General features: G+C 39.1%; 1 protein-coding gene across 2 annotated transcripts; it reads right to left on the reverse strand.

The window, feature by feature from the left end:
* Positions 1 to 22,312: 22,312 nt before the first annotated feature.
* LOC117344060 (L-proline trans-4-hydroxylase-like) lies at positions 22,313 to 60,113 on the reverse strand. 2 transcript variants are annotated; one of them, XM_033906674.1, is made up of 10 exons: positions 59,873 to 60,113; positions 56,615 to 56,647; positions 51,626 to 51,707; positions 37,189 to 37,270; positions 36,790 to 36,900; positions 35,824 to 35,918; positions 34,404 to 34,497; positions 33,511 to 33,640; positions 23,968 to 24,119; positions 22,313 to 22,535 (listed from the first exon to the last, which is right to left on the reverse strand). In XM_033906674.1, the coding sequence occupies exons 2-10, from the start codon at positions 56,625 to 56,627 to the stop codon at positions 22,419 to 22,421; spliced, it is 876 nt and encodes a 291-aa protein (XP_033762565.1). In that variant the 5' UTR covers positions 56,628 to 56,647; positions 59,873 to 60,113; the 3' UTR covers positions 22,313 to 22,418. The 2 variants fall into 2 exon arrangements, with proteins under 2 accessions (XP_033762565.1, XP_033762576.1); XM_033906685.1 differs by lacking the exon at positions 56,615 to 56,647 and having other exon boundaries at positions 22,316 to 22,535.
* Between the last annotated feature and the right edge of the window lie 835 nt (positions 60,114 to 60,948).

Raw genomic sequence — 60,948 nt, forward strand, 5'->3', positions numbered from 1 at the left:
AATTGGATAGAACCTAGTTATGGGGTGATGGGTAATACCTAGTTATGGGATGATAGGATAGGAAAAAAGTGGTTAATACCTAGCTATGGGGTGATAGGTAACAAAGTGGGTAAAACCTAGTTATGTGGTGATGGGTAACAAAGTGGGTAATACCTAGTTATGGGGTGATAGGTAACGAAATGGGGAATACCTAGTTATGGGGTGATGGGTAACAAAGTGGGTAATACCTAGTTATGGGGTGATAGGTAACAAAGTGTGTAGAACCTAGTTATGGGGTGATGGGTAATACCTAGTTATGGGGTGATGGGTAACAAAGTGGGTAATACCTAGTTATGGGGTGATGGGTAACAAAATGGGTAACACCTAGTTATGGGGTGATGGGTAACAAAGTGGGTAATACCTAGTTATGGGGTGATGGGTAATACCTAGTTATGGGGTGATGGGTAACAAAGTGGGTAATACCGAGTTATGGGGTGATAGGTAACAAAGTGGGTAGAACCTAGTTATGGGGTGATGGGTAATACCTAGTTATGGGGTGATGGGTAACAAAGTGGGTAATACCTAGTTATTGGGTAATGGGTTACAAAGCGGGTAATACCTAGTTATGGGGTGATGGGTAACAAAGTGGGTAATACCTAGTTATGGGGTGATAGGTAACAAAGTGGGTAATACCTAGTTATGGGGTGATGGGTAACAAAATGGGTAATACCTAGTTATGGGGTGATGGGTAACAAAGTGGGTAATACCTAGTTATGGGGTGATGGGTAACAAAGTGGGTAATACCGAGTTATGGGGTGATAGATAACAAAGTGGGTAATACCTAGTTATAGGGTTATGGGTAATACCTAGTTATGTGTTGATGGTTATCAAAGTGGGTACTACCTAGTTTTTTGGGTGATGGGTAACAAAGTGCGTAATACCTAGTTATGGGGTGATTGGTAACAAAGTGGCTAATACCTAGTTATGAGGCATTGGGTAACAAAGTGGGTAATACCTAGTTATGAAGCATTGGGTAACAAAGTGGGTAATACCTAGTTATGGGGTGATGGATAACAAAGTGGGTAATACCTAGTTAGTTAGTGATGGATAACCAATTGGATAGAACCTAGTTACGGGGTGATGGGTAACAAAGTGAGTAATACCTAGTTATGAGGCATTGGGTAATAAAGTGGCTTATACCTAGTTATGGGGTGATGGGTAACAAAGTAGGTAATACCTAGTTATGGGGTGATGGGTAACTGTTTGATTATTTCCTGCTTTAAGACTTTCAATATGCCTTAAAGGTTTCGTTGTTGAACTCTGCTGGAGGGAAATGATGTTCCGATACGCATGGACAGTAAAAGAGCAGCAAGCGTGTTTATACAACTTACAGCCAAACCTTCCTATCAAGCACACCCAAGGCACAGAAAAATATCTTTAATAGACAATTATCCAAAAATCTAATATGTTTGAATGTATATGGCTTCTGATCAGCTAATATGTAACAAACATTAAAAATCACCTCATATCTTACACAAATTTGACAATAAAACTTCGTCACTAACAAATCCAATGATATTTAGAAGAAATGTTTGACATGGTTCATGTCAAATCCCTAGAGCTTACTATGGTAACTACTTCTAATCCGAAATAAATATCAATACATATCATTACTTAACTGGACAAAGTTCAGAAAACATCCATCCATCCATCCATCCAGATTCTCAATCACAAATGGCTGACTGCAAAACCGGAAGAGCATCATGGGAATCAAAGGGGGATAATTCTAATCAGACATTATTTATGTTTATAATGTATTGATTTATTAAGTTCTAAAAATAGCAAACAAGCCCTTAAAAATCCTAACCTTAAAAACTGCAGTCAAATCAAGCTATAAATCACAACCAAAGAACAAAAAATATCCTTACTAGATAAATATCCGCTATAAACAAGTTAAAAATACTAAGAATATATGGATTCAAGTCGGCTAATATGTAACAGACATGAAAAACTACCGCATGTCTTACTCAAATATTGTCAAGAAAAGGTCAATTCAAAATGATTAGGAAGAAATAATTTTTATGGTTGACGTAAAACTTTCAACCTCACTACAATATTCAGGGTTACTTACTTCTCAACCTAACCCTCGATTGCAGACTAAATATCAGCACTCACAGGAATAGTATATTTCCAAATTCTCCAATACAAATGGCTGATTGTAAAACCGGAAGAGCATATGCGCAACAAAGGGGGGTAATTCTAATAAGATATTCATTCATTTCCATAATATACTGATTGAATCAGTTCTAAATATAGCAAAAAGTGCAAGAATAAAGTGCACTTCGTACAAATGTCTATTCCTAACCCTAACCCTAACCCTAACCCTAACCCTAACCTCACAAAACCTCACAAATCCTCAAGAAACCTAAACCTCACAAAACCTCAGGAAAAATAAATCGCAGGAAACCTCAGGAAACCTTAACCTCACAAAACCTCAGAACACCTCAGGTAACATTAACTTCACAAAACCTCAGAAAACCTCAGGATACCTTAACCTCACAAACCTCTCAAAACCTCGGGAAATCTTAACCTCACAAAACCTCAGAAAACCTTAAACTCACAAAACCTTACAAAACTTCAAGAAACATTAACCTCACAAAACCTCAGAATACCAAAACCTCAGACAACCTCAGAAAACCTTAACCTCACAAAACCTCACAAAGCCTCACAATACCAAAACCTTAACCTCACAAAACCTCAACCTCACAAAATCTCACATAACCAAAACCTCAGAAAACCTCAGGTAACCTTAACCTTACAAAACCTCAGTAAACCTTAACCACACAAAACCTCAGGAAACCTTTACCTCACAAAATTTCACAAAACCTCACATTACCAAAACTGCAGAAAACCTCAGAATACCTTAACCTCAGAAAACCTCAGGATACATTAACCTCACAAAACCTCAGAAAACCTCAGGAAACCGTAACCTTACAAAACCTCAGGAAACCTTAATATCACAAAACCTCACAAAACCTCAGGATACCTTAACCTCACAAAACCTCAGGAAACCTTAACCTCACAAAACCTCACAAAATTTCACAAAACCTCAGGAAACCAAAACCACACAAAATCCTCACAAAACCTCACAAAACCTCAGCAATCCTAAATCTCAAAAACCTCAGCAAACCTAAACCTCACAAAACCTCAAGAAAACTAAACCTAAAAAAAACTCAGGAAACCTAAACCTCACAAAACCTCAGGAAACATATACCTCACAAAAGCTCAGAAAACATTAACCTCACAAAGCCTAAGTAAACCTAAACCTAATAAACTTTCACAAACCCTCAGGATACATCAACCTCACAAGACCTCAGGAAACCTTATCCTCACAAAACCTTACAAAACCAAAGAAAACCTAAACCTCAGAAAACCTCAAGATACCCTCAAAAAAACCCCAAAAACGTCAGGAAACCTTAACCTCAAAAACCTCACAAAACCTCAGGAAACCTTAACCTCACAAAACTTCACAAAACCTCAGGAAACCTAAACCACACTAAAACCTGACAAAACCTTAACCATACAAAACCTCAGGAAACCTTAACCTCACAAAGCCCAAACCTCACACAACCTCAGGAAACCTTCACCTGACAAAATCTGACAAAACCTCAGAATACCTTAACCTCAGAAAACCTCAGGATACATTAACCTCACAAAACCTCAGAAAACCTTAACCTAACAAAACCTCACAAAACCTCAGCAAACCAAAACCACACAAAAACCACACAAAACCTCATGAAAACTAAACCTCAAAAAACCTCAGGAAACCTAAATCTCACAAAACCTCAGGAAACATATACCTCACAAAACCTCAGAAAACATAAACCTTACAAAACCTCAGAAACCATGGCCAAACCTCACAAAACCTGACAACATATATTTTCTATTTTTTATTTTAACTTAATTAAACTTTTAAGTGACAAATAAATACTTGAAGCTTAAACCACTTAAAACATGAAAAACTGAACCAAAATAAATAAAAATAAAATTTCAACTCAGAAAACATACCTCAAAAAAATCGAACATCAGGAAAATTCTAAAAAAAATATCTAAGCTAAAACTTAACATCAGGAATTTTAATCTTTGTTTCAGAATTCTGAACCCTAATTTCGAAAAACTTAAAAATATGTTTGTTACCTAAATGCAACAATTTAAGCTCATTCGAAATAATCAATTCGGAAAATTCAACAAAGACAAAAAACAAAGACAATCAAATACAGAATGTCAAGAATTATTGTTAAAACTGACAAGAAAAGTTCCTAAGGATAACCTTAACCCAAATATATAGTGAAATCATCAATGCCATTATTTCATCCCACGTGCCCATATCACGTTTCCACTTGACCGCATCCATGGTCGAACGAACACACCAATCAGTGTCATGTTGTTACAAGATCAACCAACCACAGTCATGCACTAATTACAGGTTACAAACGGAGGGTCTCTTGGTCGAGAGTATATTAAGGGCTAGGATACCCTAGGTTCTTCAGTCTACACCTGCCACCTGAAGAAGACATATCGTCGAAACTAGTAGTGGCATTGACGGCTTCGGAATCATCCTCATATCCTTTGAAGTGTACTTTGGTATATTATTGTGTATTTCTAATCATTTAATTTCTTTTACAGGTTTTGTATTATCATTTGTTGTTTGACATGTACTAATCATTAACTTCCTTTTCAGCTTTTTAGTGCTTTTTTTTAGTGTTTTTTTAGTGTTTTTTTTAGTGCTTTTTTAAATTTTTAGTGCTTTTTTAGGGGTAAAACATATTTTTCAGTTCCATTTTTTATGTGAATATCATTTTTGACCTGATTTTCGGTCATTTTTCTCAAAAAACTATTTTTTGACCCCCATTTTTTTGCTTTCCAATTTTTTGGTCATACACTATCTTTTCTAATTTCCCACAGTAGTCTGAACCTCCAATTTTTATCAAGATGGCGTACGGAAGTAAGCGATGGCAAAAGCCAAAAAACAGAAATTCTAATCCGAACGCCAAATACATTCGGCTTTTTTTCCAACTGATTCAGGCCATTCACCACATTTCGGTTATAGAGGTTCAGGCTAAGGGTGGTCCCCCAACCAGAGGGTTTCAGAGACAGGTAGCAAATCTTTCCAAATTCCTTAAACCCGCTCAAGCTAACCGCTCCATTTTAGAGCGCCTCCAAAACGTCCACATGTCTTGGGCTAAATTCACAGCCCAAGCCTTGCTGGAGCATTACCGTGCCAGAATTTCGGAACTTTTAGGTACAATTAGGGCCCACAACTTTAGTAGGAATATGGTCAATTCTTTTTCGGACTCTTCTTTGGATTGGGCAAGAAAAAACTTTAAAAATAAACTTCGAGAAGACACGGTCTCGACATTCAAAAACATGCTGCCAAGCCTTTGTGCTATACCTGTCAATGACTCTCGACCCATCCGCATCTCGGCCCCAGCTAACTCGTCCCCCACTTCTCCCTCATCCTTTTCTTCTCCTCCGCCTCCTCCTCCTTCTTCCCACTCTAACCCTAACCAGACTGACACCTTCCAAACTCCTAACCGCCGCCGCACCCGGGCTTCCTCTCGCCTAACTAACAACCCTAACATCACCACTGGTAACCGCTTTTCCTCCCTTTCACCTCCCCCCACCCCGAGTACGCCTAAGCGTAAACGGGACTCTTCTTCTCCTTCACCTGCTAACACGCCCCGCAAGTCTCGCAGGGCTCTCAACGTAAAACCTCTTCAAACCCCTAACAAAACCCGCACTCCTAACCCTCCTAGGTCACCTCCCAGCTATGCGGAGGCGGCCACTAAACCACCCTCCATTAACCGCCATCCTAACACCCCTAACAAATCGGAATGGCAACTCCCGCCAATTAACAAACCGATTCTGGTGATAGGAGCCTCTAACCTCTCCCGGGTAACGTCTCTCCCTGATCCTACCGTCCAAATTGAATCCTACCCAGGTGCGAAGATTAGGCATATTGTAAACATAGTAAAGAATTATGCGCACTCTGGTCTTCCAACCCATGTAATTGTAAACATTGGAATTAATGATAGGTCGGCCCAAAACATGATTGATGTGTTTCGGGACCTATCCGTCCTTCGTGACGTATTGAAAAAGTCGATTCCCTTAGCACGATACTATTTCACAATCGTGCCCATTTCGGAAAAACTGGCCAAAACAAAACCTAGGGAATCTGACAATCTTTCGGCATTGAATAGGCACCTTTTGGACATTCAAAACAAGGCCACGGTTACTTTGGACAGTAGGATCGCTGGGGGGCACCGATTCAACTCAGACGGCATTCATTGGACCGAGGCCACGGCCAATGAACTTGTCCGCTCTTGGGTATCTCAGGTAAAAAATGCCAAGGTTTTTTTTGCCTAGATCCTAAAGGGTTGAACCAGGATCGCCCCTCAGATAACCCAACTAACACCATAAACCTAAGCTCTAGGACTTTAAACCCAGATGAAATCCAGCTTCTCGATAGAGGTCTGAAATTTATACCGACGCCTAGAAATATTTTGAGCAATGATTTTATTGATTCGGCCAAAGACCTCGGCAGAAAACTCAAAATTACACATTTTTTCAATGGCAAATCCAAATCAGCTGAAAGTAAGAAATTTGTCGACAAAAGCCAATGGAATCCACCAGAAAGTGCGATTCCTTCAAACATTCAAAATTCGGTAAAAGACATCTTTAAAGATCTTTCCAAAATTACAGTCAGTAAAGAACAGCCCAATTTGAATTTGGCAGAAAAGAAAGCAATAACATCTTTGAAAAATGACCAGTCGATAGTTATTAAGAAAGCCGACAAAGGCTCAGCAACAGTAATTTTGGATAGGGCAGACTACATCTGGGAAGTAGAAAGACAACTCAATAACCCTAAACACTATAGACAACTGGACTCGCCGATCTATCCTAAAACTAGTGCAGAACTTAGCAACATCATCCATAGGCTAGGTAGAAGTAAACACCTGACACCTAAACAAGTAACCTATCTTAACCCTAAAGAAAACCCTAAACCTAGACATGTGTATATACTACCGAAAATACACAAAGCACCAGGACAATGGTCAGATCCATATAAAATACCACCAGGGAGACCAATAATATCAGATGTTGAGAGTGAGTCGTACAGAATAGCAGAATACATTGATCATTTTTTAGCCCCTTTGTCAATGAAACATCCAGCCTATCTGAAAGATACCAATGATTTCATTAACAAGATCAAGAACTTGACCATACCTAAGGACAGTCTACTCGTTAGTTTAGATGTTGATAGCATGTATACCAATATCGACAACCGTGATGGACTGAGAGCGGTAGGAAAGATTTTTCAAAACAACCCGGACCCAGAAAGACCCGATTTAGAAATACTAGAAATGTTAAAATCAGGTTTAGAAAGGAATGATTTTGAATTCAACGGTAAATGGTATCTCCAAATATCCGGAACAGCAATGGGTAAGAAATTTGCTCCGAGCTATGCCAACATTTTTATGGCCGATTTTGAAAAGGAAGCGTTAGCAAAATGTTCAAAACAACCTTTAGTTTATGTTAGATTTCTGGACGATATCTTCATTATTTGGACACATTCAAGGAGCGATTTTGATGACTTTTTCGATACTCTCAACAACCATCATCCATGCATAAAACTTAAGGCAACCATTAGCAATGATTCGATAGATTTCTTAGATACGACTGTGTTTAAAGGCCCAAAATTCGATCAAACAGGAAAACTAGACATTAAAGTGTTCTTCAAACCAACAGATTCTCACCAACTCCTTCACAAAAAGTCGTTCCATCCGAAACATTCCTTTAAGGGCATCATTAAATCGCAGATAATTCGTTTCCATAGAATCTGTACTCGAGAGTCGGACTTTAACAATGCCGTAAACATCTTATTCAGGGCTCTCAGAAACCGAAACTATTCATATAGATTTCTACGTAAAATCAAAGGGGAAACTATAAAAGAAATAGCCCCTAAAAATGGTTATATAGCGGAAGCCTGTCACAGTAAACGTTGTGAAACATGCCCCTTTCTCCAAGTCACCGTCTGCTTCTATAGTTCAAAAACAACAGAAGTATTTAACATGAAACAAGACCTAAACTGTAACTTTAAAAACGTAATTTATCTTATCACTTGTAGGAAATGTGATTCGCAATACGTAGGGCAAACGTCTTTGTCGTTAAGAGATAGATTCACAAGACACCGTTTTGATATAAGACACGAAAAAGATAAACCAGTTGCGAGACACTTTAACCAAAACGGACATAGTTTAGAGCACGTAAACATAACACCGATAGAACAGGTACCAGATTCTAGTTTTCTAAATGAGAGAGAAGGTTTTTGGATTGATAAACTCCAGACTTTAACCCCACACGGCATAAACGAACAATCTGTGCCAAACCAGATCCTACCTTTTGTAATAACGTATAACACAACAGCCACAGTAGTAGGGAGAAAGGTAAGAGAACATTACAATAAACTAAAGTCAGAATTTCCTGAAATCTATAAAAACAGACTAGTTACAGCGTACCGCAAAAACAAAAACCTACAAGATCTATTAGTTAGCAGCAGACTTAAGACTAACATGTAAACTCTTCGGCCGGTGCACAGGGATTAAACCCTAATCCCGAACCATAACCTTAAACCTATCCCAACCCTAACCCCTAACCCTAACCCTAACCCTAACCTCAGAAAACCTCAGATAACCTCAGTAAACCTTAACCTCAGAAAACCTCACAAAACCTCAGAATACCAAAACCTCACAAAACCTTATAAAACCAAAACCTCACAAAACCTTAGATAACCTCAGATAACCTCAGATAACCTCAGATTACCAAAACCTCACAAACCTTAGATAACCTCAGATTACCAAAAGCTCACAAAACCTTAGATAACCTCAGATTACCAAAACCTCACAAAACCTCAGATAACCTCAGAAAACCTCAGATAACCTCAGTAAACCTTAACATAAGAAAACCTCACAAAACCTTAGATAACCTCAGATTACCAAAACCTCACAAATCCTTAGATAACCTCAGATTACCAAAACCTCACAACACCTTAGATTACCTCAGATTACCAAAACCTCACAACACCTTAGATTACCTAAGATTACCAAAACCTCACAAAACCTCAGATAACCTCAGTAAACCTTAACTTCAGAAAACCTCACAAAACCTCAGAATACCAAAACCTTACAAAACCTTAAAATACCAAAAACCTCACAAAACCTTAGATAACCGGAGAAAAACCTCAGATAACCTCAGATAATCTCAGATTACCAAAAGCTCACATAACCTCACAAAATCTCAGATTACCAAAACCTCACAAAACCTCAGATAACCTCAGATTACCAAAACCTCACAAAACCTTAGATAACCTCAGATTACCAAAACCTCACAAAACCTCAGATAACCTCAGATAACCTCAGTAAACCTTAACCTCAGAAAACCTCTCAAAACCTAAGATAACCTCAGTTAGCCTAAACCTCAGAAAACCTCAGAATACCATAACCCCACGAAACCTTAGATACCCTCACAAAACCTCAGATAACCTCAGATAACCTCAGATAACCTCAGATTACCAAACCCTCACAAAACCTTAGATAACCCCAGATTACCAAAACCTCACAAAACCTCAGATAACCTCAGATTACCAAAACCTCACAAAGCCTTAGATAAGCTCAGATTACTAAAACCTTACAAAACCTCGGATAACCTCATAAAACCTCAGATAATCTCAGTAAACCTTAACCTCGGAAAACCTCACAAAACCTCAGAATACCAAAGGCTATCAAAACCTCAGAATACCAAAACCTCACAAAACCTTAGAAAGCCTCAGAAAACCTCAGATAACCTCAGATAACCTCAGATTACCAAAACCTCACAAAACCTCACAACACCTCACAAAACCTCAGATAACCTCAGATTACCAAAACCTCACAGAACCTTAGATAACCTCAGATTACCAAAACCTCACAAAACCTCAGATAACCTCAGAAAACCTCAGATAACCTCAGTAAACCTTACCCTCAGATAACCTCAAAAAACCTCAGAATACCTCAGTAAACCTTAACCTCAGAATACCAATACCTCGCAAAACCTCAGAATACCAAAACCTCCCAAACCCTCAGATAACCTCAGATTACCAAAACCTCACAAAACCTCAGATAACCTCTGATTACCAAAACCTCACAAAACCTTAGATAACCTCAGATTACCAAAACCTCACAAAACCTTAGATAAACTTAGATTTCCAAAACCTCACAAAACCTCAGATAACCTCAGATTACCAAAACCTCCCAAAACCTGAGATACTCTCAGAATACCAAAACCTCACAAAACCTCACAAAACCTCAGAATACCAAAACCTCACAAAACCTTAGATAACCTCAGAATACCAAAACCTCACAAAACCTTAGATAACCTCAGAAAACCTCAGATAACCTCAGTAAACCTTAACCTCACAAAACCTCAGAATACCAAAACCTCACAAAACCTTAGATAACTTCAGAAAACCTCAGATAACCTCAGTAAACCTTAACCTCTCAAAACCTCAGATTACCAAAACCTCACAAAACCTTAGATAACCTCAGATTACCAAAACCTCACATAACCTCAGATAACCTCAGATAACCTCAGATAACCTCAGTAAACCTTAAACCTCAGAATACCAAAACCTCAACAAAACCTGAGAATACCAATACCTCACAAAACCTCAGAATACCAAAACCTCACAAACCTCAGATAACCTCAGTAAACCTTTACCTCCAAAGACCTCACAAAACCTAAGAAAACATGCAATTTCAGAAATCCCTGCCCCATGTGTACAATTTGTCTCCTTTTTTCCTACCATAAGAAAATAATAACTTCAATCTTTTAATCTTTTTTTTATTTTCTTTGAAGTCAAACAATATTGATAGGTATTTAACAAAAAGAAAAATATTCTATTATTACAGTGACATTCATTTCCGGAGCAAAACATCTAAAGCAAACGTTACGGGTTTTACTAACCCCAACTTCATTGCATGAAAAGCGGAAAAGGATATATAACACTCGAGAATTATTATCTTCCAGGTTCAACGTTGTCGCTAAGATACAAGAAAGGTGTTTGCTTGGTAAAAGCACTAACATCGTTGGAATTTTGGTATTCTTATTATACACTAATAGTTATGCTTTTAACCACCGTGCCACTTCATATATCTTAAAATCTAATTACTTAATGCATACATATTAATTTACTAAGTGATGAAAATTTATTTTAAACTATAGCAGTACTCAAATGCTAACTTCAGTTGTTAGTGGATGCGGAAGCGTGTTGGAAGAAAAATGATATCATAAATATTATATAATGCTATCTAACCTATATATAGGTGGAAAACTACCAGCCAGCATTGAAGATATATTGGTAAAAAGCGCTCATATATCATCTATATTCGATGCAACAGAGTAAATATTAGAGATTCATTGTCCACATTTTAATTATATCTATAACATCAGGTAATTGTCTTATTCACCAGGTACGAAATAAGCATTTATATCACGTAATTAATTACTATATCTTCACAATCTTGAAGAAACGCGTTAGCTAAAACTGATTTGCAATGTCTCCATGGTCATGATTTCACAACATATTAAACTGTTTTTATTTCCCAAGACTTGTGTTAATTACTGCTGCTTCATTTTCTTGTATTTCATTTTAAATGCTTCGAATGTCCTGTCAGCAGTACCACTTTTCCGACAATGGTTTTGGTAAGCTATGTAAGCTTGCCTTGCATTTGTAAACTTATCACGAACTAAACTGAATACAATCTCTAGCTCATTTGGTGACCACCTTCCTTTCATTCCTGATGGGCAATGCCTTCTTTCCCCCTTTTCTATGTCTTCGATTTCGTGGAAGGTGAAATCAAGGTCAGCTGTGTGGTGATTTACCTCGTTTTCTTCTTCTATCGGTATTTCCTGAGCATTGTTTTGTTCCTTTTCATAACTTTTTGAGTCCTTTTCCCTATCGCTAAATAATAAAAATGGCACAGATTCGTGAAGACGATTGATTTTCCAGTTAAAGTCAATACGAAGAGAAAATATTGATAATACTTCACATTTTTTGAGTTCTTGAATAAGCATTGCGTTTTTTGAAAGCAACTCCGTTTGAAGATGTTTGAATTTTCTAAAATCAACATACCAGCTGTTTTCCAATAATCCAATACATGTAAGATAAGCCAAAAGAACTACGTATTCCTCGCGTTTAAGGTAGTTCATGTCCAATTTCAACATGATATCACTAACCCACGGGAAACAAAATTCCAAATTTTCCTCAAAGAAATGAACAAATTTGGATTTAAAGACGAGCCCTTTGTCTTCCATGTAGGTAATTATATCCCGTGTCATTTTAACAGCTTTGCCGTGCAAGTTGTTTGTGTTGTCTGTTTCTGTATACATTACGATCTTCAACAGACCATTCCCCGACCATGAAATATTTGGATTACGGGAACGATTCACAAATTGAAAATCCGGGACATAAATCAATTTCAACTGTTTAAAACCGGCTGCCAGCGTTGTCTGTGAATCCTTTCCTGCTTCTTCTATTAGTTGTAACACTCTGCCAAAGACATACGGATGTCTATATTGCTCACTGATGGACAACTTTCTACAGAGTTGGGAGAGCCCTATTACGCCAGTAAACCTAGCCCAAGTGGGGCATTGCTCTTGTTTCAAGTCTGAAATGAATGAACGATCGCAGTTGGCCCGTCTTTTTGGATCATTCAAAGCATCATTTAACAAGACAAGAACTGATCTAACTCCAACCACGTTTACGGTTCCCGTTAAGAAATCACAAAACGAAAATATTCGTTTTATCTTGAGTTTGTAAATTTCACTAAGGTAATGAAATGTCAGAGGCGGAATCGACGATTCGCCTGATGCACAAGATAAACAATTTTCCAAACTTAGAAAACCTTTCTGCCAAGTCCTTGACCTTTCCGGATGAATACCCCCAGGGCCAAGATTGTTTCCAAAGGTGTTATCAATATAGGAGTTAGGTCTCCCTTTCCAGAAAATTTCAACTGCTAATTCGTATTGATATGCTCTCCATGCATTCAGTATTCCACCCTTCCGCTTGTATTCATTATAAAGAGTATGCAGAACTTGAACCAAATGATCAGGTATGCTTCTTAGCAAATTTAAGAACGTCACCCGATGGGATGAAGGTATTCTGTCGGCGAAAGGAACAATGAGAGGATGAGTATTTAGGAGATGTCTTAAATGAATTAAGTCAATAAAGCGGGTAGAATGAAGATATCCTAAATTTGCTTTTTCTACTACACATACTAATTCAAGTCTAGCATTTACCTTACATAGTTTAAGGGCATTTTCATTTAGCAATGTGATATATTCTTCACCCTTCCTCTCCATGGATTTTAAAACATTTGTATGAAGAACACCACAGGAAACTATCGATCCAAACACAGGATGGACATGAGTTGTATGTAGATGAGGTGTATCGGCATAAAACTGCAGAAATGTTAATTTAGTGGGAACTGTACACAGCTTTCGTAAATTGTCAGAAATGTCTAAGCAGCGTCCATCAAGATTCGTCTGAAAATTACAACAGGACGAAAATGATAGCGAAGAATACAAAACACCCCTTTCTCCGACGAGTTCTTGAAGTCCAAATCTCGACCAAAGTAAATGTTGATCGAGAACTTCACACGATATCGTAATTGCCGCATGAACAGTAACTAGTGCATCTGATGTATCAAATGGTTTTATTTCTATCCGTTCTGAAGAATCTCGGTTTCCAAACTTGAAAGCAATGATACACTTTTCGAATGATTCATCTGCAGAGGTAAGTGATAATGCTTCATCTAAGCATGAAAGTATGAATTGTGTGTCGTCAGGGAGAATGAACCACTTGTCAACTTTTGAAATCCTATTCTTTTTTATGGTTCCACGAGCGATATCTTTTATCGGAAGCGACTTGATAACACGGGAAAAGTTTTCTCTGAATTCAACGATAAATGTATATTGATAACGGACCAGTTCTTTTTTCAGAAATGTTTTTATTGTGTGTCTCCCTGGCTTCGGTAGTGCAAGGTGAAATTAAAATCCTTCAATTTCAAACAAACGTGCACTTACACTCCATTTCAGATATTGCAACGAATTACCAAAGTATTGATCTAACGATAAATGTTTTCGAACAACATTAAACACAGGAATTAAACTTTCAAAGTTCCTAGGTAAAATATTGAGGAACGAGAAATGTGATCTGATACTTGCAAACTTGCTGAAAGTTGACACTATTCCATCGATATCATGATGAAAACTCAACCACAGATCTTGAGCAACGCCGGAGATGTAATAATCACGTACAGCGACAGTTTCTCTCCTCCTCAACACATTTTCAGGGATATTTCCTTCATGGTCAAATACCGCTACAAATCCGGAAGTATTGTTTATCCCAGTACGTATAAGAAGACCATCTGTAATGTTAAATAAAGATTTATGAGGTCACTACGGGTGAGGGTTAGGTTTAGGGTTTAGAAAACCGTAACCAAACCTCAAAACATTAACCGAAACATCAACATTTTTAACAAAACCTCAACACCTCTAAACTGTAACCAAAACCTCTTACCCTTTATTAAAACTTAAACAAAACACCAAAACATCTAACCTCACAAAAACTGACAAAACCTTTCCAAAGCTAAACCAAATCAATCCTCAATAATCTAAACCAATTAAACCCCCATAAAACCTCGGCATAAACCTCACAAAACCTAAACCTCACAAAACCTTCGCAAACCTAAACCTCACCAAACCTGACAAAACCTCAGGGAAAATAAACCTTACAAATCCTCAAGAAACCTAAACCTCAGGAAAAATAAACCTCATAAAACGTCAGGAAACCTTAACCTCAGACAAACTCAGGAAACATCAAAGTCACGTCACAAAACCTCAGAAAACCTAAACCTCAAAAGACCTCAGCAAACCTATCCTCACAAAACCTTCGCAAACTTAAACCTCACCAAACCTGACAAAACCTCAGCAAAGCTAAACCTCACAAAACCTCACAAATCCTCAAGAAACCTAAACCTCACAAAACCTCAGGAAAAATAAATCGCAGAAAACCTCAGGAAACCTTAACCTCACAAAACCTCAGAACACCTCAGGTAACATTAACTTCACAAAACCTCAGAAAACCTCAGGATACCTTAACCTCACAAACCTCTCAAAACCTCGGGAAATCTTAACCTCACAAAACCTCAGAAAACCTTAAACTCACAAAACCTTACAAAACTTCAAGAAACATTATCCTCACAAAACCTCAGAATACCAAAACCTCAGACAACCTCAGAAAACCTTAACCTCACAAAACCTCACAAAGCCTCACAATACCAAAACCTTAACCTCACAAAACCTCAACATCACAAAATCTCACATTACCAAAACCTCAGAAAACCTCAGGTAACCGTATTCTCACAAAACCTCAGAAAACATCAGGAAACCTTAACCTTACAAAACCTCAGTAAACCTTAACCACACAAAACCTCAGGAAACCTTTATCTCACAAAATTTCACAAAACCTCACATTACCAAAACTGCAGAAAACCTCAGGTAATCTTAACCTCACAAAACCTCAGAAAACCTCAGGAAACCGTAACCTTACAAAACCTCAGGAAACCTTAATCTCACAAAACCTCACAAAACCTCAGGATACCTTAACCTCACAAAACCTCAGGAAACCTTAACCTCACAAAACCTCACAAAATTTCACAAAACCTCAGGAAGCCAAAACCACACAAAATCCTCACAAAACCTCACAAAACCTCAGCAATCCTAAATCTCAAAAACCTCAGCAAACCTAAACCTCACAAAACCTCAAGAAAACTAAACCTAAAAAAAACTCAGGAAACCTAAACCTCACAAAACCTCAGGAAACATATACCTCACAAAACCTCAGAAAACATTAACCTCACAAAGCCTAAGTAAACCTAAACCTAATAAACGTTCACAAACCCTCAGGATACATCAACCTCACAAGACCTCAGGAAACCTTATCCTCACAAAACCTTACAAAACCAAAGAAAACCTAAACCTCAGAAAACCTCAAGATACCCTCAAAAAACCCCCAAAAACGTCAGGAAACCTTATACCTCAAAAACCTCACAAAACCTCAGGAAACCTTAACCTCACAAAACTTCACAAAACCTCAGGAAACCTAAACCACACAAAAACCTGACAAAACCTTAACCATACAAAACCTCAGGAAACCTTAACCTCACAAAGCCCAAACCTCACACAACCTCAGGAAACCTTCACCTGACAAAATCTGACAAAACCTCAGAATACCTTAACCTCAGAAAACCTCAGGATACATTAACCTCACAAAACCTCAGAAAACCTTAACCTAACAAAACCTCACAAAACCTCAGCAAACCAAAACCACACAAAAACCACACAAAACCTCATGAAAACTAAACCTCAAAAAACCTCAGGAAACCTAAACCTCACAAAACCTCAGGAAACATATACCTCACAAAACCTCAGAAAACATAAACCTTATAAAACCTCAGAAACCATGGCCAAACCTCACAAAACCTGACAACATATATTTTCTATTTTTTATTTTAACTTAATTAAACTTTTAAGTGACAAATAAATACTTGAAGCTTAGACCACTTAAAACATGAAAAACTGAACCAAAATAAATAAAAATAAAATTTCAACTCAGAAAACATACCTCAAAAAAATCGAACATCAGGAAAATTCTAAAAAAAATATCTAAGCTAAAACTTAACATCAGGAATTTTAATCTTTGTTTCAGAATTCTGAACCCTAATTTCGAAAAACTTAAAAATATGCTTGTTACCTAAATGCAACAATTTAAGCTCATTCGAAATAATCAATTCGGAAAATTCAACAAAGACAAAAAACAAAGACAATCAAATACAGAATGTCAAGAATTATTGTTAAAACAGACAAGAAAAGTTCCTAAGGATAACCTTAACCCAAATATATAGTGAAATCATCAATGCCATTATTTCATCAAAACACTTACCCCAATTCAAAGCTCAATGAACAATACATCAAAATGCCATAAGACGTCCGCTGAGTTCTCAACACAAAGGGTACTGAATTTATATCCATAACACTTCCGATTATATCACACAGCTCAGCTAAATTCCAAACACGTCTGCTATTTTCGAAGGAACGTTACAAATAAAATCACGTATACTCATACAATACTACGCAATCACAGGCCCGCCCATTATGCTCCACCCAATAACGTCACGTGACGAGCAAAGTGACATTGACGAGTTGACCAAGGTCATCTGCGTATCAACACCCTAACCATAACACCGATAGAACAGGTACCAGATTCTAGTTTTCTAAATGAGAGAGAAGGTTTTTGGATTGATAAACTCCAGACTTTAACCCCACACGGCATAAACGAACAATCTGTTCCAAACCAGATCCTACCTTTTGTAATAACGTATAACACAACAGCCACAGTAGAAGGGAGAAAGGTAAAGGAACATTACAAGAAACTACAGTCAGAATTTCCTGAAATCTATAAAAACAGACTAGTTACAGCGTACCGCAAAAACAAAAACCTACAGGATCTATTAGTTCGCAGCAGACTTAAGACTAACATGTAAACTCTTCGGCCAGTGCACAGGGATTAAACCCTAATCCCGAACCATAACCTTAAACCTAACCCATACCCTAACCCAACCCTAACCCTAACCCAAATCCTAACCCTAACCCTAACCCTAACCCCTAACCCCTAACCCTAACCCTAACCCTTATCTAAAAACAGCCCCCTTTTGCGAGTACTAGATAAGACTTTTTTTGCCCTCCTTTTTCTGTCATACACTATATTTTCTAATCTCCCACAGTAGTTTGAACCTCCAATTTTGATCAAGATGGCGTACGGAAATAAACGATGGCAAAAGCCCAAAATCAGAAATTCCAATCCGAACGCCAAATACATTCGGCTTTTTTTCAACTTATTCAGGCCATTCACCACATTTCGGTAATAGAGGTTCAGGCTAAGGGTGGTCCCCCAACCAGAGGTTTTCAGAGACAGGTCTCAAATCTTTCTAAACAAGTAACCTATCTTAACCCTAAAGAAAACCCTAAACCTAGACATGTGTATAAACTACCGAAAATACACAAAGCACCAGGACAATGGTCAGATCCTTATAAAATACAACCAGGGAGACCAATAATATCAGATGTTGAGAGTGAGTCATACAGAATAGCAGAATACATAGATCATTTTTTAGCCCCTTTGTCAATGAAACATCCAGCCTATCTGAAAGATACCAATGATTTCATTAACAAGATCAAGAACTTAATTATACCTAAGGACAGTCTACTCGTTAGTTTAGATGTTGATAGCAGGTATACTAATATCGTTAACCGTGATGGACTGAGAGCGGTAGGAAAGATTTTTCAAAATAACCCGGACCCAGATAGACCCGATTTAGAAATACTAGAAATGTTGCAATCAGGTTTAGAAAGGAACGATTTCGAATTCAACGGTAAATGTTATCTCCAAATATCCGGAACAGCAATGGGTAAGAAATTTGCTCCGAGCTATGCCAGCATTTTTATGGCCAATTTTATTAGCAAAATGTACAAAGCAACCTTTAGTTTATGTTAGATTTCTGGACGATATCTTCATTATTTGGACACATTCAAGGAGTGATTTTGATGACTTTTTCGATACTCTCAACAACCATCATCCATACATAAAACTTAAGGCAACCATTAGCAATGATTCGATAGATTTCTTAGATACGACTGTGTTTAAAGGCCCAAAATTCGATCAAACAGGAAAACTAGACATTAAAGTGTTCTTCAAACCAACAGATTCTCACCAACTTCTTCACAAAAAGTCGTTCCATCCGAAACATTCCTTTAAGGGCATCATTAAATCGCAGATAATTCGTTTCCATAGAATCTGTACTCGAGAGTCGGACTTTAACAATGCCGTAAACATCTTATTCAGGGCTCTCAGAAACCGAAACTATTCATATAGATTTCTACGTAAAATCAAAGGGGAAACTTTAAAGAAATAGCCCCTAAAAATGGTTATATAGCGGAAGCCTGTAACAGTAAACGTTGTGAAACATGCCCCTTTCTCCAAGTCACCGTCTGCTTCTATAGTTCAAAAACAACAGAAGTATTTAACATGAAACAAGACCTAAACTGTAACTCTAAAAACGTAATTTATCTTATCACTTGTAGGAAATGTGATTCGCAATACGTAGGGCAAACGTCTTTGTCGTTAAGAGATAGATTCACAAGACACCGTTTTGATATAAGACACGAAAAAGATAAACCAGTTGCGAGTCACTTTAACCAAAACGGACATAGTTTAGAGCACGTAAACATAACACCGATAGAACAGGTACCAGATTCTAGTTTTCTAAATGAGAGAGAAGGTTTTTGGATTGATAAACTCCAGACTTTAACCCCACACGGCATAAACGAACAATCTGTTCCAAACCAGATCCTACCTTTTGTAATAACGTATAACACAACAGCCACAGTAGTAGGGAGAAAGGTAAGAGAACATTACAATAAACTACAGTCAGAATTTCCTGAAATCTATAAAAACAGACTAGTTACAGCGTACCGCAAAAACAAAAACCTACAAGATCTATTAGTTCGCAGCAGACTTCAGACTAACATGTAAACTCTTCGGCCAGTGCACAGTGATTAAACCCTAATCCCGAACCATAACCTTAAACCTAACCCCTAACCCTAACCCTAACCCTAACCCATACCCTAACCCTAACCCCTAACCCCTAACCCCTAACCCTAACCCTTATCTAAAAACAGCCCCCTTTTGCGAGTACTAGATAAGACTTTTTTTGCCCTCCTTTTTCTGTCATACACTATATTTTCTAATCTCCCACAGTAGTTTGAACCTCCAATTTTGATCAAGATGGCGTACGGAAATAAACGATGGCAAAAGCCCAAAATCAGAAATTCCAATCCGAACGCCAAATACATTCGGCTTTTTTTTCAACTTATTCAGGCCATTCACCACATTTCGGTAATAGAGGTTCAGGCTAAGGGTGGTCCCCCAACCAGAGGTTTTCAGAGACAGGTCTCAAATCTTTCTAAACAAGTAACCTATCTTAACCCTCAAGAAAAACCTAAACCTAGACATGTGTATATACTACCGAAAATACACAAAGCACCAGGACAATGGTCAGATCCTTATAAAATACAACTAGGGAGACCAATAATATCAGATGTTGAGAGTAAGTCATATAGAATAGCAGAATACATAGATCATTTTTTAGCTCCTTTGTCAATGAAACATCCAGCCTATCTGAAAGACACAAATATTTTCATTAACAAGATCAAGAACTTAATTATACCTAAGGACAGTCTACTCGTTAGTTTAGATGTTGATAGCAGGTATACCAATATCGTTAACCGTGATGGACTGAGAGCGGTAGGAAAGATTTTTCAAAACAACCCGGACCCAGATAGACCCGATTTAGAAATACTAGAAATGTTGCAATCAGGTTTAGAAAGGAACGATTTCGAATTCAACGGTAAATGTTATCTCCAAATATCCGGAACAGCAATGGGTAAGAAATTTGCTCCGAGCTATGCCAACATTTTTATGGCCAATTTTATTAGCAAAATGTACAAAGCAACCTTTAGTTTATGTTAGATTTCTGGACGATATCTTCATTATTTGGACACATTCAAGGAGTGATTTTGATGACTTTTTCGATACTCTCAATAACCACCATACATGCAAAAAACTTAAGGCAGCCATCAGCAATGATTCGATGTATTTCTTAGATACCACTGTGTTTAAAGGCCCAAAATTCGGTCAAACAGGAAAACTAGACATAAAAGTGTTCTTCAAACCAACAGATTCTCATCAACTTCTACATCACAAAAAGTCGTTCCATCCAAAAAATTCCTTTAAGGGCATCATTAAATCACAGATAATCCGTTTCCATAGAATCTGTAGTATCACCTGTAGACATTGTGATTTGCAATACGTAGGGCAAACATCTTTGTCGTTAAGAGATAGATTTACCAGACACCGTTTTGATATAAGACACAAAAAAGATAAACCAGTTGCGAGACACATTAACCAAAACGGACATAGTTTAGAGCACGTAAAAATAACACCGATAGAACAGGTAACAGATTCTAGTTTTCTAAATGAGAGGGAAGGTTTTTGGATTGATAAACTCCAGACTTTAATCGCACACGGCATAAACGAACAATCAGTTCCAAATCAGATCCTACCTTTTGTAATAACCTATAACACAACAGCCACAGTAGTAGGGAGAAAGGTAAGAGAACATTACAATAAACTACAGTTAGAATTTCGTGAAATCTATGAAAATAGACTAGTTACAGCGTACCGCAAAAACAAAAACCTACAAGATCTATTAGTTCGCAGCAGACTTCAGACTAACATGTAAACTCTTAGACCAGTGCACAGGGATTAAACCCTAATCCCGAACCATAACCTTAAACCTAACCCTAACCATTACCCTAAACCTATTAGAATTTCCTGTAATCTATAAAAATAGACCAGTTACAGCGTACCGCTAAAACAAAAACCTACACGATCTATTAGTTCGTAGCATACGTCAGACTAACATGTAAACTCTTAGGCCAGTGCACAGGGCTTAAACCCTAATCCCGAACCATAACCCTAAACCCAACCTTAACCCTAATCCTAACCCTGGCCCTAACCCTAACCCTAACCCAAGTATGAGTTTAGTGTTAAGCATAGCCCCAGTATGAAGTAAGGATTCACCATAGTTCCTGTATGAGGTTGGTGTTAAACATAGCTCCTGTATAATGTTAAGGTTAACCATAGCCCCTGTATAAAGTTAGTGTTAACCATAGCCCCTATATGAGGTTATGGTTTACCATAACTCCTATATAAGGTTAATGTTAACCATAGCCCCTGTATGAGGTTAGTGCTAACTATAGCTCTAGTATGAGGTTTGATATCACCATAGACCCTGTATATGGTTAGGGTAAAGCATAGCCCCTGACTGTGGTTAGGGTTCACAATAGCCCATGTATGATGTTAGGGTATGGTTTGCCTTTGTAATCAAAACAAGACGTTATGATGTGGCACGTCGTCCTCATCTTTGCCATGTAAATTAAGGTTTTTTATAATTTGTTTTTTTCCACACTTAGGTATCGCTTCATGTGTAGCATCGTATTATTTAATTGACATATACGTTTCTGCAATTAATTGAATTATTATAGAACTACGTTACTCTTTATTATATTTTATTACAGCACTTCATTATAATTGAACACATTAGGACATTAATTCAAATGTTTATGTTGATCAATGATTTTACTCGATGCACAACACTTGTTCATTTTGTCTCCTTCTCTTTTTCTCCCTCTGTTGTCTTGTCCGATTTTGGATCCATAAAGTCCTTTCCGGAAAAGTCAGTGTAGTTTTTGCACTCTTTGATGCAAATATCTTGTACCTAAACATCAACAGCATAACACATTAATAGGACTGAATATATACAGGCATACGCTATATACTAAAATCTCAAAAATGTAAACTTAACTCAAACAGATCTATAATGTACTCGTTAATGCAAACTGATCTTTTATGTACCCGTTAACACAAACTGGGCTTTAATGTCCTTGTTAACACAAACTGAGCTTTAATGTCCCTAAACATTAATGCGTTTTATTCTTTTGTCGTTTGAAAATGATTCAAAGTTAATGGAAAGATCAACAGCGGTCGTGATAGCCGACGATGCATCAACTGTGGAACGGAAGTTATTAACGGTTTGCATTAGGTAGTCAGATTGGTCGAGAACTTTGTAAACAAAACTATCTATAATTGTTGACCAATAAAAACTCAGTAAACTATACTAACTGTAATTGTCGACCAATCAAGTCTACTACCGTTCCACAGCTGATGCATCGGCTGATTTTCGAATGTTACACCTTGTTGATAAAGGAGTCGAGCTCCTTTTGCCTTTGGCACCTGCCGTTATAGCCGTGGGTTTTTTTTACATTTAGTTTAGCTGTTGTCAATATACACATACAATATAATAACACCAGGGGAGATAACGTTACTAATTAAGGTGTTATTACATAATTTGGTGAATGTTAAGTGTCCGTTGAGAAAGTAAACATTTAAAAAAAAAAATCAATTTGCATTCAATTTCGGTTTAAATATTTTCACAAACATTTCTTCCTTGCAAAGTCTTTTAGTGATGCAAGTATCCACCATTTTGTAAAAGGGATATATACAAAATGTCCCTTTACCACAACTGTCTAGGTGTTCACTAAGTGGGAATTTTGCGTGTTTCCGGGGTACGTATCTGTTGTTAGTGTACCTGAACTCTCTCACTTAGTGCGTTCCCCGTTTGGCCGATATAATGTTCTTTACATGTTGGGCAAACTATAACGTAAATTAGATGCTTGCTATAAAATATATGCTAGGGAAATACCTTATTTTGAAAAATGGGAAAACGGTGAAACCCAATAGTGACTTGAATTGTAAAAGCAAGAATCTAATTTACATTATAGTTTGCTATATATATATATATAGAGAGAGAGAGAGAGAGAGAAAATAATAGTCCTTGTGGAAGAACAGTATATCTATATATAAACTGTTCATTTTTCAACCGACACTTATGAGCTTCATTTTTGTTTAAGCCAACGTTATAGGTCCATTTTTAATGATGCCGAATTAACTACGATTAAGCATATTTATTCCAGACGTGCAACATAAGTTTATACTTGACCAGTCTTACTCTCTCTCTTTCCTCCGATTATTGACATTCTTTAAATCATAGTAAATAGCTGTTATGGTAACATCATTCTATCATTGAGATTAACATCCTTCGATATGTTTTCTCGTTTCACACCAGTTAACACTAATATGAATGTAATTACCTTCGTTAGGGGTGTATAATTAGGATGGTGATGTTTATAGATAGGATCGTTAGATTTTTTGTTGTATGAATGTAGCAATGCCCAGCGCCTCTTCGGGCTTGTATTCGGAGCACTGGTATGGATCAAGTTGGCATGAAAGAATAGAGCGTCACCTTCAAAGAGAATATGTATCTTATGAAAAGAAAATAACTTATTATTATGAGGACAGAGATTACTCAGAAATATGTAGTTTTAATCAGAAAGTGTTGTCCTTGTATTTATTTTAAACACATCGTTATACAGCGAGTGCCACAGTATGATATACATCAGAGGGGGTATTACACAAAAGAGCATTTTGTTAGGATATGTAAGGGGGAGCTAATGTGGTTATTTGATATACACACAGGAACATTTTGTTAGGGCTGTACAGGACAGCTGACATGGTTATTTGATATATGTTTCGATATATGGATATTGCTATATTTCAAAATTAATCATTAAGTTGTATCTTTGTATATATTGATCAGTTGTTACGAAAATAGTTTGCTAATACATTAAAAGAAATAAGTTCACGTATAAAAGTCGATGTGTAAACAACGGCCATGTGTGTGATTTAAGTGTAGTGATGCTTTAGCCTCGATCTCGGCTCCGTGACAAATTTTGCGATAAAAAATGCGACTAGTTTTCATGTGTCTCATATCCTATACATGTAAGACAGGAGAAGATCAAACGTTTGATATGTCTCATAACCTAAACATGTAAGACAGGAGAAGATCAAACGTTTGGTATGTCTCATATCCTATACATGTAAGACAAGAGAAGATCAAACGTTTGATATGTCTCATTTCCTATACATTTAAGACAAGAGAAGATCAAACGTTTGGTATGTCTCATATCCTATACATGTAAGACAAAAGGAGTTTAAACGTATCTTTTGCATTCAGTATATTTCAATATATTTAGATACCACAATGAAAAATACAACATTAAACACGTCTATGTGTTCTTGCCATGCTAGTGTTTACATTTATCTGCCATTCTGTGAGATACTATCTGTATTGAGGTCTACACTTTTAAATAAGATACCTTGTGCATATAAAGTTCCGATTGAGGAATCTTGTTACTGAAAACAGAAGAGGCAGAAGTGATTGTTTTACAAATATGCTTATTAGTTTCGAATTACCTTTTTTAACCGTAAGATAAAAACCCGTAACTTAATCTGACAGGTATTTAAGGCGCAATACACAGGGGAAGTAATTTTACTCATCAGAGACTTATCTAATGATATCAGTCTACGTGTAGCTGTCTGCACACATAGAGTCTTTGCAAACTCACCTTTAAATCACCTTATTATAAAATATATTTATTGAAGTCAAGTTGATAGTCTACCTCTTTAATTGTATGCGAAGGGATAGCATAAAATGACTATGTGTATTTAACTGGATTAAGCTCTATATCTTTATGTAAAAGGTGTGATACTAACCGGAATTGCTCTGGATAGAAGATAGTACGTAAATCGCAAATGATCAGCACTATTTTAAATCAATCATTAACAGTCAATGTACGCACAAAAATCAGAAACATTGAACTATGAACTAAGCTAAAATATCCTTTATAAAAATGAGTGAAAAGTTTGATAAATCCGGCATCGAGGCTTGCGGTTCCACTTTTGTACAGAACATACACCAGGATTTTGACCTTTAGTCATTTCCAAATGTCCACTCAATTCCGGACGAAGATGGAATTTCCATGTCAGTCATAACACTGAAATATAACGGTGACGAAACTAAAGTAGAAATGTTCCGCTTTACTACGGAAAAAAACAATATGTTATAGAATATATTAATGCTGTAATTAAAAGATAGGGAATTGCTTAATGTTTGAAATGTTCATCCTTGTGCGTTATCGTCAAACTGCAGGTTGATCAAAGGGTATCCCTCCCCAAATGATAAGCGTTTCGGGCACATCAATATCGTGTATGCCTCACATGAACTGCATTGGTTGCACAGACACTTTTACGCATTAGTCAGGTTATTGGCCCTAGTGCATTCGTATACGGTTCCGTTCCCTATCCAGCGCCAATATCAACTGAGTGAGGTTGAAGGGTTCGGCCTACGCCTTAACAACCTCTTCTTACATACAGCCGGCCGTTCCCAAATTAAGTCGATAATGCCGTATTATAGAATCGGCACACGTCGCTAGAACTTGAACTCTTTAACGGGCGGTCTTAAAAACTCAATATCGATCAAGCAAACATCCGCAAAGGGCTCGTCAGCAGGTCTATGTACACAATGTTGGTCCTCTGCTCAAAAAAAGCGAGAATAGGTTCATATGAGAACAAAACCCTTCTCTAGCATATCTTTATTGCGAAGCGAATGTGCGTTCAGCCACTGCATTTGTATGGCGCATCGCTGAGCAGATAGTCGTAGGCTGAGATATGGCCTCCGCGAACTCAGACCGAATTCGCGCATTCAATTACGCACTGGTTTTTTGATCTATCAGAGAATGATGATTTATTTGGTCTTTGCCATCACCGTAGTAGCTGTAAGACAGCGGTTGCGAAAATGAGAAAGTTACACTTCCCGATGATGCCGGCGTCACATAAGAGCAACTGGTTAGGGGACCGCCTGCAACTCTTTGAGCCGGACGAGACGGCAAATGGTCGATGTATGGACCGCAGATGGATTTGTGGCCTAATCCTGCAAGGTAACTTGCAGAAGTTCAATGGAATGACCGCTCTAAGTTTTCCAAGGTCGAGGTATTTTAAAGCTTAATTATCTTTTTTGTGCTTAAAATAGTGGAAAACAAGACGGATATGTCGGAAGAATTGTTCACAGAAATTTTAAAGCGATCCTTCAGACAGGGCTCGGTGTATCGTGTGCCTTCGTTATCCCTCGAACAGTTTGCGTTATGCATCAGTGGAATTGAATAATGTACCCTGGAAAGGAGCCATTGATAGACAAAAAAATCAAAGGTATATGTCTGGGATTTCGTCTACAATGCCGGCGATTACTACCTTTTATCCTCTCGGTATATTTGGAGCCAATCCATATTCAAAATGAATCACTTCTTAGAACCTAAACTAAACACTTTCCACTGGACAGATTTACATGAATGTATGGTATAAATTCACGACAGGGATTATTTTTGAGGAAAGCAGGGTCTACTATTCTAAGGTACACACGGCAGCAGTTTTACCAGAAATGGGAGTGTAGTTAAATTTATTATATTTTGTTTCAAAATATCAAAAATATTAAATGGATAAAAGTGATATTTTTCAGTAGTGAAAATATTTCATTTTTCCCCATATTTTTCATTAGATCACTTTTCCATAATTTGACCACTGCTTACAAACGACAATTGGGTAAATAAATAACTTATCTGGTATATTTTGCTATGAAAATATTATAAACAGAAAGAATATTTAACATCATTTTCAGTAATATTGATAGTATCCTTTTTGCATGGTATACATACAGGAGCACTTTTACAGACAAGAAGAGTTTTACGGGGAGTTATAGTATAAACACAGTAACGGTTTCACAGGAAATGAGAGAATACGAGGATGTATTGTATAACACAGTAACAGTTTCCCAGGAATGGAGGGAATACGAGGATGTATTGTATACATACAGTAACAGTTTTATAGGAAAGGAGAGATTACGGGGGTGTATTGTATACACACAGTAACAGTTTTATATGGAAGGAGAGATTACGGGGATGTATTGTATACGCACACTAACAATTTGATAAGAACAGAAAGATTACGGGGATGTATAATATTCACAGAGTAACAGTTTCACAGGAAAGGAGAGAATACGAGTATGTATAGTAAACACACAGAAACAGTTTTATAGGAAAGGAGAGATAACGGGGATGTTTTGTATGCTCACAGTAACAGTTTTATTATTATTACTAGGTGCAATTTAATGGAAGTAACTTGATAAAATTTTGATATGTGTCATGTCAAACTGTGGGCCTTGTTGCTGACATTTAATTTCTTAAGTTGTTTGTAAATTTCAACAAAACATGAGAAAAATGTTTCAGGGGGACATAAACAATCATCTGTATCGCATTTATTGTGGAAAAAGTCATGTCGTTTTGCTCACAAGAGTCTAAATCACAAAATAGGAGCATTGTTTTGACTAGGTTTGTCTTTATGATATGAATCAACACTGATTTTATTTTGACCTTGAAATGCAAATGGCGGTTGTGAATAATATCACACAATTATGGCATATAAGAAGGTATTTCAAACGTCAAAAATGCTCTTATTAGATACTATAGAGAACTCTAGACATGGCAGGAAGACTGTTTTTATGAAAAATTATTCATCCGTTCAGTTTGGAGTAAACGATATATATTTCTGAAAAAGGCCCAAAACTCACCAGTTTGACAATTTGTCTTAAAAAAAGGTAATTCTTACTATAATCAGATGTCTTAAAATAATGATATAGGTTAGGGTTAGTATATTTGTGTAATATCATCCACAGCCGCCATTTGCATTTCAGGGTCAAAACAAAATATGTGTTTATACCTACATAAAGCGAAATTCGGTCAAACAAATGCTGATACCCTGTGCTATAGACACTTGTGAGCATGACAACTGGGCTATTTTTCAGTTTTGGTTATTTTTGTGACTTAGAATTATGCCATGCTACAAATTACAACAAAGTAACTCTATAGAAGAAATTGTTAGCATGTACATCAAATTAGTTGTGATTTTAAGACGCTACATGTCCAAACAAATATTTGTTTTTTTTTAAGATATTTACTCTTGTTTGAAATTCAACATTAGTCTGCTATATAGATTACCCTTAATATGAAAGGGTATTATTGTGTAAACACAAGCAGTTGTATATAAAAAAAGGAGGTAATTAAGTATGATACTCACACAGGACTGGTTTTACATCAAAAGGGAATCTACTGAAAAGTCTGGTCTATACTTAGCGATAGTTTTTCAGGAAATGATATTTGACGTGGATGCATGGCATTCAAATTGAAATATAGTTTTACAGGAAATGAAAGTTATGTCGTATTCACACGGGAACAGTTTAACCAGAAAGGGGAGTTAATATGGATGCGTTGACAGTAGAGTTTGATTTAATGCGTTTTGTTGTTGATGCTCAAAGGAAAAGTTACTGTGATTTTCCTCAAAGGGAATTATACAGTAAATAAGAGTAAATGCGGTGCAACGAAGTAGTATTGTTCAAGCACACAAACACTGATAAAGTAAGATGGAGTGATGATATACTACAATAACTTTGTAGCCGACACTAAACATACAAAGCATTACAAAACATTATAGGAACAGCAATATTAAGAATATTAATAAGAAGCTTAGTTTAAACTGTTTTTATACGAGAACAAGAAAAATTATATTTAGAAAAGAAAGGATGATGTTATAACACATTTAGATACAAAACAGAACAGAAGGACAGAATATGTTTAAGAAAACAACGTACTATGTAGACATCATGTATTACGAAATGAATGTGAATAGACTTTGGTACCTCATCAGCAATGTACCATTTCAACGTGACGTTTTGGTGACTACAATAGCAACATCAGGCAGCATCAATGGACACTTAAAAGGGATTCGTAAAATCGACACACATGTTTGAGATCGGATGGAAGAATTGTGACGCGTAATATATCGGAGAAAGTGGAAAAGAAAAACCCAAGAAGACAGAACGTTTACAAGGTTGGAGAGGAAACAGCTATCTGGATACGACTCAGCATGTCAGTTCTATAGCAGTGAAGAGATAAATATATTAATGTATAGAATACTCTTGCATATCTGAGACCAGGTTTGGAGGCACGATGATCTAGTGGTAAGACACCAGGTTTGGAGGCACGATGATCTAGTGGTAAGACACCAGGTTTGGAGGCACGATGGTCTAGTGGTAAGACACCAGGTTCGGAGGCACGATGGTCTAGTGGTAAGACACCAAGTTTGGAGGCACGATGGTCTAGTGGTAAGACACCAGGTTTGGAGGCACGATGGTCTAGTGGTAAGACACCAGGTTTGGAGGCACGATGGTCTAGTGGTAAGACACCAGGTTCGGAGGCACGATGGTCTAGTGGTAAGACACCAGGTTCAGAGGCACGATGATCTAGTGGTAAGACACCAGGTTTGGAGACACGATGGTCTAGTGGTAAGACACCAGGTTTGGAGGCACGAAGATCTACTGGTAAGACACCAGGTTTGGAGGCACGATGGTCTAGTGGTAAGACACCAGGTTTGGAGGCACGATGGTCTAGTGGCAAGACACCAGGTTCGGAGGCACGATGGTCTAGTGGTAAGACACCAGGTTTGGAGGCACGATGATCTACTGGTAAGACACCAGGTTTGGAGGCACGATGGTCTAGTGGTAAGACACCAGGTTTGGAGACACGATGATCTAGTGGTAAGACACCAGGTTTGGAGCACGATGGTCTAGTGGTAAGACACCAGGTTTGGAGGCACGATGGTCTAGTGGTAAGACACCAGGTTTGGAGGCACTATGATCTACTGGTAAGACACCAGGTTTGGAGGCACGATGGTCTAGTGGTAAGACACCAGGTTCGGAGGCACGATGGTCTAGTGGTAAGACACCAGGTTCAGAGGCACGATGATCTAGTGGTAAGACATCAGGTTTAGAGGCACGATGGTCTAGTGGTAAGACACAAGGTTTGGAGGCACGATGGTCTAGTGGTAAGACACCAGGTTTGGAGACACGATGATCTAGTGGTAAGACACCAGGTTTGGAGGCACGATGGTCTAGTGGTAAGACACCAGGTTTGGAGGCACGATGGTCTAGTGGTAAGACACCAGGTTCGGAGGCACGATGGTCTAGTGGTAAGACACCAGGTTTGGAGGCACGATGATCTAGTGGTAAGACACCAGGTTTGGAGGCACGATGATCTAGTGGCAAGACACCAGGTTTGCAGCACGATGATCTACTGGTAAGACACCAGGTTTTGAGGCACGATGGTCTAGTGGTAAGACACCAGGTTTGGAGACACGATGGTCTAGTGGTAAGACACCAGGTTTGGAGACACGATGATCTAGTGGTAAGACACCAGGTTTGGAGGCACGATGATCTAGTGGTAAGACACCAGGTTTAGAGGCACGATGATCTAGTGGTAAGACACCAGGTTTGGAGGCACGATGATCTAGTGTTAAGACACCAGGTTTGGAGGCACGATGATCTTGTGGTAAGACACCAGGTTCGGAGGCACGATGATCTAGTGGTAAGACACCAGGTTTGGAGGCACGATGATCTAGTGTTAAGACACCAGGTTTTGAGGCACGATGGTCTAGTGGTAAGACCACAGGTTTGGAGGCACGATGGTCTAGTGGTAAGACACCAGGTTTGGAGGCACGATGATCTAGTGGTATGACACCAGGTTTGGAGGCACGATGATCTAGTGGTAAGACACCAGGTTTGGAGACACGATGGTCTAGTGGTAAGACACCAGGTTTGGAGGCACAATGGTCTAGTGGTAAAACACCAGGTTTGGAGGCACGATGGTCTAGTGGTAAGACACCAGGTTTGGAGACACGATGGTCTAGTGGTAAGACACCAGGTTTGGAGGCACGATGGTCTAGTGGTAAGACACCAGGTTTGGAGGCACGATGGTCTAGTGGTAAGACACCAGGTTTGGAGACACGATGATCTAGTGTTAAGACACCAGGTTTGGAGGCACGATGGTCTAGTGGTAAGACACCAGGTTCGGAGGCACGATGGTCTAGTGGTAAGACACCAGGTTTGGAGACACGATGATCTAGTGTTAAGACACCAGGTTTGGAGGCACGATGGTCTAGTGGTAAGACACCAGGTTTGGAGGCACGATGGTCTAGTGGTAAGACACCAGGTTTGGAGACACGATGATCTAGTGGTAAGACACCAGGTTTGGAGGCACGATGGTCTAGTGGTAAGACACCAGGTTCGGAGGCACGATGGTCTAGTGGTAAGACACCAGGTTTGGAGACACGATGATCTAGTGTTAAGACACCAGGTTTGGAGGCACAATGGTCTAGTGGTAAGACACCAGGTTTGGAGACACGATGATCTAGTGGTAAGACACCAGGTTTGGAGACACGATGATCTAGTGGTAAGACACCAGGTTTGGAGACACGATGATCTAGTGTTAAGACACCAGGTTTGGAGGCACGATGGTCTAGTGGTAAGACACCAGGTTTGGAGGCACGATGGTCTAGTGGTAAGACACCAGGTTTGGAGACACGATGATCTAGTGTTAAGACACCAGGTTTGGAGGCACGATGGTCTAGTGGTAAGACACCAGGTTTGGAGGCACGATGGTCTAGTGGTAAGACACCAGGTTTGGAGGCACGATGGTCTAGTGGTAAGACACCAGGTTTGGAGGCACGATGATCTAGTGGTATGACACCAGGTTTTGAGGCACGATGGTCTAGTGTCAAGACACCAGGTTTGGAGGCACGATGGTCTAGTGGTAAAACACCAGGTTTGGAGGCACGATGGTCTAGTGCTATGACACCAGGTTTGGAGAAACGATGATCTAGTGGTAAGACACCAGGTTTGGAGCACGATGATCTAGTGGTAAGACACCAGGTTTGGAGACACGATGGTCTAGTGGTAAGACACCAGGTTTGGAGGCACGATGGTCTAGTGGTAAGACACCAGGTTTGGAGGCAAGATGATCTAGTGGTAAGACACCAGGTTTGGAGGCACGATGATCTAGTGGTAAGACACCAGGTTTGGAGACACGATGGTCTAGTGGTAAGACGCAGAGCAGCGTGACCACAGAGTCGCTTGATCACTTGGCGGCACGGGTGGTGCGTTGTATATACTTGATTATGATACTTTATTCCCTTGTGTTGCTGACGCTTCAACTGTAAATAAGTACGTAATAGGGCAGTGCAAGCAAGGTCGTGGGTAAGCTGTTAGCGGCGAAATGACAATTATGGCTGTATGCTTCCCAGGAAGTTGAGAAAGACATTGGCTGGTTGCTTAAAGTCCCAATGACTACGGGGAGTACCTTGTGAAGCAATATGATCATCATAATCAAAACTTAGCTGAAGCGATTTTTAACACATAATACCCGAATCGAATTCATTCACTTTAAAGTAGCTGATTACATAGTGTTTGCAAACTAATGTGTTCTTCAATCAAAGTGTACATTTGTCTGCTGAAGTTTATAGTGTAGTCACAGAAAATTTAAGCTCAAAATATAAATCTTGATCTTGATCCTAACATGCTAAAAACACTGCAATAAACGAGGTTTAGGATTGTGTTTAAAATTCCGCTTTGTGCTCATGGATTAATAAACACATCTAATATCCACAAATTGCAAACCGAAATAATGTCAGTGCGATTATATTGACATTTAATTCAGTGATTCCTTTTTAGTATCGCTTCAGTAGATTGTTAGACAGTGAAAGTTTATTGAGATAAAATCGCACATTGAATTGAAAACAATGATAATAGCATAAAAAATGGCTTGTGTTTTAGACAGACATATATTTTGCGTTGAAAGAAAATGTATGTTTTGTTGATCATAATGTAAAACCTATAATGGCATACAATCGAATATTACCGGGATTGAGCTCCACATGCTCAAGTAGACACTTTTCTTTAATCGCGTTCAGTCTGTCGGTATCAGCCATGGTTTGTCCAGCTACTGGTTTGTGATCAATCCTACCACATTTATGAGAACCCTTCAGGATCTGTAACAAAGCGTCACTACCTATACCATGTTTTCAGATCAAGCAGTGATAAATGATATTTTGTATATGTATTCAATAGTATACATCTATCACCATTTGACTATACACAACAATGAAACGATGTACATATATATAAATGTATGTTAATGATTTCATGTGTTACGATCACAAAATATGTCTGTCGCCAATCAAGGGGATGTATTTTATACACCCTACCCCAGCCCTATGTATTCCGATCATGTTATGCAACATCTCTTTTGCATTATTGTCCCATGTTTATCGATCACACTTTGTTATGTGGTCATTTTTAGGTCTCTGACTTCCCAGAGACCTAAAAGTATAGGTTTGGTATTTTGTGTACCGGGCTTACTATATTGTTTGGTGATAAATGTCATGGTAGAGACGACACTGATATTTGTTGATCTTAGATTGATCTCGCCCCGAAAAGACGAAAATAAGCAAACCTTAAATTTCCGGTTTGCGCCCCGAAAAGAAAAAAATAACTGAAAAAAACGAAACATCATTGATGAGAAGACAAAATGAATGCACAAAAATTAACGGCTTTAATTTAAATTTAACCCTAACCCTAACCCTAATTCTCGTCTTTTCATGTTTATCACCCTCGTCTGTTCGACTTTTCGACCCGAAAAGGCGAAAATTAACAAACCTTTATTTTCGTGTGTGTCGAGAAGATGAGCATTAATGTTTGTTAATTTTCGGCTTTTTGGGGCGGAAAATCAAAAAGGCGAGCTTTATGACTAACCTGAAGGCATCCGTTCTCTTTCTCACATTTATCAATAGCAACGAACATGGTTATCATATCCTCTGGAAACAAGCATCCATTCTGATACCAATACCTTCAAACATAAATATAATTACATGTATATCATAAACACCAAAGAAACTTTCACAGACACAGGTAAAGCATCAACTTTGACATTCATGTTCCATTTATCGGGACCATATTCCTGCTAAATCGTACACAACACATATTGTTAAAGCTCATATACATCGTCATAATGGCGTGTAGACTGTAATAATATTTTATTGTAAATACCATTATTGTGTTCTGCAATTTCATTCTTCATCTGATTACTAGTAGTACTAAACTTTTATTGCTGTCATTACAGATTTACGATTATGTATGGTGACATATTCATTTTTTTATTTCATTTTACTAACTTGACTTCAACTGTTCTCTCCACATATCGAGATTACAGATTTACGATTATGTATGGTGACATATTCATTTTTTATTTCATTTTACTAACTTGACTTCAACTGTTCTCTCCACATATCGAGATTACAGATTTACGATTATGTATGGTGACATATTCATTTTTTATTTCATTTTATTAACTTTACTTCAACTGTTCTCTCAAAATATCGAGATTATGTATTCATGATTATAAAATATGCGCTTCACATATCTTAAGTTTTAATAAACGTGGCAGTTTCTCAAACCGTAACGTTGGCCTATATCTCTTGCTGCTGCCAAATCTAAATCCGTGATAGGTCGCTAAGTTCTAATGTAGATCGAGTCTTTTTTAAATTAATGACATGCAGCATTCCCTATTTGTGAATGTGATTTGTTCCTGGTCATTTCAGCTGTTTAATGAGCCTAATACCATGTCACTAATATTTCACAAAAAGGACTAGAAAATACTGTAAGACCATCTAGGTCCAGACGCTTGTTAAATACTATTTCAACGATAGTCATGTCATACTTGATGTTGTGTGTCCTGGGAAGTAACAGTTTATGTTACCGTGTCATAAGAAAGTGTCATACCTGATGTTATATGTCCTGGGAAGTAACAGTTTATGTTACCGTGTCATAAGAAAGTGTCATACCTGATGTTATATGTCCTGGAAAGTAACAGTTTATGTTACTGTGTCATAAGAAAGTGTCATACCTGATGTTGTATGTCCTGGGAAGTAACAGTTTATGTTACCGTGTCATAAGAAAGTGTCACACCTGATGTTATATGTCCTGGGAAGTAAAAGGTAATGTTACCATGTCATAAGAAAATATTGCAGAATCTTAGCAGGGTCCGGACATCATCTATGGCAGCATTTAAGATTCTAAACACTCAAGTATGTTTGCTTACCTGCTGATCAAAATGTATGACGTCATTGTGTATATGCAAATATCCTCTGTTATTAGCATTTTAAAATACTCTCACCCATAATCCTGGTGCCAAAGGTGACAGCCGCCGTCGAATGCATCTTTCCGGATAAACTTGGCGTGATAATGATAAACCTCGCCTCCGCCCATCAGCTGTGGATGTAGTTAAAGCGATAGAGCTACAAAGTATTTTTTCGATGGCAAAAAAAAAAACGTCAACCAGGAGTTCCAAGGAATCCTTGTTTGATTCTCTTTGCAGTTTAGCAATGTTCTGTTTATTATACATATACAATGGACTCTCGATAATCCGAACACCTTCGTTCCCAAACCGTCAGGATTACGAGTTTTCTTGACTGCCGAATTTCATTTACAAGGTCAAAAAAAGTCGTGTAGAAGTTATCTCCCTTGACTAAACGTTTAAATGACATACTTACATATCATAAACACGTCTAATTGTCAGTCTTTTTAAAAATAAATATACTTATGTTCTTGATATGATTCTTGTTTTGTTTTATTTTTAGAATAAAAATATAAACAATGTTTTTTTAAAGAACAAGTAAAGTGAAAATTGTTTTATTTTTCAAGGTCAACGTCAAAGGGATGCATTGTTAGAGCGAATGAAATGTTATACATGTATAAACCGATGTTTCTGAGCAGCACCGTGCAGTATAATCTTCACGTTGTTGTGTATTGTATAATGTGACCCTTAAGAGGCGATTTTACTATACTTGTACTTGTACCAGAATCGGGTAAGTCAGTCAGATCAACCACTCTGATAGCGGGCATATGTGACCTACAAACAACACACGTGTGTCACGTCCCGGACGTTCACAAACGAGCAGAAATTGCAAACATTAAATACCTGAAATCAAAGACCCGATATGTACAACTTACCAAAAGTCCTTTTTTTTTTTTTTTTTTTTTTAAGATTGTTCCCGATTTATCGATTTCAGTTATAATTATAATCTCTATACATGTCGGTAGTTTGCCTTTAATTATACTGTTAGTTTTTAAGGCAACGAACCTGTTCGCAAGTATTGACAACTTTTTCGCTTCGAGCCAGCATGCCTGTTACGTCACTTCCAGGATGGCCCCAAATGACCATCTTAGCTTTGGTACCAAGTCCGTCCGGAACCTGTAGCATATGAAATATAATCATATAACGAATCTCTACGTGTTACATCAGTTAAATGTCCGCCTTACAAAGTCAAAACCCTGATAAAACTGGTAACGTGACATAACTGAGAAACAAATAAATATAGGAGCATTTTAAACAATGAACCGTCAATAAAACTTTTGTATTACTTGAAATCGCATTTATTTAATCAGAAGGAAGCTGAACGAGATCCTTATTGATATATAGTTCGTTTAAGGAGTACAGGTAACGTATGTCAACTAATATAATGTTTACAACAATACTTACGCCGTATCCATATTTTTCTATCAAATCGGGGTTTTCGAGAACTTTCAAAATGTTATCGAGCTCCTCCTTATCAAGAAATTGTCTGAAAGAGTTCAAAATGTATGAGGCAAACACGTAAATTAAATTTTCTTAATTGATTATTATACTATATATAAAGTAATATCTTACCAATAACTGCTTCCTTGACGTAGGATTTTAAACAGGAATACGTATACCGTGTTCTCCTATTGTCGCGGACCCCCTTTCCCCCGTCAAGTGCAAACAAATGACAGACAAATGCACGAGTGGTTTTTGTTTACGTCATTCTTAGACAAGTAGTTAGACTGTGTTCAGCATTTATTGATATAAACATAAATTACATTGTCATCGGCTACATGATATGCTTACAACAATAATAACGACACCAGTATATACTCAAAATCGTAAGCAGTGCTATCAAGCCTCCACGCCTAAATCGTAAGCAGTGCTATCAAGCCTCCACGCCTAAATCGTAAGCAGTGCTATCAAGCCTCCACGCCTAAATCGTAAGCAGTGCTATCAAGCCTGCACTCCTAAATCGTAAGCAGTACTATCAAGTATCCACGCCTAAATGCTCCGTTGGACATAGAATGAATGAATGAATAATCTTTGTTTCCCCCAATTACATGAAGATTGATTTTTCATACAAACATTATATAACACAAAAAATATATACAAATGATATATGCATCACGTGACTAATACAAAAACATGTCCATAGATAGGTAGTTAAATCATATGATGTACAATTACATGACCTCCTTCATAGTTATTTTGTTTCAAGTTAATTGAAGGTATATTTGCAAGTTGGGATATTTTGCCTCATTTTCATCCTCATCGGCTCTATCATTTTTGCAATATTTAACATAATATTGCGCCAATCTTCACAATTTATACTTTGTGTTACATCATTTAATCCGCCAAATAAAAAAGCCAGTATTTCATTATCGTTTTGATTAAAAAGTTGAACTGATTCGGTGACAGGTAGAATGTCAATTATCATGTGAAAAATTGCGTTATCCATACATCCAAGTATGGATATGTACGGGTAGGGATAACGTATCCGTATGGTGTACGGGTAGGAGTGACGTATCCGTACGGTGTACGGGTAGGGGTGACATATCCGTACGATGTACGGGTAGGAGTGAGGTTTCCGTACGGTGTACGGGTAGGAGTGACGTGTCCGTACGGTGTACGGGTAGGAGTGACGTGTCCGTACGGTGTACGGTTAGGGGTGAAGTATCCGTACGGTGTACGGGTAGGTGTGACGTGTCCGTACGGTGTAGGGATAGGAGTGACGTATCCGTACGGTCTACGGGTAGGAGTGACGTGCCCGTACGGTGTACGGGTAGGAGTGACCTGTCCGTACGGTGTACGGGTAGGGGTGACGTGTCCGTACGGTGTACGGGTAGGGGTGACGTATCCGTACGATGTACTGATAGGAGTGACGTATCCGTACGGTGTACGGCTAGGAGTGACGTATCCGTACGGTGTACGGGTAGGAGTGACGTGTCCGTACGGTGTACGGGTAAGAGTGACCTGTCCGTACGGTGTACGGGTAGGGGTGACGTATCCGTACGGTGTACTGATAGGAGTGACGTATCCGTACGGTGTACGGGTAGGAGTGACGTGTCCGTACGGTGTACGGGTAGGAGTGACGTATCCGTACGGTGTACGGGTAGGAGTGACGTGTCCGTACGGTGTACAGGTGGGAATGACCTGTCCGTACGGTGTACGGGTAGGGGTGACATATCCGTACGATGTACGGGTAGGAATGACGTTTCCGTACGGTGTACGGGTAGGGGTGACGTGTCCGTACGGTGTAGGGATAAGAGTGACGTATCCGTACGGTCTACGGGTAGGAGTGACGTGCCCGTACGGTGTACGGGTAGGAGTGACCTGTCCGTACGGTGTACGGGTAGGGGTGACGTGTCTGTACGGTGTACGGGTAGGGGTGACGTATCCGTACGGTGTACGGGTAGGAGTGACGTATCCGTACGGTGTACGGCTAGGAGTGACGTATCCGTACGGTGTACGGGTAGGAGTGACGTGTCCGTACGGTGTACGGGTAGGGGTGACGTGTCCGTACGGTGTACGGGTAGGAGTGACCTGTCCGTACGGTGTACGGGTAGGAGTGACCTGTCCGTACGGTGTACGAGTAGGGGTGACGTATCCGTACGGTGTACTGATAGGAGTGACGTATCCGTACGGTGTACGGGTAGGAGTGACGTATACGTACGAATACGTGTAGGAGTGACGTGTCCGTACGGTGTACGGGTGGGAGTGACCTGTCCGTACGGTGTACGGGTAGGAGTGACGTGTCCGTACGGTGTACGGGTAGGGGTGACGTGTCCGTACGGTGTACGGGTAGGGGTGACGTATTCGTACGGTGTACGGATAGGAGTGAGGTATCCGTACGGTGTACGGGTAGGAGTGACGTATCTGTACTATGTACGGGTAGGGGTGACGTATCCGTACGGTGTACGGGTAGGGGTGACGTGTCCGTACGGTGTACGGGTAGGAGTGACGTGTCCGTACGGTGTACGGGTAGGGGTGACGTGTCCGTACGGTGTACGGGTAGGAGTGACGTATCCGTAAGGTGTACGGGTAGGAGTGACGTATCCGTAAGGTGTACGGGTAGGGGTGACGTATCCGTACGGTGTACGGGCATGGATGACGTATCCGTAGGGTGTACGGGTAGGAGTGACGAATCCCTACGGTGTACGGGTAGGAGTGACGTGTCCGGATGGGGTACGGGTAGGAGTGACTTATCCGTACTATGTAAGGGTAGGGTTGACGTATCCGTACGGTGTACGGGTAGGAGTGACGTATCCGTACGGTGTACGGGTAGGAGTGACCTGTCCGTACGGTGTACGGGTAGGAGTGACCTGTCCGTACGAATACGGGTAGGAGTGACGTATCCGAACGTAGTTGTAATGGCAACTCTAAACTTTACACTTCTGACTTGGAACATAAGGGGTTTCGGAACATCAGCAGCATCTATTAGTAACTTGATAAAATCCGGGGAGTTCCGAAAAGACATTCTTGTGTTTACAGAAACGAACATAGCAGCTGAAAGTTTAGAACTTTTCGATAATGTACATAAGGATTATTTTTGTATACCAAGACAAGCCGAAATGAAAAACGAAGAGGTTGGTTATGAGAGGCAAAACGTAGCGTTGCTAATTAAAAAGTCTCTGTATCACTCCGTCTCTACCGTATATGTTAGTGATAGAATTGTAACCGTACAATTGGACACTGGTCATTCTAATTTAATCACAATAATAGGAGTTTACCTTCCAAGCAATAATGACATTGATAGATACAATGCTCTTATACTACAAGTACGTGATTTGTGTGAATACTACAGCTTAACGGGAAATGTTATCATTGCAGGAGACTTTAATGCAAAAATAGGTACACTTCCGGAAAATACAACGGCGCGAAGTAAATCTATAGTAGTGCAAAAACTGATGGACGATATTAAGTTGTCTGCAGTTAATTTGAAGCAAATTTGCAAGGGATATACATATACCTTTTCTCCAAGCAAATCTATGTTAGATTATATACTCGTAGACAGTTTGCTGGATACCGATGTTGGTGCGTGCCGTATCTTCGGGACACATGAAATAGACTTAGCATCAGATCATCTTCCTGTTATGTGTGAATTCAACATTCCGTTGGATCATATTTTTGAAACAGATGAATATTATGACCTAGGTACTGACTCCCGCGCATGGCACAAAGCTTCAACCGACGATTTGATTAATTATCAGTTAGATCTCAACGAGAGACTAGCAATGTTGGATAATTTCCCCCTAACAACACAATATCAGGTTGATGCGTTCACCGAAATACTGACTTTATCTATGATTATGGCGGCAAACAAAAGTATTCCACAAGTTAAGAGAAACCCACGACTTAAACCGTACTGGAATATTAACGTTAAGGTCGCACACAAATACGCTTTATTAAAAAGAAGAGAATGGATTGAGAAGGGCCGGCCGCGAGGATTCGAACACCCATCATATTACCAGTATAAAGAAGCGAAGCGTCAGTTCCGTTCAACGCATCAAGAGGCGCATGACCAATATATTCAGAGCTCCCTGTTAGAGATCGAGCAGGCAGCGGAATGCGATATTCGGCTTTTCTGGAGAATAATTAGAACTCGGAAATGTCCAAAAACTGATCAAAGTAAAGGAATATTGTATGACGGAGAACTTTATCGAACACCAAAGGATATATGCGAGGCATTTGCCCGATACTTCGAAGATATCTACAACGGCGAGTCTGCATATATTGAAAAGGAAGTACCAAAACGACATTGTGGAAAATCAGAGGCCTTGGAAGTACTTAATGCGAACTTTACGTTCTCGGAAATAAATAATGCTATCAGAGACACTAAGCTTAGAAAAGCATCGGGCCCAGACAACGTTTGTTACGAGCACTTCCGGTTTGGGGGGCGGAACTTAATACTATCCATATTAAAGTTGTTCAACGCGGTTCATACCCAAGGAATCATTCCTAAATCTTGGAAATATGGAATTATTATCCCGTTGTATAAAAATAATCATAAGGCAAGGAACATTCCAGATAACTATAGGCCGGTATCGTTACTTCCAGTGCTATATAAGTTGATGGAGAAAGTTGTTAATAATCGCATACACCAGTGGTTATCATGTACAAGTATTCGGCTAAACAGACAGCAACAAGGTTTTCAAAAACGACTTGGTTGTGAAACGGTATCCTTCAACATAAGAGAATGTGTTTATTGGAATCTGGAAAAACATAGCAAAGTATATGCAGCTTTCCTGGACACAAGGAAGGCGTTTGATACAGTCTGGCACGCGGGTCTAATGAGGAAAATATATGAATTCGGAATAAGAGGGAAAATGCTAGACTTCTTCACCAACGCCTATAATGGAATTGCAAGCGCAATTATGACCCATGGAACCAGATCACGTTGGCTTCCGGTCCGCTCTGGTATACGGCAAGGTGGAATTGTCTCCACTTTTCTGTATCTAATCCATATAAATGATCTATTAACAGATTTGGAAAATTCAAACGAAGGTGCAAAAGTAATGGATGTAAAATGTGGAAACCCCGCGTTAGCTGATGATTTAGTCTTATTAACGATTTCCCCATCATCCCTCCAAAGTATGTTAGACATATGTACCCGATATGCGAGAACCATGAACTTCCGGTATAACGCCGAAAAAAGCACAATAATGGTATTTGGGAAAGGTAGAAATGAGAATGTCAAAACCAAATGGACACTTATGGATGAGATTATCAATATTTCTACATCATGTAAACACGTAGGTATGATACTATCGGAAGACCTGAGGAACTCTCAAGCGATACATAACGGATGTTTAAAAGGAAGAAAATCTTTTAACCTAATTACAAAATTCGGGTCGGATTGCCAAAAAACGAACCCCGTAATAACAGTGAATTTATACAAAAAAGTAGTGCTACCGAGTGTCTTATATGGATCAGAATTCTGGTCTAATTCGAATAAAAAGGACATACAAGAACTCCGTGTATTTCAACATCAAATCGCCAAGAGAATTCAGTGCCTCCCATCACACACTCGATCAGATATAGCAGAATCTTTACTAGGTCTACGAAGGATAGAGTGTGAAATTAAACTTTCTAGGTTCAATCGCCAACCTACCATCGTACACTATATCAAAAGATATATTCATACGTAGACTATACCAAATTCGAAGAGATCATTCGAGTTCACAAATGGGTTTTATTCCGGACGTGCTTCAGCTACTACAAAAGTATAAAATTTCTGACATTTTAGATACATACATAGACAATGCGACATTCCCATCAAAAACCTTATGGAAACAAAAGGTTAGAAAAGCAATACATCATTCTGAAAATGAACTTCTCGCTCTAAGAATGCACCAGGATAATGACTTTTTACGCTTCCATGACGTACATGGCAGTTATCATCCATGGACAATGTGGACAATTCCTTTAAAAAGTCCGTATGAGAGATCCGCCATTAGATACATCAGCAGAGTCCTGTCAACCATACCCAGTTGGACAGAAGGTCTGTGTCTTAAATGTGGACTCTTATACATTGACTTAATTTTACACATAGTGACTACTTGTGACATCACACATAACATCAGATGTGAATATATGATATCAATTCTAGACAAATGTGGTGAAGAGTTTGGTGTGTACTTAAACAATCTGCCTCACGAGGATTTCTTGAGGTGCATCTTAGGTAAAAAGACTGTACAGTCATCACCAATCAAAGATACAAATACATTTTACCTAGAAAGTGCGAAATATGTATTCAAGGCAGCCAAATTCTACTTTGAAAATAAGTAAATGTCAGTTTTATATATGTGATATTCAACTATCTGAATATTATATCTGTAACATGTAAATATGATGAAGAAAGAAAAGACTTTGCCAGTTAAAGCTAATGTAACATAAATTTTGTAATAACTTTTCAGTATGTTTAAAAATTTGTATCTCTAGTCAAGAGGAATAGAAGAATTGATTGATTGATTGATTGATTGATTGATGATTGTGTCCGTACGGTGTACGGGTAGGAGTGACCTGTCCGTACGGTGTACGGGTAGGAGTGACCTGTCCGTACGGTGTACGGGTAGGAGTGATGTATTCCTACGGTGTACGGGTAGGAGTGACGTGTCCGTAATCCGTACGGGTAGGAGTGACGTATCCGTACGGTGTACGGGTAGGGGTGACGTATCCGTACGGTGTACGGGTAGGAGTGACGTATCCGTACGGTGTACGGGTAGGGGTGACGTATCCGTACGATGTACTGATAGAGTGACGTATCCGTACGGTGTACGGCTAGGGGTGACGTATCCGTACGGTGTACGGGTAGGGGTGACGTATCCGTACGATGTACTGATAGAGTGACGTATCCGTACGGTGTACGGCTAGGAGTGACGTATCCGTACGGTGTACGGGTAGGAGTGACGTGTCCGTACGGTGTACGGGTAGGAGTGACCTGTCCGTACGGTGTACGGGTAGGGGTGACGTATCCGTACGGTGTACTGATAGGAGTGACGTATCCGTACGGTGTACGGGTAGGAGTGACGTGTCCGTACGGTGTACGGGTAGGAGTGACGTGTCCGTACGGTGTACGGGTAGGAGTGACGTGTCCGTACGGTGTACAGGTGGGAATGACCTGTCCGTACGGTGTCGGGTAGGGGTGACATATCCGTACGATGTACGGGTAGGAGTGACGTATCCGTACGGTCTACGGGTAGGAGTGACGTGCCCGTACGGTGTACGGGTAGGAGTGACCTGTCCGTACGGTGTACGGGTAGGGGTGACGTGTCTGTACGGTGTACGGGTAGGGGTGACGTATCCGTACGGTGTACTGGTAGGAGTGACGTATCCGTACGGTGTACGGGTAGGAGTGACGTATACGTACGAATACGTGTAGGAGTGACGTGTCCGTACGGTGTACGGGTGGGAGTGACCTGTCCGTACGGTGTACGGGTAGGAGTGACGTGTCCGTACGGTGTACGGGTAGGGGTGACGTGTCCGTACGGTGTACGGGTAGGGGTGACGTATTCGTACGGTGTACGGATAGGAGTGACGTATCCGTATGGTGTACGGGTAGGAGTGACGTATCTGTACTATGTACGGGTAGGGGTGACGTATCCGTACGGTGTACGGGTAGGAGTGACGTATCCGTAAGGTGTACGGGTAGGGGTGACGTATCCGTACGGTGTCCGGGTAGGAGTGACGTATCCGTACGGTGTTCGGGTAGGGTTGACGTATCCGTACGGTGTACGGGTAGGAGTGACGTATCCGTACGGTCTACGGGTAGGAGTGACGTGTCCGTGGGGTGTACGAGTAGGAGAGACGTATCCGTACGATGTACGGGTAGGAGAGACGTATCCGTACGGTGTACGGGTAGGAGTGACGTGTCCGTACGGTGTACGGGTAAAAGTGACGTATCCGTACGGTGTACGGGTAGGAGTGACGTGTCCGTACGGTGTACGGGTAAAAGTGACGTATCCGTACGGTGTACGGGTAGGGGTGACGTGTCCGTACGGTATTCGGGTAGGAGTGACGTATCTGTAATGGATACGTCACTCCTACCCGTACACCGTACGGTGTACGGGTAGGAGTCAAGTATCCGTACTATGTACGGGTAGGAGTGACGTATCCGTACGGTGTACGGGTAGGAGTGACGTATCCGTACGGTGTACGGGTAAGAGTAACGTATCCGTACGGTCTACGGGTAGGAGTGACGTGTCCGTAGGGTGTACGGGTAGGAGAGACGTATCCGTATGGTGTACGGGTAGGAGAGACGTATCCGTATGGTGTACGGGTAGGGGTGACGTATCCGTACGATGTACGTGTAGGTGTAACGTGTCCGTACGGTGTACGGGTAGGGGTGACGTATCCGTACGGTGTACGGGTAGGGGTGAGGTGTCCGTACGGTGTACGGGTAGGGGTGACGTATCCGTACGGTGTACGGATAGGAGTGACGTATTCGTACGGTGTATTGTTAGGAGTGACCTGTCCGTACGGTGTACGGGTAGGGGTGACGTGTCCGTACGGTGTACGGGTAGGGGTGACGTATCCGTACGGTGTACGGGTAGGGGTGACGTATCCGTACGGTGTACGGGTAGGGGTGACGTATCCGTACGGTGTACGGGTAGGGGTGACGTGTCCGTACAGTGTACGGGTAGGAGTGACGTGTCCGTGCGTTGTACGAGTAGGAGTGACGTATTCCTACGGTGTACGGGTAGGAGTAACGTGTCCGTAATCCGTACGGGTAGGATTGACGTATCCGTACGGTCTACGGGTAGGAGTGACGTGTCCGTAGGGTGTACGAGTAGGAGAGACGTATCCGTACGATGTACGGGTAGGAGAGACGTATCCGTACGGTGTCCGGGTAGGAGTGACGTATCCGTACGGTGTTCGGGTAGGGTTGACGTATCCGTACGGTGTACGGGTAGGAGTGACGTATCCGTACGGTCTACGGGTAGGAGTGACGTGTCCGTGGGGTGTACGAGTAGGAGAGACGTATCCGTACGATGTACGGGTAGGAGAGACGTATCCGTACGGTGTCCGGGTAGGAGTGACGTATCCGTACGATGTACGGGTAGGAGTGACGTGTCCGTACGGTGTACGGGTAAAAGTGACGTATCCGTACGGTGTACGGGTAGGAGTGACGTGTCCGTACGGTGTACGGGTAAAAGTGACGTATCCGTACGGTGTACGGGTATGGGTGACGTATCCGTACGGTCTACGGGTAGGGGTGACGTATCCGTACGGTGTACGGGTAGGGGTGACGTATCCGTACGGTGTACGGGTAGGGGTGACGTGTCCGTACGGTGTCCGGGTAGGAGTGACGTATCCGTACGATGTACGGGTAGGAGTGACGTGTCCGTACGGTGTACGGGTAAAAGTGACGTATCCGTACGATGTACGGGTAGGAGTGACGTGTCCGTACGGTGTACGGGTAAAAGTGACGTATCCGTACGGTGTACGGGTAGGAGTCACGTATCCGTACTATGTACGGGTAGGAGTGACGTATCCGTACGGTGTACGGGTAGGAGTGACGTATCCGTACGTGTACGGGTAAGAGTAACGTATCCGTACGGTGTACGGGTAGGGGTGACGTGTCCGTAGGGTGTACGGGTAGGAGAGACGTATCTGTATGGTGTACGGGTAGGAGAGACGTATCCGTATGGTGTACGGGTAGGGGTGACGTATCCGTACTATGTACGGGTAGGATTGACGTATCCGTACGGTCTACGGGTAGGAGTGACGTGTCCGTGGGGTGTACGAGTAGGAGAGACGTATCCGTACGGTGTACGGGTAGGAGTGACGTGTCCGTACGGTGTACGGGTAAAAGTGACGTATCCGTACGGTGTACGGGTAGGAGTGACGTATCCGTACGGTGTACGGGTAAGAGTAACGTATCCGTACGGTGTACGGGTTGGGGTGACGTGTCCGTACGGTATTCGGGTAGGAGTGACGTATCCGTACGGTCTACGGGTAGGAGTGACGTGTCCGTGGGGTGTACGAGTAGGAGTGACGTATCCGTACGGTGTACGGGTAGGAGTCACGTATCGTACTATGTACGGGTAGGAGTGACGTATCCGTACGGTGTACGGGTAGGAGTGACGTGTCCGTGCGTTGTACGAGTAGGAGTGACGTATTCCTACGGTGTACGGGTAGGAGTGACGTGTCCGTGGGGTGTACGAGTAGGAGAGACGTATCCGTACGATGTACGGGTAGGAGAGACGTATCCGTACGGTGTCCGGGTAGGAGTGACGTATCCGTACGGTGTTCGGGTAGGGTTGACGTATCCGTACGGTGTACGGGTAGGAGTGGCGTATCCGTACGGTCTACGGGTAGGAGTGACGTGTCCGTGGGGTGTACGAGTAGGAGAGACGTATCCGTACGATGTACGGGTAGGAGAGACGTATCCGTACGGTGTACGGGTAGGAGTGACGTGTCCGTACGGTGTACGGGTAGGAGTGACGTGTCCGTACGGTGTACGGGTAAAAGTGACGTATCCGTACGGTGTACGGGTAGGGGTGACGTGTCCGTACGGTATTCGGGTAGGAGTGACGTATCCGTACTATGTACGGGTAGGAGTGACGTATCCGTACGGTGTACGGGTAGGAGTCACGTATCCGTACTATGTACGGGTAGGAGTCACGTATCCGTATGGTGTACGGGTAGGGGTGACGTATCCGTACGATGTACGGGTAGGAGTGACGTTTCCGTACGGTGTACGGGTAGGTGTGACGTGTCCGTAGGTTGTAGGGATAGGAGTGACGTATCCGTACGGTCTACGGGTAGGAGTGACGTGCCCGTACGGTGTACGGGTATACGTAGGAGCGACCTGTCCGGACGGTGTACGGGTAGGGGTGACGTGTTCGTACGGTGTACGGGTAGGGGTGACGTATCCGTACGGTGTACTGATAGGAGTGATGTATCCGTACGGTGTACGGCTAGGAGTGACGTATCCGTACGGTGTACGGGTAGGAGTGACGTGTCCGTACGGTGTACGGGTAGGAGTGACGTGTCCGTACGGTGTACGGGTAGGAGTGACCTGTCCGTACGGTGTACGGGTAGGAGTGACGTGTCCGTACGGTGTACGGCTAGGAGTGACGTGTCCGTACGGTGTACTGATAGGAGTGACGTGTCCGTACGATGTAGGGATAGGGGTGACGTGTCCGTACGGTGTACGGGGAGGGGTGACGTGTCCGTACGGTGTACGGGTAGGAGTGACGCATCCGTACGGTTTACGGCTAGGAGTGACGTATCCGTACATGTAAATACCACATTGATAAAAAAAACTACTCGAAGATAATTGAATACAACCAGTATTACATGAAGATGGTTTAGATAACATCCAAGTTGTTTAGAGAACCGAGGTTTATCTACTCACTGAAGTCCAGACTTCAATCGGTGCTATCTCGTAACGGTTTTTCTGCAACTACACTCAGTATGAATGCTAGTACAAACACGTGCTGATCACCGGGTACAGTTAAAGCCGAAAATTGACCATACAATGTAAAACTGCATCGCAAACCTGTTTTGTCCCTCTGTGTTATTCTATATACTGAGGGCTAGCCCGAGTTTCCTCTGGCCCTGTCACCATGTCTGGTGTAGGGCCAGAGCGCACTACTATATGAAAACGTGGAATTCTCCGACACCGTTTGGTGTCGCTAAGAATCTGGTGCAAATACAATAAAATCGGGAGTGACATAACACCTACCTTACATATATGGATAAATGAGATATTTATTTACCCCAGAACACCCATTTAGTCCCACATAGGTGTTTTATTCCGTCCGTATAGACCCTCGCTTTACGCTAGTGAAAATTTCATACTGTTGACCCGCCATTTTGTAAATGATAGTACGACTAACCACCCGAATCGGAACGCAATGGACCGAAAAGACCACATATCAATTATTGTGTTTTTCTTCTTACATAGTTAAAATTAAGAAAACTAAGCTTATTATTTCCCAAAACCTGTTATATTCAATTCAAAAATTTATTATTTATAAACTATAAGCGGTAAAATATATAAAAATAAATGTTGTATTTTTTTTTCTTTTCGCTCCATCGCGCACTGATCAGGGTAATTAGGCCGCCCACGACCTACATAGTTAGCAATATGGCGTCGAGTCAAGTATGAAATTTTCACTAGCGTAAAGCGAGGGTCTATACGGATGGAATAAAACACCTATGTGGGACTAAATGGGTGTTCTGAAGTAAATAAATATCTCATTTATCCATATATGTAAGGTAGGTGTTATGTCACTCCCGATTTTATTGTATTTGCACCAGATTCTTAGCAACACCAAACGGTGTCGGAGAATTCCACGTTTTCATATAGTAGTGCGCTCTGGCCCTACACCAGACATGGTGACAGGGCCAGAGGAAACTCGGGCTAACTGAGGGCCTAAAGCGTGCATTCAAAGAAGGGAGATTAAAGGCAAATTGCAAAGCGAGGGAATTGCAAGTAACGAAAATGTGATAAGAGGAATTGTTAATTTGCCTTAGGTTTTAGTTTTTTCGCTTCATCCTGGTTTGTATTTCTTGCATACATACGAATTAAGCTTGTTTTTATTGATGGATATCGTTACAGATATTTGCCCTTAACGTACGATAGTTACTTAAGATCAAAATTGGTTATCAATAAAGCAACGGAACTTTTACTGGCAACCTTCTCAGTCAAGGCTCAAGGTGAAGGAACTATAGGATATACAACCCTGATCTATATTGTAATCTTCACACAAAAACCATATTTCGAATGAAACCATGTTTATCTTGTTTACAAAGAAATAGTTATTTATGTGCAGAACTGGTCAACGGCGGCGTATTCAGGTGGCGCCTTGTTATTGCCAACATGTAATTGCTTCTATTGTTTTATTAATATTAATCGTACATTATTTTAAAAATTATCTACCCTATTGAATATTGGAGGCGCTTCTCTTTCATCAGTTACCAGTTGTCTACCCTACATCATTCTTTCCCTCCTACATCTGATAAATAGTTGTCTACCCTGCATCAGTTTTGCATTGCTTACCTTACATTAGTTAATAAGTGTCTACCCTACAACTTTACAGTTGCAAACTTTGATCTAGTTTAACAGTTGCAATCACTTCATCGGTTTTACAGTTGTCTACCTTAAATCAGTTTAACAGCTGTCCTCCTTATATCAGCTTAACAATTTCCAACCTTACCTTAGTTTTGAAGTTATCTACATACATTAGTTTAACAGTTACCAACCTTACTTCCATCTAACAGTTGCCTTACTTTACATCAGTTTAACGGTTGCCTGCCTGACACCAGTATAATAGTTGTCTTACTTTACATCAGTTTAACAATTGCCTTACTTTACATCAGTTTAACGATTGCCTGCCTGACACCAGTATAACGGTTGTCTTACTTTACATCAGTTTAACGGTTATCTTCCTTACATCAGTTTAGCGGTTGCCTGTCTAACACCAGTATAATAGTTGTCTTACTTTACATCAGTTTAACGGTTGCCTGCCTGACACCAGTATAATAGTTGCCTTACTTTAGATCAGTTTAACGGTTGCCTGCCTAACACCAGTATAATAGTTGTCTTACTTTACATCAGTTTAACGGTTGCCTGCCTGACACCAGTATAATAGTTGTCTTACTTTACATCAGTTTAACGGTTGCCTGTCTAACACTAGTATAATAGTTGTCTTACTTTACATCAGTTTAACGGTTGCCTGCCTGACATCAGTATACTAGTTGTCTTACTTTACATCAGTTTAACGGTTGCCTGCCTGACACCAGTATACTAGTTGTCTTACTTTACATCAGTTTAACGGTTGCCTGCCTGACACCAGTATACTAGCTGTCTTCCTTACATCAGTTTAACGGTTGCCTGCCTGACACCAGTATAATAGTTGCCTTACTTTACATCAGTTTAACGGTTGCCTGCCTGACACCAGTATACTAGTTGTCTTACTTTACATCAGTTTAACGGTTGCCTGCCTGACACCAGTATAATAGTTGTCTTACTTTACATCAGTTATCTACACTGCATCAGTTTAACAGTTGTTCGGCATGAATTAGTGCAAATACCGAAACTTATATACACATTTCCTAGTTGATGTTTAAAGTGTTACTCGTTTCAAAATTGTAAATTTTCACATTTACCTTATATATCTTGCCAATGAATAAGCCATGATAGAGCAAATTCAGTACCAAACATATTAGCCTCTACAAGGGATCGCTGTATACGCTGTCATTTTTTAATGAAACTGAGATGCTTCATCTATTTAGTATGATGTATTGACAGTAGTTTGTCATTTTTGCTGTACACATCACCTGTTTGATTAGTTGTTATAAAGATAATGTTAAATACATAGTGTATAATAGAATAACTTACTTGTATGCAATGTATCCGTTGTCATCATAGTCTTTTTGCATAGCCGCCGTCACATCGATGCTTTCTTTGTTGAACTGATAAACTATTGATGGAAAGCAAAACAAACTTTCAGTATTTCTATGTTAATATGTTTAATCATATGACTATCGTTTGGTCAGAGTAATTTGTTTAGTAATTTAACTATCGTGCTGTCACAGTATTGTGTTTAATGTGATGACAGGAACAGCTTTCAATTATGATTGTTACGATTCCTATTGTTATTGTGATTTTTTTTTTACATTTTTTTGAAGCACCATCTTTACCTCCGCAAGAGATGGCGTTTACATGTCCCAGCTGACATGGCGTTTACATGTCCCAGCTGATATTGTTTACATGTCCCAGCTGATATTGTTTACATGTCCCAGCTGATATGGCGTTTACATGTCCCAGCAGACATGGCGTTTACATGTCCCAGCTGATATGGTTAACATGTCCAAGCTGATATTGTTTACATGTCCCAGCTGATATGGCGTTTACATGTCCCAGCTGATATGGTTTACATGTCCGAGCTGATATGGCGTTTACATGTCACAGCTGGTATGGCGTTTACATGTCCCAGCTGGTATGGCGTTTACATGTCCCAGCTGATATGGCGTTTACATGTCCCAGCCGATATGGTTTACATGTCCCAACTGATATGGCGTTTACATGTCCCAGCTGATATGGTTTACATGTCCCAGCCGATATGGTTAACATGGTCCAGCTGATATGGCGTTTACATGTCCCAGCTGATATGGTTTACATGTCCCAGCTGATATGGCGTTTACATGTCCCAGCTGATATGGCGTTTACATGTCCCAGCTGATATGGTTTACATGTCCCAGCTGATATGGTTTACATGTCCCAGCTGATACGGCGTTTACATGTCCCAGCTGATATGGTTTACATGTCCCAGCTGATATGGCGTTTACATGTCCCAGCTGATATGGTTTACATGTCCCAGCTGATATGGCGTTTACATGTCCCAGCTGATATGGCGTTTACATGTCCCAGCTGATATGGTTTACATGTCTCAGCTGATATGGCGTTTACATGTCCCAGCTGATATGGTTTACATGTCTCAGCTGATATGGTAATCAAGAGCTTACCCCAATGACACGGTTTTCGTTTTTCTCGTGATAAAAATCGACTTTCATCAAATAAGTGTTTTGCGAACAAAGACAGTAAAACACACACATACTATTTGCCGAACGCTACCTATGATGGAAATGGGCATCATTTAGATGCGACAGACAGTAGCAGTACAACCTATTCGTTGTTTCCAGCTAGGACTTTTACTTGCAGTTACGTACATTAGCAGTGACTGTTTTGTCATCAGCAAATTTATCGTTTGAAGAAACGAAAATTTGTAATTATTCAGATTTGACTGATGTTTCCATCACTATATTGACGTGTTACATGATCCAAAGCGTGGACCATTCACCAACACATCTGACAGCAACGACAGCAACAATGACTTATTCTCGACTGCATTTTGCGCTAGCGTCGAATTCGTGTTCGGTACGAATATGCTGTGTCGTCTGTAATTGCGAATCAATGTGCCGACATTGACACTATTTTATATGTCGCATGTGGTGACATTTTAAAGCTTGAAATTCTGTTGGAGTTTTTGTTGGAATTGTTTTGTTATAATTGTGAAATAATAATGAATTAAAGACCTCGTATAAAATAAATCTTACTCTTCCATAACGTATGGCATTGTTCTCCCTGTACTTTGGTACTCTTATCTTAACTTTTTGTTGGTATTTTGGTCACATTTTGTTTATTTCGAAATGAAATTAAGGTGTTGGGTTAATGTCAAGATTTCAAGAATTTTATTTACTCAAGACACACAAAGTGTGTAACAGAGGTCAATATGACAAAGCAATGTACATGGCTTACAGGGTAATAACGTGAAATATAATAGTGTATATACTAACGTAGTTATAAGCAATGTTATCTCATTATACATATATTAACTACAATACAGCATATGAAATATTATACTTATCTATTATCTACTTGAAATACAAAGTTTTTTTCTACATTTTTCAGGAAATGACTCACTCTAGATAATAGGGACTTGTTACATATTTCAAACATACCTTCCATTTTAGTTAAACTTGGATTTATATAGTAATAATTTGGAATGCATTTGTGTCTAACCTATGTTAATAAAATATTATTGTATTGAAATAAGTAGTGGTATTCATCATCAATACCGTTATGACATAATAAGCAATCACGATTATTACGTGGTATACCAATCCATCTACCAGTTTCAATAGGTAACTTTAAATTTGACATTTTAAATTTGCAAATAATAATGCGCTCTCGGGAATTAAGCTGATTAGATAGGACTCAATGATAAACTGTTTTTTAAAGATAGAATAAAATTGTCCACAAAACGATGATTGGATAGTAGAATGAAATGGTCACATAAACGTCTTTTAAGCAATGTTTTAAAAACAGTTTTATCTAATGTACAAGTGTTTTGGTATAGCCATTTAAAGTCTGCTATTTGATTTTCTTGCATGTTTAGTATTAAGCGATAGAATGAAGTAGAAAGTTTGTCACCTATTGTGATTAATTTATGCAAAAGCATTAACATCCTTAATTTTATTTCAATTTCAAGTGGAAATTTTCCAACTTCGCCTTAAACCATGTAATTTGGTGTACGACTTCTAATATTTAAAATTTTCTTACAAAATTGTAAGTGAATTTTTTAAAATTATGCCTACGTTTTCATATCCCTAGATTTCACAGCCATAAAGCAGAATCGGGTAACCAGTGAATCGAATAATTTAAGGTGCAAGTCTATAGATAATGGGATGTTTCTTATTTTTATTTACAATGCAAATGTTGCTGCTTTCTTTGCTTGTTCAGGTAATACCGTTATAGGTAAATAGTATGCCAAGATAAGGATAAGAATCCTCTCGATGTATTTGCTCATCAAATATGGTAAAGTGAAACTGTGTTCTATTTTTACGTTTTTCAAAAATTACAATTTTTTGTCTTAATGGTATTAACTGTTAATTTCCAGCGTTCACAATAGTTTAAAAACAATCAAGAGCACTTTGTAGACCTCCAAGAGTTTCGGACATCAATACGGTATCATCTGCATATAACATAACAAATAATCTAACATACATGTATACACCAAGAGTATGTTCACATAAACTATCAATTTCCTGCAAACAAGAACCATTATTTTGTTGAAGATACTCTTCTAAATCGTTAAGGTATATAGATTACAAAAATGATGACATTTTCGCCTTGTTTTAAACCGACGTTACACATGAAAAAATCAGATGTCATTTATTTATTGCTGTATTAAAAAAAAAAAAAAGGTATTTCCCAACAACACCAAGTGTATAAGATTTCTGAAAGAGACGTTATGCTTGGATGCCATCATTTAAATTTTATCTCTTGTTTAGTTATTAATCTAATAATTCTTTCTACAGAATGGCATAATTGGACATCTAGAAATTAAATTAAATTTGAAAACAAAGCTGAAAGCAAGCAACAGATATTAAATAGTATCATACAGTCTTTAAAAATGAATATTTCAATACTAAAGCACTCAAATAAGTTTTCTTATGTCTGGGATTCATTGAAGAACATTTTTGACAAATAATCATTACGAAACTATGTAGATACATGTTGTAATATGGTATTTCATAAAACAGTGTGTTTGCAATATCACACTGTAGACCTATGTGTGCGAATGAGAAAGTATATATAAATATAAGATGGCATGATGCTGATATGATGTGAACACATGGTTAAGATAATTAAAGTTTGAGAAAAATGCATGCTATACCAAATAATATGACCAAGTTATGTAAAGTTGTGGAACAAAATTGTGAACGAGTCCCCTCCTGTGTGAGGGCAAGCAGTGTTAACTATTAATATGCTGATTGTGAATAAATATATATATATAAAAAAAAAATCAGATGTCTGACTTCCGTTTCGGACACATGATTTAGTATTATTAGATAAATTATTGATAACTTTGAAAATTTTACTCGTGAGCATTTTTCTCCATAATTCGATACGCCACACCGTATCAACCGCTTTTAAAAAATTAATAAATGAACAGTATAGCTTTTTTTATTTTTAGAGAAATAGATAGAGTGGTAGAGTATCCTTTTCTAAAACCAGATTGTGCTCGAGATATAAGAATAAATTCCATCTGCTACTTTATTCAGCCTATTGTTAATAATAGATGTAAACAATTTACATAGGCACGATACTAAAGTAATTGCTCTGTTGTTAGCAAGGTTGTGTTTATCGCCTTTGTTTTTATAAACAGGTTTAATAAATCCAATTGTCCAATCCGTTTGAACTATACCTGTATTAAGTTACAACAGTGAACATTTTCGAATATATGGGCAGAAATATTTGTAGAGTGTGTTTAATATGTTCATTAACGATTCCATCTAAACCACAAGACTGATTATTCTTAAGTTTATATACATCTTCTTCTATTTCATCACTGGTAATATTTCCGTTTAAAATTTCGGTATTCTCTATTGATTTTGAGTAGAAATTATGGTTTCGTTTTAATGTCTTTGTTGGTTTTGAGTGGACATAATGTCGGTAATATCTTTTGATTTTCGATTCTATTCTACAAAAGGAAGTAACACTCTGTTGAAATGGTACAAATTAGACCTAATTTCGAGAATTATTATCATTCGAAGGACATTTTATTATGCACAATATATGTCTTGTCATTCCGTCCGTTTATGATACCCGTTGTGGTATATCTTGTTATGCAATTTTGGTATTGCTAGTGATTATGGTCATTATCTAATTCATAGAATACATACACAAACGTAATGGTGGGTCACCTAACTGTAAGGACTGTTCAATATATTGAACAGATTAAATACAAATTATCAAAATAATCTTGTAATCCTTCTTTAATATGCTTAAACTTCGTATCTGTATAGTTAATGTAATACATACCACCGTAAGACATTGCGAAAAAGGAAGCTGAATCTGAAACCGAAATTTAAAGCATTATAAATAAATAGCACTATAGATTTGTTAGTAAGACGGATAGGCAATAAGATGAAAACGAATGAATTCGTTGCTTTTATATTTCACACGAATTTGCAAACTACCTAAATATTCATTAAAATATCGAATGAATTGAGGTCTTTTTATTATTATTTATTTCTTTAAGAAGCATTTTGTTTGATGGAATTTTCATTTCTGTGAAATTTGTTGTTTTTGTTAGACAAGTGTCATGTTTGTCTGGTTATAGAATAAGTCGCTTGATAGAATAAATATGCGTTAGTATCGTGGATGTGAATGTGCGTACGCTGGGTGACCCAAACGAAATGTGTGGAATAGCTATCGTAGATGATATAAATTGAGGAACTGTTAAGAATCATTTTGAAACGTTCGGGATAATTTGGATAAAAAAAGTAAGTGCATATACACATCGCTTCTATAATACCGTACATGGAATTATATATTCCAGCTTGTTTCTCTGAAATTCTAGTAAAAAAGATAAAATTAAACACTGCATTTTTTTTTCAAATACATATCAGCAGCTTGTGATACAACAATATTTATTACCACTTACCATCAAGGCGTGAAATGCCACGTGTCACATGGAGAAGCCATTCTTAAAAAGTCTATTGAATATATTCGCTTCAAATGCGAGCATAATGAACCTTAGAACACGAGCATCTGCTTCTGGTTAGTATTAATAAAAAAAACATATTAAACATACTCCTACCATATCAACAAAGTGTAACACTCGAAAACCAAGCAGTAAGTGATGGCCTCGATTCACTTTGAGTTTAAGTTCCATCCGATTAATTTGATTGCACGTAAATCTTGGTAACGTATCTTGATTTAGAATCCTTAAATATCAATGCATGTTATTATTTGTCGTATGACATCGTCGGCTATTACGATCAAGAGATATTGTTACAAAGGATTACAGTCTGCTTCAAATGAATTTACCTCTATATTTGCCTGTTTTTACCGGTGGCAAGTAAGGATTTTGTTGATAACTGGTTTGCCTTAGACAACAAATGCACTGCCCTGCAGGTAGGGCGTAAGATTTGTATCTGTTGCTTCATAAGAGGCGACATGCTTCATGCTCGTAAGAGGCGACTAAATTTGGGATTTTCTCATTGCTCTTCTTTCTTAACAACTCTCTTCTTCTTAATGTCTTCTGCTTTGACAATGCCTCACTTTTGTCCTTTAGTTGAGCGTTCGCCCATTTATGAAGGTTTTTGTATTATAATGTGACCTGGTGGGGTGTCCTGCAGTATGCTTCATTGAGGTAGCACGATAAATCGGCAAAAATCCCGCGCTATCACAAGGAGACAAATCGAACATAAACACACCACAGCCTCTCAATAAATACAATCATAAACCTCACGCATGCATCTCACACACACGGGAATTCACATGTCTTGGCTCTATGTAAAATGTATTAGACCTGACGACGTGACGTTGATAAAGACCGATTACTGACTGATTGCTTAGTACGGATGTGTATATACGTTAAAAAAGTATTGTCTTGAAAATATGTGTCATCAACATGTATCTTTATAGGTCCAAACATATTTTTTTCATAAGAACTCGGTTTAGATTACACAATTTAAATGTGTTTATAATACATTATATATATATATAATTTATATGTTTTGTCATTTGTGTGTATTTTACCTTGTATCGTTTACCGTGGCGTTCATACGTACGCAGTAATCACGTCCGTATTGTATTCTTTGGTGTGGTTCTGTATTCTTTCCAATTGATCCTTCGGATCTTGTGCTGTTTCTATCGTATGTAGTGTTACGACGCATTGTGCCAAGTCACGTGTTGTATTCTTCTTTGTCAATGTGTTGCCGTCATTATGTTTTTGTGGTCAAGTGATTAGTTGGTGGGAATACACTTATTCAGATTGACAGACGTGTTTACTGAGATGACAGAGAAATGACATAAAAATGTAAGTAATATGTCGACTTATTGACATCACGACGTATTCTGTCTTTATACTTACTATATGCATGATAAGTCTAACGATGTGGTATTAAAAATTCATTGTATTGTTAAGATTATACATTTTCATTATTTTTTCATTGTTTATATGTACGTATACTTTGCGAACGTGGAAAGTAGTTTTGTATATCTAGCATTAAAAGTAGTTGATGTAAAATAGTAAGTGTGAAGGTATATTATTGTTTCAGAAGCAAGTCCTGAGTAAATGAGAACGTGTACAGTTAACGTCTACCTGCAGATATGTGTATCTAGCGGCTCTGTGCCACACATAGGTATACTGTACATATAAATTTGAATAATTGTATTTAATTATATTAAGATATGTAAGTGTTGAGCAATAACCTTCCTTGAATGTATGTAACCGTGAGTGTGGCGAATGTTGGTGACGGATGTGTTGTTATATATATATATATTATACATGTATATAATAGAATAGAAAGTCAAACACAGATCTGCTGTCTCCCTAGTACTTTCGCGGCTACATCGTGTCGCTCTTCATGGGATTTTGAATTTAATTCGGTACATCATTTTATGACGTCATAATAGTAGGGTACATAATTTATAAAAAAAACAACAACATTTATTTGTCCAGGTTAAAAAGGTTTAAACAAATTATAGGACACGGTTTAAACAAACCAATTAATTAAAAGCTTGATTGGAGCAATTACATCGTAGAGATCCGTACAACAAATCTATAGATCCGTGTTCCGTACGAAAATTTTGAGTTTGAAATCAATTGATTCCCTGTATAGTTGCAAAGTGATCACAAAATATACAAAATTTATCCACATCAATGGAATACAGAATTTTAATTATCACTTATGTCAGTAGTAAAATAAGATACATATATAATTTGATGATAATTAATTCCAAAATAAATATTCATCTCCGTACGGAGAAATACATCTGTATTCAGAGTTTGAGTTTCAATTATGATTTAAACAAACAATTTTAAGTAGTGGTTTTCATAGCTGATAATTTATATTCTTTACAGATTCGGACGGCATAACAAAAGTTTATGTGTTGCTGGGTAACCAGTGCAACGCGTATTGTCCAGCTAATTGTTTATGCACAGTGTAGGGAAATGCCATACAGTATTGTACATTATATCGAGAGAAGCTACACAAACATGCAGACTAGTAAGGCTGCAGTAAGTCACTGTAGTAACCACGACAAACTAACGAGTCTATAATTACTTACCCACAACACAATGACGGGGGGCGTTGTGTCCGTGATCTGACTGCTCAGGATAGTATCTTCCCCAGACAGCCGGATTATCAGTTTTAGATAACTTACCCAGTGTTTACACAAGCATGTGACCTTGCCCTACAATACAAGTTATCTGCCAGAGCTAAAACACATACAATAAGGATTCCCCTGTCAACCAACGGCGCCTTCTTTCCCCCAATTCACCATGCTGTATATGTCTGTAGCGGTGTGTGTGTGTGTGTGTGTGTGTGTGTGTGGGTGTGTGTGTGTGTGTGTGAGAGAGAGAGGGTGTGTGTGTGAGTGGGTGTGTGTGTTAGTGTGGGTGTGATGGTGTGTATGTGTTAGTTTGTGTGTTAATGTGTGTCAACATTAGCGTGACAAACGGACGTTCCCCTTCAATTAAACGGATTTAGGGATGATTTACTAAATATGTCTTATTAACAATATATATATCCACATGCTGAAACATATTTACAGTATATACATTGTATACATAACAGTTGATGCCTACACTATAAACATTATACACCTTCATATACTTATCATGCTACGTCATAGTTTGGCGCTTATAGTATATTTATTATATGCATCCACATACTGCATAATATTATAAACGCCTTCAATATATACACTATATACATCATCATCCTGAATAATAGTATATCTGGCCTACAATACTACATCATAAGCATCCATATACTGAATGATAATGTATGTCTACAATATTTATATAATATGCATCCGCTTGCTGAATAAAAATGTATGCCTACAATATCTACATTAATACTGATAATTTACACTGATGTTTCTAGCATATTTTATGTTAGATTTGATGGATATATTTATTGTATACATTAACTATAAAACATTGATATATTTCCTAATATATTGTGTATGTACAGTATATATGTAGTTATTCTACAACATTGATATGTCTTCCAGCATATTTTGTATGTATGTATGGAATTATGTGTAACATTGATATGTTTCCTAGCATATGTGTATACATATATATATATATATACAGTGTATGTGTATGTGTGTATGTAGTTATTCTAACATATTTT

This window comes from Pecten maximus, chromosome 2 (assembly GCF_902652985.1).
Source record: "Pecten maximus chromosome 2, xPecMax1.1, whole genome shotgun sequence".
Taxonomy (NCBI): domain Eukaryota; kingdom Metazoa; phylum Mollusca; class Bivalvia; order Pectinida; family Pectinidae; genus Pecten; species Pecten maximus.

What these genes read in the sequence shown, in the direction of transcription:
- LOC117344060 (XM_033906674.1), bottom strand. An exon ending in TAGAAAAATATGGATACGGC is followed by an intron (nt 36,901 to 37,188) that starts GTAAGTATTGTT and finishes CATATGCTACAG; the next exon opens with GTTCCGGACGGACTTGGTAC. An exon ending in AAGAGAACGGATGCCTTCAG is followed by an intron (nt 33,641 to 34,403) that starts GTTAGTCATAAA and finishes GCTTTGTTACAG; the next exon opens with ATCCTGAAGGGTTCTCATAA.